The 56,865-nt window shown below is 55.9% G+C and overlaps 4 protein-coding genes across 9 annotated transcripts in view; 3 read left to right on the plus strand and 1 right to left on the minus strand.

The window, feature by feature from the left end:
- Positions 1–435, plus strand: part of LOC135892033 (tetraspanin-16-like) — a 4,901-nt gene extending 4,466 nt beyond the window's left edge. Inside the window, exon 5 of the mRNA XM_065419715.1 lies at positions 28–435. Within this exon, the coding sequence (XP_065275787.1) occupies positions 28–435 (408 nt within the window). The remainder of the gene's footprint in view (positions 1–27) is intronic.
- A 6,268-nt stretch (positions 436–6,703) lies between these two features.
- KHSRP (KH-type splicing regulatory protein) lies at positions 6,704–29,246 on the plus strand. Its single transcript, XM_065419683.1, has 20 exons — positions 6,704–6,895; positions 12,378–12,474; positions 13,072–13,110; positions 13,440–13,479; positions 14,059–14,108; positions 15,395–15,466; positions 16,211–16,268; positions 17,768–17,939; positions 18,942–19,040; positions 20,740–20,838; positions 21,038–21,140; positions 22,138–22,238; positions 24,394–24,535; positions 24,641–24,801; positions 24,922–25,040; positions 25,868–25,956; positions 26,087–26,284; positions 26,861–26,938; positions 27,108–27,265; positions 28,513–29,246. The coding sequence occupies exons 1-20, from the start codon at positions 6,704–6,706 to the stop codon at positions 28,519–28,521; spliced, it is 2,076 nt and encodes a 691-aa protein (XP_065275755.1). The 3' UTR covers positions 28,522–29,246.
- A 1,942-nt stretch (positions 29,247–31,188) lies between these two features.
- Positions 31,189–34,895, minus strand: LOC135892088 (adenylate kinase isoenzyme 1-like). The gene is made up of 5 exons (XM_065419786.1): positions 34,835–34,895; positions 32,933–33,132; positions 32,341–32,454; positions 31,782–31,976; positions 31,189–31,257 (listed from the first exon to the last, which is right to left on the minus strand). The coding sequence occupies exons 1-5, from the start codon at positions 34,893–34,895 to the stop codon at positions 31,189–31,191; spliced, it is 639 nt and encodes a 212-aa protein (XP_065275858.1).
- Positions 34,896–35,701: 806 nt separating this feature from the next.
- On the plus strand, positions 35,702–50,752 carry GTF2F1 (general transcription factor IIF subunit 1). 6 transcript variants are annotated; one of them, XM_065419784.1, is made up of 15 exons: positions 35,702–35,739; positions 37,396–37,457; positions 37,822–37,868; positions 38,603–38,675; positions 39,231–39,424; positions 39,805–39,975; positions 41,026–41,204; positions 41,676–41,820; positions 42,062–42,126; positions 42,654–42,773; positions 43,433–43,506; positions 48,273–48,332; positions 49,028–49,166; positions 49,448–49,574; positions 50,107–50,752. In XM_065419784.1, the coding sequence occupies exons 1-15, from the start codon at positions 35,703–35,705 to the stop codon at positions 50,309–50,311; spliced, it is 1,698 nt and encodes a 565-aa protein (XP_065275856.1). In that variant the 5' UTR covers position 35,702; the 3' UTR covers positions 50,312–50,752. The 6 variants fall into 6 exon arrangements, 5 of the variants coding, with proteins under 5 accessions (XP_065275856.1, XP_065275857.1, XP_065275852.1 ...); XM_065419785.1 differs by lacking the exon at positions 48,273–48,332; XR_010562291.1 differs by lacking the exons at positions 48,273–48,332; positions 49,028–49,166; positions 49,448–49,574; positions 50,107–50,752 and adding exons at positions 43,988–47,535; positions 47,732–47,784.
- The last annotated feature ends 6,113 nt before the right edge of the window (positions 50,753–56,865 follow it).

Here is a 56,865-nt window from a genome sequence, read left to right on the forward strand (position 1 = left end):
ACAAACCCTGTTGTGTGTCGTTCCTAGCTGAACTGCTGCGGGGTTCATAACTACACAGACTTTTCCGGCTCTGCCTTTCAAATACGGACCAACCTGACTTATCCCAAAAGCTGCTGCAAAGATCCAACGAGCGCCGCATGCAACGGACGCAACGTCAGCAGCGTGGTCATCAACCAGGAGGTCGCGGCCCAGTTTGGGGGTCAAAAAGGAAACTGTGGGAATAGTGCTGTTAAAAACCTAGCCTGTGTCTGTTGGAGTCGGAGGGAGCAAGGGAGCACGTGGGGGAGTGATCAGCACCCTGATCTTGCAGCAAACGCTGCCTGGACGTCTACCTGCACCCACAGGGATCTCATGGCAGGATCGGTGCCTATGTGCTCTAAATTCAAAACCAGAAAGCACCTTGTACACCCCTTAAGTGAAGGCTGTGGGGGCTAGTGGGCAGGGCACTGGGTTGGCTCTTCCTGCAGCATGACTTTGGGCAAGCCACTCCCTTGTGCCTCAGTTTCCCTCTCTGTAAAGTGTGGGGGAATAACGATACAGCCCTCTTTTGGAAAGTGCTTTGGGATCTATGGATTTAGGCACAGCCATAGGCCAGTGGCCAGTCAGCCACGCAGGGGCTAATTCCACCCCTACCCCACCCCCGCGTGAAGGGAAGATACAATAGTTTGCCCAGCAAGTGTGCTGAAGCCAATGGGATTCCACCGGGGGATGGGCTACCATTGCTTTTTGTTTCCGATTACTCTGAAAGCAGCCTACACCTCACCCTATTTTTTACCCTTCAGGGCTGCTTCCGCCAGCTGGTTTCCCAGATCAAAGAGAAGAGCCTATTGCTTGGTGGAGCTGCCATTGGTGCCGCAGTGCTGGAAGTGAGTTTAACCCAAGTTAATCTGGTCTTAAAGGGACGTGTTCACTTTTAAGTAGTCCAGTGATGCACAATTAGCCAGCTGTGCGCAGGTCGACCACGCCTAACACAGCAGGGCCCTGACCTCAGTTAGATACTAGGGGGTTACACATAAACATAAGAACATAAGAACAGTCATACTGGGTCAGACCAACAGTCCATCTAGCCCAGTATCCTGTCTTCAGACAGTGGCCGGTGCCAGGTGCCCCAGCGGGAATGAACAGAACAGGGAATCATCAAACAATCCAATCCCTGTTGTCCAGTCCCAGCATCTGGCAGTCAGAGGTTTAGGGACACCCAGAGCACGGGGCTGCGTCCCTGACTACCTTGGCTAATAGCCACTGATGGGCCTGTCCTCCAGGAACTTCTCTCATTCTTTTCTCAACCCAGTTATACTTTTGGCCTTCACAGTATCCCCCGGCAAGGAGTTCCACAGGTTGATTGTACGTTGTGTGAAGAATTGCTTCCTTTTGCTTGTTTATAAACCTGCTGCCTTTTCATTTCATTGGGTGACCCCTGGTTCGTGTGTTATGTGATGAGGTAAATAACACTTCCTTAGTCACTTTCTCCATACCAGTAATTATTTTGTAGACCTCGATCATATCCCTCCTTAGTCGTCTCCTTTCTACGCTGAACTGTCCTAGTCTTTAAAACCTCTCCTCATACAGAAGCTGTTCCATACCCCTCATCATTTTTATTGCCCTACACTTTTTCCAATTCTATATCTCTTTTTTGAGCTGGAGTGACCAGAACTGCACGCAGTATTCAAGATGTGGGCGTACCATGGATTTATATAGAGGCAATATGATATTTTCTGTCTTATTATTCATTCCGTCTCTATTTTTTTCTCTCCCACTGCAGCTATCAGCTATGATGGTCTCCTTAATGCTGTATGCTAAACTGGGATGACAACATTTGAAGAAACCCAGCAGGAGGACTTCCCAAACCCTTGGAATTGTGTTGCATCAGGGCCGGGGGGGCGGGGGGGGACACTGCACTACATTACAGCAAAGCTGAAATAGTCCCAAACACTAACGACCCTGCCCCGGAGCCGTCATTGGGAGCAGGACCATTCATTTGCCCAGTTTTCAAACTCCATAGTTACAGAACAGAAAATCCTGGGAGCCATATCACTATGCAGGATCAAAGTTCCTCCAGAGCTTTGAATATGGAAACCACTCTACACATGCACGGTTATTAGTGACAAATGTACTGAACTATTTCTATATTTATTATTCTCCATCCCCGGGCGGGGGGGGGGGGGGGGGAGATACCATTTAAACAGAGATAATAAACATGGGGAGACTGATTGCTAGGGTCTCTGTGTTTTTAAATGTGTCTCATCTTCCTAAAATACTTAGGATCAACAGCTTGCTTACCTGTCTGAGTAGATATCAGGTTTTAATTCAGATCAGGCAGGTGTCTTTTTGCCAGGGGCCTGGAAAGGACTGAGAAGGGGATAGCCGCTTTCAGACCACTGAAGAGAAAAGGAGAGCGAATGGAGGACCAGGGCTATGTCACGTTAGGAATACCAATATACTATATGGCAAAGCGCTCCTAGGGCGGACCCAGCTATGCTGGCAAAATGGTACAGTTTATTCCAAAGTGCAGTTTTGCTGGTATAACTGCGTCTACACTAGGTGCTTCTGCGAACACAACTGCCAATCAGAGGTCCCACCTCTTCCCACCGCTGACTGACACAGCTCTACCAGCAGAGGTCTCTAGCATAGACCTGGCCTAGGGCTCTGGAGATTCATAGATTTGAAGGCCAGAAGGGACCATTGTGATTATCTAGTCTGACCTCCTGTATAACACAGGCCAGAGACCTGCCCCAAAAGACTCCTGCATCCAGCCCATCACTTCTGGTTCTGACACAGGTACCGTTATAGAAAGTGAATACCCCTCTCATCAGGTCAGTGACCCTCCTTCCCAGTGTCAAAACCAAATGCAAATAAACCATAAGCCCAGCCACCAAAAGCCCAACCCGTGACTACCACACCCCAGGGCCTGTGGCTAGGAGGAACGGCTAGAAACCCCAGACGGAGGAGAGGGTTATTGTGCCTTTCTCGTGGCCCTGGCAAACAGCAACCTTGGGGCAGAGGTTGGGGAGTGCCGACAACCATGAGGTGAGAGGTCATGGCCTCAGGTGGGGGAATGACAACTATGGAGGGCAGAGGTACAGGCCGGGGGGTGGGAGGGGGGGAGGGACAACGACAACCGTGAGGGCAGAGGGCAGAGATCAAATCCCATGGGAAGCAAGTCTAAGGGGGAAAAACAATTGAAGACAGTTGGCAGTTTTTCAAAGAGACATTATTAAGGGCACAAAAGCAAACTATCCCACTGCGTAGGAAAGATAGGAAGTATGGCAAGAGAACACCCTGGTTTAACCAGGAGATCTTCAATGATCTAAAACTCAAAAAAGAGTCCTACAAAAAGTGGAAACCTGGTCAAATTACAAAGGATGAATATAAACAAATAACACAAGTATGCAGGAACAAAATTAGAAAAGCCAAGGCACAAAACGAGATCAAACTACCTAGGGACATAAAAGGAAACAAGAAAACATTCTACAAGTACATTAGAAGCTAGAGGAAGACCAAGGACAGAGTAGGCCCGTTACTCAATGAGGGGGGAAAGACAATAACAGAAAATGTGGAAATGGCAGAGGTGCTTAATGACTCCTTTGTTTCGGTTTTCACCAAGAAGGTTGGTGGCGATTGCACGTCTAACATAGTGAATGCCAGTGAAAATGAGGTAGGATCAGAGTCTAAAATAGGGAAAGAACAAGTCAAAAATTACTTAGACAAGTTAGATGTCTTCAAATCACCAGGGTCTGATGAAATGCATCCTAGAATACTCAAGGAGCTGACTGAGGAGATATCTGAGCCATTAGCAATTATCTTTGAAAAGTCATGGAAGATGGAAGACATTCCAGGCGACTGGAAAAGGGCAAATCTAGTGCCCATCTATAAAAAGGGAAATAAGGACAACCTGGGGAATTACAGACCAGTCAGCTTAACTTCTGTACCTGGAAAGATAATGGAGCAAATAATTAAGCAATCAATTTGCAAACACCTAGAAGATAATAAGGTGATAAATAACAGTCAGCGTGGATTTGTCAAGAACAAATCATGTCAAACCAAACTGATAGCTTTCTTTGACAAGGTAACAAGCCTTGTGGATAAGGGTGAAGCGGTAGATGTAGTATATCTTGACTTTAGTAAGGCTTTTGATACTGTCTCGTGTGACCTTCTCATAAACAAACTAGGGAAATACAACCCAGATGGAGCTACTATAAGGTGGGTGCATAACTGGTTGGAAAATCGTTCCCAGAGAGTAGTCATCAGTGGTTCACAGTCATGCTGGAAGGGCATAACGAGTGGGGTCCTGCAGGGATCAGTTCTGGGTCCAGTTCTGGACAATATCTTCATCGATGATTTAGATAATGGCATAGAGAACACACTTATAAAGTTTGCGGACGATACCAAGCTGGGAGGAGTTGCAAGTGCTTTGGAGGATAGGATTAAAATTCAAATTGGAGAAATGGTCTGAAGTAAATAGGATGAAATTCAATAGGACAAATGCAAAGTATTCCACGTAGGAAGAAACAATCAGTTGCACACATACAAAATGGGAAATGACTGCCTAGGAAGGAGTACGGCGGAAAGGGATCTGGGGGTCATAGTGGATCACAAGCTAAATATGAGTCAACAGTGTAACGCTGTTGCAAAAAAAGCAAACATCATTCTGGGCTGTATTAGCAGGAGTGTTGTAAGCAAGACACGAGAAGTAATTATTCCGCTCTACTCCATGCTGATTAGGCCTCAACTGGAGTATTTTGTCCAGTTCTGGGTGCCACATTTCAGGAAAGATGTGGGCAAATTGGAGAAAGTCCAGAGAAGAGCAACAAAAATGATTAAAGGTCTAGAAAACATGAGCTAGGAGGGAAGATTGAAAAAAATTGGGTTTGTTTAGTCTGGAGAGGAGAAGACTGAGAGGGGACATGAGGACAGTTTTCAAGTACATAAAAGGTTGTTACAAGGAGGAGGGAGAAAAATTGTTCTTCTTAACCTCTGAGGACAGGACAAGAAGCAATGGGCTTAAATTGCAGCAAGGGCGGTTTAGGTTGGACATTAGGAAAAACGTCCTAACTGTCAGGGTGGCTAAGCACTGGGATAAATTGCCTGGGGAGGCTGTGGAATCTCCATCGTTGGGGATTTATAAGAGCAGGTTGGACAAACCCCTGGCAGGGATGGTCTAGACAATACTTAGTCCTGCCAGGAGTGCCGGGGACTGGACTAGATGCCTCTCGAGGTCCCTTCCAGTCCTGTGATTCTGTAACTTGGGAGTGGGGAGCGACCGACCCAACAAGCACGGGGCAGAGGTCAGAACCTCCGGGGGACGACAACCACCAGGACAGTGGTGGGAGCTTGGGGGGGGGAAGGAGCCGAAAATCTCTGCCTTTGGGATGGGGAGCAAAGGTCATGGCCTCACAGCTGGGTCAGAGGTCACAGGCTCAGGTGGGGGCAAAGGTCACACCTTAAGAGCCGGGTCAGAGGTCACAGGCCAGAATGGGCAGCTGCATTGAGGCAAAGGCCATAGGCTGGCTAATGATCCCAGAGAGCACAGGTGAGAACAACGTCACGTGGGTCATGCCCAGGAGAAACCACACACCCAAAGGATTATGGGTAAAAAGCTCGCTAACCTGTCCCCCCCCCCCCATATAAGCTGGTAAAGCCTGCCTCGCTTCCAATGTGATTGGCCGATGAAGCTGTCAATCTGCCCAGAGCTTCAATCACTTTCCACTTCATTCCCTTCATAGTCCCACCTTACTTGCCTCCCCAACGCCATTGGGCGAACATACAATTCCCTTCCTTCTATAGGTCCAGAGTCCTGTCCATCAGCTATCGCCCCACCTTCACGCACATATTAACCAATGGATTTCCAAATAGGCAGAGTGAGGGATGGATGATTGACAGAATATGAACCAATCAAATTCTGGACTCATTGGCTCATCCGCCAATAGGGAGGTAGATGGGATATTTTACTTTTTATTGGCTTATCTACCTATCAATCAAATTTAGACCCACCCCCATCCACGCACCAATAAGGAGCTACCTTGGGCACTCTACGTTTCTGATTGGTTTATGTACGTGTCACTCATTAATAAGAACCGCCCATGCATTGCAGCTTCCAATAAAGAAGTAGCGTGTAGAATCCCTTCCCTGTGAATGGCTCAAATGCCTGTCAATGAAATTCTCTCCTGCCTTTTCATCCTTCAATAGGTGCGCCGGATAGGCCTGTGCTGGGCATTTGCCATCTTTGATTGGTCCATAAAAATGTCAATCAATTATAATATCAGACCATCCTTAATCTTCTCCAATGGGAGTCCAAATATGAGCAACATTTCATCTCTGATTGGCTTAATCTCGTATCAATCAATACGGGCTGTCGCCTACTTGTCCTCCAATAATAAAGCACATTCAGGGACCCTTCCCTGTGCGATTGGATGAGTCCTCTGACACTCAGTTTTAACACCCGCCTCCTATCCCTTTAATAGGCCAGTCAGGTAAGCCGGCTCCTTCCTTATCGGGATTGGCTGCATGTCGTTGTCACTCAGAGCGATCCGCTTGTGTGACTGGCCTTCGAGCCTCGCGGGGGGCGGGGATTTCGGCGGAGTCCCCGCCCCCCGATCCCACCGTGCTTTGCGGGGGTGTGTGGAGAGCTCGGCCTGGTTCCCGCGTTGAGCCCTCGCCGCCGCCGCCGCTTCCTCAGCGTCTCTCGCCGGCCTCAGCCGCCGCCATGTCGGACTATAGCCCGGCCGGGCCCCCGCCCTCCGGAGGGCCCCCCGGTGGGGGAGCCGGCGGAGCCGGAGCTGGGGGGCCGCCCCCGGGAGGAGCGGGCGCGGGGGGGCCCGGCCCGGGCGGAGCGGGGGGGCCGCCCGGGGGGATCCGCAAGGACGCCTTCGCCGACGCCGTGCAGCGGGCCCGACAGGTGAGGGGGCGGCGGGGCCGGGCCGGGAGCCGGGCCGGGAGCCGGGGGGGCCCGGGCCTGAGGCGCGATGGGGCGGAGCGGGGCCGGAGCCTGGGGCCATGAGGGCTAGAGGGGATGGGCGGAGGGAAGTGAAGGGGGGTGAGGATGGGGGCGGAGGAAGGGGTATGGGCCGCGAGGGCTGAGAGCGCGGCGGGGGGGGGGGGTAGAATTAGGGGGAGGAAGAGGTCTGGGGTCTGGGAGCAGAGGGGAGGGGGCTGAGAGGGGTGTGGGTTATGGGGGGAGGGCGGATAAGATGGGAGGGAGGGAAGGGGTATGGGGTCTGGGAGCAGAGGGGAGGGGGCTGAGAAGGGGTGTGGGTTATGGGGGGAGGGTGGATAAGATGGAAGGGGTCTGGGGGAGGGGGTGAGAGGGGTGTGGGTTATGGGGGAGGGTGCATAAGATGGAAGGGGTCTGGGACAGGGGAGGGGGTGAGAGGGGTGTGGGTTATGGGGGAGGGTGCATAAGATGGAAGGGGTCTGGGAGAGGGGGTGAGAGGGGTGTGGGTTATGGGGGGAGGGTGGATAAGATGGAAGGGGTCTGGGGGAGGGGGTGAGAGGGGTGTGGGTTATGGGGGAGGGTGCATAAGATGGAAGGGGTCTGGGAGAGGGGGTGAGAGGGATGTGGGTTATGGGGGGAGGGCGGATAAGATGGGAGGGAGGGAAGGGGTATGGGGTCTGGGAGCAGAGGGGAGGGGGCTGAGAAGGGGTGTGGGTTATGGGGGGAGGGTGGATAAGATGGAAGGGGTCTGGGGGAGGGGGTGAGAGGGGTGTGGGTTATGGGGGAGGGTGCATAAGATGGAAGGGGTCTGGGACAGGGGAGGGGGTGAGAGGGGTGTGGGTTATGGGGGAGGGTGCATAAGATGGAAGGGGTCTGGGAGAGGGGGTGAGAGGGATGTGGGTTATGGGGGGAGGGCGGATAAGATGGGAGGGAGAGAAGGGGTATGGGGTCTGGGAGCAGAGGGGAGGGGGCTGAGAAGGGGTATGGGTTATGGGGGGAGGGTGGATAAGATGGAAGGGGTCTGGGGGAGGGGGTGAGAGGGGTGTGGGTTATGGGGGGAGGGCGGATAAGATGGGAGGGAGGGAAGGGGTAGGGGGTCTGGGAGCAGAGGGGAGGGGGGTGGAATTGGGGCTGCGGAACAGGTATGGGGGCCTGGGAGCAGAGGGAAGGGTGGAGAAACGGGTAAGTGTTATGGGGATGTGGGGATAGGATGGGGTGGGAGCAGAGGAGGGGGTATGGGATAGGGAAGCAGGGGGGTGGAAGGAGGGGGTATGGCTTGTGGGGGGGGGAGGATGGGGTGGGAGCAGGGAGATAGAAGGGGTATGGGTTGTGGGGGCTGGGGCCAGAGGGGAGGGGGCCTGGAGTGTGGGGGATGGATATGGGCTGTGGGAGGAGGGGGCCTTAGGGATGAGAGGGAGGCTGGGAGGGTTGGTACCAGAGCTGGGGGGAATGGGGTGGAGAGAGGGATCTATGGAGAAGAGGAATTAGGGACTGGGGGAGGAGTATGAGGTCGGTGTTGGGAACAGAGGGGCTGGGGTCTTAGGCGTGGAAGAGGAGGTGAAGGGTTAGAGGGAGCTGGTGGAGATGATAGGCTGAGTGAAGAGGGGCAGGAAGGTGAGGGGATCCCCCAAGGTGGCCTACTGTTCCCCCATGGCAGTAGGATACTCACTTCTATCACCAGCTGGGGGAGGGAAAGGTCAGAGTTGTTCATCTGCATTGAGCTTCAGGGTTTCATGGTCCATACTGAGGTTATTCTTAGCCTGGGTCTCACTTCTTGCTTCATGCATGTGGAAGAGGGGGATGGCCAGGCTCCTGGGTCTCTTCCCTCACATGTGGCCAGCAGAGAGCTCTGCTCAGCCCTCCCCTGTTTTTGCCTGCAGCACCCACTGGGGCCTCATCCCTAGTCCCACATTAAATAGGGACATGTTTGGGATGGTCCTCCTTATTTCGGGGGTTCCTTCCGTTCTTGTTGCAACATGACTGTCCCAAAAGGAGAAGGTTAGCAGTGTTAACCTCGTCCTCAGGTGGTTGGTGGTTTATCTAACCTAATGGGCAGTAGGGCTTGTTGTCCCCACACATCCCAACTTCTGCAGGTATCCCTTGTTTTTCTGACTTTGCAAGGCTAACGGAATGCTATAAAACCCCAGAGCCATGGGCCGCTAACCCAACTGCTCAAACAAGCTTGTCTCGCACACACAGTCTACAAAAAATAGACACCCAACATTTGGGAGACGGGGTGACACTTCCCACTGAAATTGTGGAGCCGATTAACATCTTTATCAGCTAGGCAAGCCATTGCAACTCATGGCTTCATTTCCTCAGGCTACAGAGGAAGAAGCGTAAATGCTGACAAGTCAGTCACAATTCAGATGAACGATTGCATTTGCAGAAGGAATTTCTCTACGTTGAAAATGTCTGTATCCTGCTATGACTCGCGGGCACTGGTGGTTGGACATAGCGCTGAAATGTGGGCTCTGCTAACATGCAGGGAAATCCTGCACTAGTCTTGCCACTGCAAGGAAGTACTGAGATGCTGGTGATTTGGCGATATGTTTTATGCTAATTTTCTTCCCAACTTTTAGGTGTATTTTTCTGCAGTGCTAAAATCTTGGAATATTAATGCATCTGTGTGTCAGATGGATGCTACAGTATAAAACTGACAACTTAAGTTTGGGAAATGTATTTCTGTAATTTAATGTCTTGGATGCTTTATAGCTGGCTCTTGAAATTTGACTTTTAAAATGAGAATATTAATTTTGTTTTTAGGGGATCAAGGGGCAAAGCTCACTTCGTTCAAAAGTGAAGGATCCCAAAAATGAAACACATGTGCAACCTTAAATCAGGGATAAGTTTGTTTTTAATCAAATGAAGGGGTGGGTGGGATGGTTCATTAGACTAATAATGGGGTGTACAAAGCTTTTCACTTCTGTGTCCCTGATTGAAGTCCAGTTTGATAGCTACCAAAAGTGCTTACCATCAAATGGTGTGGCTGGGCTGGGGAGTTTAAGAACAGGTGTGCACTTAACTTTTGTCAATAGTAATGTCAGTTTAGGATGTAATTTTTAATGACACTTTTATACTGACAAAAGCCCTAGTGTAGACCCAGTTATGCCAGCAAAGAGAGACTTTTCTAGAATAGCTTCTTTCCTTTGGGGAACTGTGTAAACTGTCCCGGTACAAACACTCTTAATCTGCATCACCACTAGAAGAGTTTGCAAGGAGAGCCCTGCGTGGGACAATTTTTTTTTTTATTTTTTTTATTTTTTTAAAAATCCTGCAATACCCACTCCCACCCACTCCTGCATTATTTCTTGCATTTTTATCCCACTCCCACCTGCAAAAACCTTAGATCCCACAAGAGAAACAGATTCCCTCCACGCTACTAAAAACAAAAAAAACTCAAAACAATCCCATCAGTGTCTTTCTCTCTGAAAAAATGAAATTCAGACCATTTTTACCATTAAAAGAATAAAACAAATCTTTAACCATTTAGAGTTTTCTGGCAAATTACTGCAATCTGGGGTGTGGGGGTTTTTTTTGCCCACCCAATTGCATCTGCAACAAAGTAAATTTTACCAGTTCCTGCTATTATGGCAACAGGTCCTGCGGGACCTGCAGGATTCCAGTCCTGCTGCAGGCTCTGTTTGCCAGGATCGGTATCTTGTAGCTATCCCAGCAAACCTTTTCTGGTAGTGATTAGGCTTCAGTCGGCTTCTCAGTGAACAGGTGTCCACAACACACATCACCAGAGTTCAATTGGCTTCCTCACCAAAGGGGTAAAATATTGAGTGGGCCATGGAAACTGAGCTGTCCTCTGCCCCAAGGAAGAGTCCCTCCAGGTCACTTGAGAATTGCAGTTCTTCCGGGCAGGGATAGCCTTTTGTGAATTGTACAGCAGCAAGCTCACTGTCAGCACTTAACAATAATTACTAGTAGTAGTGGATGACACACATTGCTCGGGGCATTGTAGGGAATCTTGCCTTGCTGTTGGACTACCGTGGCTGTACTCGATTTGGCTAGGTAGAGAACTTTGACCTTCAGTGCTGTTCATAAGATTGACACTATAAAAATGACGTATCTGCCAATACCCAAGCACAGGATTTTCTCTGTCCTGCAACAGCTGAGCACATCACCATGTCCTCTACTGTCTTCAGGTGCCTGTGGTGGTGTCAGCTCCTGTTGAGCAGAATCCTAAACTTGAGTTGCAGCAGGTAAATAAACAAGGGAGCTACTTCTAAAAATCAGTTGAAAACCAATGTTAATGCAGTGTTAAGGTTGTGAATTTAAATGGGAAATACAAAATATCATCTGGTCGTCTTAATTCTATCCTATTGGATCTTAACTGTATACATTAATCTAACCAGTAATCGAAATGATGCAGATTTGTAGGTACCAATTATTAGCGAATATACTCATTACACATTTGTCTTGTGTGCACAAATTCAGATTCTCATAAAAACACTAACTATTGCAATGCTTGACTTCTTAATTAAAATTTGCAACCTTCATGTTGTATTAACAGTTTTTTTGCATTTAATTTCCTAAGTTTAATGAAAGAGGGAAATCTGTCTGAGTTGTGTACACTCATGTTAATGCCAAATTAATGCATGCGCACACCTAAGAGACACGAGTGTATACTGATGCTTCCAGAGAGCTAGCTGGAGTGTGAGGAATTTGAACTGAGCGTGAGCTAACAGTTCTACATACAAGAAACACTGTTGTGACCCCGCGTTCTACCTGAGAGGTAGGAATGGGACACAGTCTGTCTCAACTGGCGTTCAAAAGTGGACTCTTAGCTAGTGAAATTTGCTGCTGCACATTCTACTTCCACACTCTAACTCCAAATAATTTGAATGTGGTATAGTTCTCTTGACCAAGAGTTCTGTGTCTGGTAGGTATAAAGCTTGAAGGTACTGCCACTTTTGAGTTACATCAGTGAACAGAAACATAGGAAGGGACATTATAATGTGTTGTTAAATAAGGTTTTTTTTGCATAAAAATCGCATTTTGGCTGAAATAAAGTACAAATCTTTCAGCCCCAGAAAATGTTTTTCAGGAAGTTAAGCACACAAGTTATTAGTATTTAGTAGCTGCAGTTTTTCAGCTTTAATAGTGTTTGCTACATGCAAATACTATAATAAATGGCATTAACTCTATATCTAGACCTAGGTTAGAGCATTTTTTTTTTAGTGCTGTAATAACATTCTAGCCCTCGCTTAGCTTAAGCGTGGTTGTTTAATGTAGTCCTCTGAACGGTGTAGTCTAGCCTAGGACTTTTTAAATGGCATTGCAGTTATTGTGTGGTATATTTAATGGACTGAGGTCCTAGGGCTGGAGAATTTTGTTTTTGCTAATCCAGTTGCTTTTACTTTCCCATTTGTTGCTAATTTCTGGAAGGATTTTCCCTTTGGTAGTAACTGTACAATGCCAACTGCTTTCTTTTCAGATAGCGGCTAAAATTGGGGGTGATGCAGCTACCACGGTGAACAACAACACTCCAGACTTTGGGTTTGGGGGTCAGAAGAGGCAACTGGAAGATGGAGGTACTGCAGGGTGTTCGTTGTCTATATTTGAACAGCACCATTATGTGATGAGTGCTGGGCCTTGGTGATACTTAGCACTTATATAGTGCTTTTTGTCTGTAGAGCTTGGGGGGGCTTTTCAATATATCCCTATTGTACAGCTAGCACAGATGAGAAGTGACTTGCGCAAGCTCTCACACAGAGCCACTGGCCGAGCTGGGAGTAACCCCAGTGTCTCTGCACTCTTAGTCGAGTACCCTCTCTACCCGAATCCATGGCCATCTCTGATTCCCACACCTGTAGAAGTGCCAGGGCCTTTCAGCATGGGTGAAAGATTCCTGGGTGTTGTCTAAGCACAGGATGGACAGTACTACATAAATGCTAGTTGTTGTCATAGGTGCTTGGATTTAGAATATTAATTTTTATTTTGATAAGTTTCCATTGTGTAAATGTTCTGACGGTTTCCTTAATGCGGATGTGCATAGCTCACATCTAGCCCATCATGCTTCAAGAGTTGGTCTCCTATGTCACACGTCAGCATGTGGAGACGGGAGGCCACCTGTAAGGACTGGAAAGAGGTTGGCTTGCATCTAATCTACTCCCTTCTCTCTTAAACAGACCAGCCAGAGAGCAAGAAACTGGCTGCTCAAGGTGACTGTAAGTACAACTTACATTAAAAGGGATGGGAAAATAACGTTATAGCTGTGTGAGGAGGTGCTGTTAACCACATACAAAACCCTCTGATAGCTGTTGCTCACCTAAAGTGGGTGTTTCATGTTGAGGCTGAGAAAATAAGAGTGGATTGGGTGAAAGGAAGGGGAAGATTTGGGTTAGAAATATGTAGGAACCTGTTTTTAACCTGCTGGGATTTTTATCTTCCATAGACTGCCTGGATAGTGACTGATTTGTTATTGGCTTTGTGGCATTGTTCTGCATTCTGGTATGTGAATTCATAACCCAAAACCTCTCATGGTTTTCCTTTTCAGCAATGTCAGCTCAACTTGGACCGATCCATCCTCCTCCCAGGTAAACTCTACCTTCACCCTTCTCCCCCACCCCAAAGTCACAAGGCTTGTGAATTTGAACGGAACGTTCAGAACCAGATTAGCGACACCTCTTGTACTTCAGACATCTGCAGGAGGGGCAACGGTGTGATGCCCCAAAACTTAACAAGCTGCTTTGCTCAGATGTGAGGCTTGCACTTTGAGTCGTGTGACATGCCATTGGGGAGACTGGTCACTCCTGGCATGAGTGTGCCGTGTTGGTAGTGAGGGACGTGCTTCTTGGCCACCAGCGCGGTATTTCTAGCTCTTGTGCAGCCTTTGCTTTAGGTTTCATAGCTTTGGCTTCTGTAAAACCAGAGCACTGTGTGCAAATGCTGATACAGTCGACTCCAGGACACGTAACTAGTTTGCCATGCGTAACCCTGAGACTCGGCATCCCCTAGACTAGTGCCAATAGCTCAGTCACCTTCCAATCGGTCTGTCCTCCCAGGAGAAGGAAAGTCCTTTTTCTTTTGTTTCTGATCGATGCAGGTGACTATCGGTTCCTTTTTTGTTACCCTCCCACTCCTCACTTTAAGCCACTGACCGTTTCCCTTTGCAGGTCTACAGTGACTGAAGAGTACAGAGTACCTGATGGCATGGTGGGACTCAGTGAGTATTAGACAGGGAGGGAGCAGCCTGCCGTTGCTTTAGAGAAAGGCTTTCACTGTTACTTTTACTCACAAATACCTTCCTGGCTTCTCAGTGCCAGTTGCTGAGCTTTTTGCAGAAAAGCTCAGTTGTTCTTGGCTCTTTGCTCTGATCCCCTTCATTATGTTAGGTGACAGCTATCAGAGATCTGACTAGCATTTGAGTCTTATCCTGACACTCTGGCAACTCTGGTGTGGCACTTGTGCCAGCCAGGAGAGAGGCAGAGTGGAGCATTGTTTTATTGAATGCACAGGCTCAGACTCCCTGCTTTAAATGGTAGGGATTAGATACTGAGGGCAACTTCCTAGCTGGGTGTGTTGTCACCGTGGTTGTTGGCACTTCCATTGTGTACTGAGATTGTAGTCTGTGGGCAGTGGCATGGATTCACAGGAGTGTTGTGAAGGGCTCCGTGTTCCTCTCCCAGGGTAGAGGGGACTTTCAGTCTTGTCTGGCTGATCTGAGAAGCAGTGACTGGCTCTGAAGGGAGTCCACGCTAGACCTTTGCCAGAAGGAATGGTGGCTGTAACACTGGCTTCAGCGTGATGCTAAGCAGGAGAAAACTGGGCTCCATTGCATACAAGATCTGAGCCCAGGAAACAGTTGGTTTACAAGATGCGGTTTCAATTGGCTTGGCTTTCTGAGCTTTTTGAGGCTAGTGGAGGAGTTGGCTGAGTTTGGGTGCACCAAACTCCCCTTCAGAGGCTGATTCCTTTAGGCTGCCCAGGCCCTGTGGTGAACAAGGCCCTTCTGAGAGTCTTGTTTAACTAGATTTAATATTTGAATCGGTTGCTTGTCTTCCCCCTTCTGATGCCCATAGACTCGCATGGGGCACTGGACTTGAGCCCTGCATTCTGTTCGCTGCTGCTTCAGTTTCCCCTTCTCTAGAAAGGAGATAATGAAACTCACTCGCCTTTGTAGAGTGCTTGGAGATTCATGGCTGAAAATTGCCATATGTTAGTAGCTGTGAGAGCGAAGATCATCCTAGAACCTGCAGTGGGGGGGCCTCCACTACATTATATTTGAACATTATTTTTACCATTCCTCCAGTAGAATGTAAGGCTTCTATCTTCTGCATGGAGATAGATGGATATTGGGTTGTTTTCTTTTTAAAGTGGTTGCAGATTAATAGACCATAACTGAATCCCATGAAGCAGTTTGCTTTGAGACCTGTCTGCTAGTGACATTTCCTTTCTCTGTAGCAAGCTGGTGTTCCTTAGCAGTTCTTCTCCTTTCCTTTTTCCCCCCAGTTATAGGCAGAGGAGGTGAACAGATCAACAAAATCCAGCAAGACTCTGGCTGCAAAGTACAGATATCGCCAGGTATGGACTGGTGCAAGAACTCTGCAGAGCGCTCATCAATGCCCAGCTAGACTTGTCTCCCTGGGCCCCTTCATTTGAGGTGTAAATTTATACCGGTGAACATAATTACCCCTGTGAGCAATGGATGTGGTAGAGTCTCCATCTAATGTCTGTAGTATGTTGGCCTCTGTGGCAATTCCTGGGTGAAGTTCTATACAGCCCACATTATGCAGGTCAGACTAAATGATCATAATGGTCCTTTCTGGCCTTAAATCTTTGAATCAAAGAATGCCCCTGGCATCATGCGTTCCCCAGAAATGTTCTAATGTGTTCCCGGGGGTGTATGTGGTTTAATAGTGTGTTAGACCGCTCTGGCCATGTCTTCCCTGGGATGCAGTGAGTTCGCTCATCTATACAATATTGCCTCGCTACTGTAGTGACGTCCTATGAATACCAGGGGTCATTGATATAACATGGCAGAGGCCATCAGCACCAGCAGGTATAAGGGAACTTTGAGCCACATGGCAGTGTGCCTCTGCTTAGAGAACTCCGCCACCACAGAGCATTCCCCCTTTGGATCTCTGCCCAGTTATTCCAGCTCCTTAATTGTGCCATGGGCACGTTGTTTTCTGAAACCTGTTGCCCAGGCAGAGCTGACTTAGTTTGTAGGGAGAGAAAGCATAAGCACATCTGTAGAGGTTCCTGTGGGAACCTCTAGGCAAAATGCCCTAGGAGCATGTCCTTTAACACTTTCTTCTCCTGCAGACAGTGGCGGATTACCAGAGCGGAGCGTCTCTCTGACTGGATCCCCAGAATCTGTCCAGTGAGTACACCCTTTATTCAACTATGGGTCCTGGTGCAGATTGGAATCACCTGTCTGTCAGGCAGGGACTTGTTGCTGAACTTTAAGCTCAAATCTTCAGAACTTCCTTTGTGTTTGCTGCCCCTCCTCCCTCACGGACAAACCACTGCCAACGGCTCTCACTGTCACCTGCCTTCTGCTGTGCTGTCCTGGGGGTTCTGCTGCTGTTTGGTGGTTTTCTTCTTGGGAACTTTCCCTGTCTTCAGGGAGGACAAGGGCCTTATAGAGTTAGTGGGAAGAGAGACCCTGAAGAAAATTCATAACCCTTCCCCTCCCCTTTCCAAATAGTGAAATTTTGAGTGGGAGGTTTGCAAGCATAGGGTCTCCTGCCCCGTCATTAGAAGGGACTGTTAGCCTCTTGCCTTGAGCTGGGCAGTTGACAGGGTTCGGCCATAGGACGTATAACCAAAATGCCCAGCTATAGGTGCAGCAGTAGGAATCTCCTCACCTTACTGCTCAGGGCTCTTGATGACAGAACAGCAGTGTCCACTTTGGTTTATAAAGACAGCACGCGAGCCATTAAAAAGCCTGCCTGGCCCGCTCTTCTCCGCGTCCCTCCCCCCGCAGGGGCAGAGGGCAGAAGCTTGGTCCTGCCGGTTCCCCTGCCTCTTCCCGCAGTGTGATGGGTTCCTGCCCCTCCTCCTCCTCTCCATCCTTCCTTCCCTCCCTCCCTGCTGGCCGGCCAATCAGCTGATGGCCCTTGTGAGGGAGGAGTGGAGTCAGCTTGCTGCTCAGCCCGCTGCCAGTCTGGGGTCCTGGCCGCCGGCCCCGCACAGCCCGCTGCCAGTCTGGGGTTCTGGCTGTCGGCCCCATGCTAGCCGGGGTCCTGGCCGCAGGCCCCGCTCAGCCTGCTGCCGGCCTAGGTGAACAGAACCCCAGACCAGCAGCGGGCTGAGTGGGCCGGCGGCGTAAGATCAACATTTTAATTTAATTTTAAATGAAGCTTCTTAAACATTTTGAAAACCTTGTTTATTTTACAATACAACAATAGTTGTGTTATATATTATATAGACTTATAGAGAGAACATCTAAAAACCATTAAAATGTATTACCGGCACGTGAAACCTTAAATTAAAGTGAATAAATGAAGACTCGGCACACCACTTCTGAAAGGTTGCCGACCCCTGGTTTATAATCATGGAGTTAGGGTGTGGCAATTGGGCCTGCCTTCTTGGCAAGGCATTGCTGTCCTTGACTGAACAAACCCCTTCTGGAATACGCAGGGCTAGACAGAAACCTGCGCAGTGTGTGTTATCTGGGCTGTCCTCAAGTCTTGAGACTTGGCATGGTGGGATGGGAGCTCACGGAGGGAGGCATCCCGGAAGGGAGCTGGGTGGGCCACTGCAGTGCCAGGACCTGTCCTGTGTATTGCATTATTAGTCTGAGGTGTACGAATGGCTGATAGGTGCACACACCCTCTCTGCTCACCACCATTGCTGGTTTTTTCTTTCCCCTCACAGGAAGGCGAAAATGATGCTGGATGATATCGTGTCGCGGGGTCGTGGGGGGCCACCTGGCCAGTTCCACGACAACGCCAACGGGCAGAACGGCACAGTGCAGGAAATCATGATCCCGGCTGGGAAGGCGGGGCTGGTGATCGGCAAAGGGGGAGAGACCATTAAACAGTTACAGGTAAGGGCTGGGAGCCACCCAGGCTGTGGGACAGGTGGACAGAGAACTCCTTGTGGTTAGAGCAGGGGGCAGTGCACCAGAGCTGCCCCTTTCCCCTCACTTAGCAATTTCCTCCTGTCTCGTTAGCTCTACCCGCATTGTGGCTCAGCCCCCTCTAGCAAGGTGCCTTTGGTGGCCTCTTCATCTCGAGCATTGAAAGGCTTGTGCTCTAGGGCCAGTCTGATTCCTTCTGAAATTCTGGTCATTCACTAATGCGGGGGTGTCCAGCTGTGCCCTGTTAGCTCAGGTGGGGTCCCTGGTCATCTTTTCCTCAGGAGGCTCAGCAAAGTCCATATAATGCCCCTAAGGCCCTGTCTATGCAAGAGGGGTTATGTTGGTGTTGCTCCACCAATCTAAGCTGGGCTTGGCACCCATCTAACTAACCAGGGTAAGTCGCTCTTGTAAGCCCCAGTTTGCACTGGAGCAACCCTGTGCAGACTTCCCTAGTCTAGATAAACCCCAAGGCAGTTTTTCTTAGCTGCCTCCCTGGCATCTCTGGAAGAGTGCAGCAGGACCAGAGCGACACTGAGTCACGTGCATCAGCCAGGGCACAGGGAATCCTGCCTAAGTCGGCACGTGTTCAGAAAGCTTCACCACTGGAAGGGCTAGGAGCGTAACTCAATGGAAGCCTAAAACCCTGGAGATCCCAAAATCTACAGGTAGGGGCTTGTGCCCTCGGCAGTGATGGTTCCAGGGCTGGTCTCCACTGCCAAGTGCCGTGTCTGTAATGGAACCAGGGCTCACGACATGAGCTGAGTTGTTGGGTGAGTCTCTTGAGACCAGGGTGAAGCTCCTGGAGTTGGTTAGTGGGGACGTCTGGTCCCCTCCCCTTCCCCTGTCCGAGCTCAGGTCAGCGTAGGCTGTGGCAGGCGCGTAGCATGCTGGAGAGCCGCTGGAGAGCTCTAGCTATCGACTTGCCCAACCCCTGGCTGATTCCTTCCAATCTTCTCCACCCCAATGCAGGAGCGAGCTGGAGTGAAAATGATTTTAATTCAAGACGGTTCCCAAAACACCAATGTAGACAAGCCCCTTCGGATAATCGGAGACCCCTACAAAGTCCAGGTAGGTCCAGCTGGCTCACCCTAGTGGGAGTGTGTGTATGTAACCATCTGTGTGGAGAGCGAGGGCAGGAGGTTGACTGACTGCACTGTTGCCCGATTTCCCCGTGGAGAAGGCTTGTTGTGGATGGTATAAGGTGGTTCTCGTTACGTGTTCCCTTTATTGCCGTGGCTCTCAACCTTTCAGACTATTGTACCCCTTTCAGGGGGCTGATTTGTCTTGCGTACCCCAAGTTTCACCTCACTTAACCGCTTGCTTACAAAATCGGAGATAAAAATACAAAAGTATCACTGCCCACTATTACTGAACAATTGGCTACTGTCTCATTTTACAGTATAATTATGAAATAAATCAATTGGAATATAAATATTGTACTTGCATTTCAGTGTATAGTCTATAGAGCAGGATAAACAAGTCCTTGTCTGTCTGAAATTTTAGTTTGTTCTGACTTGGCTAGTGCTTTTTCTGTAGCCTGTTGTAAAACAGGCAAATCTCTAGATGAGTTGATGTATCCCCTGGAGGACCTCGTGTACCCCTGGTTGAGAACCTCTGCTTTAGTGGTCAGTGGTTGCGTCTGACGAAGTGGGTATTCACCCACGAAAGCTCATGCTCCAATACGTCTGTTAGTCTATAAAGTGCCACAGGACTCTGTTGCTTTTCAGTGGTCAGTGGTTACCTGCCTTAGGGCCATTCTGAAATTAACTGCTTTGGCTCAAACCTTATAAATATCCTAGTGAGTCTTTGATCTCTCCAGAACGCTTTACGCATTCAGAATTGCTTCACACACACATCTCCCCCAGTGAAACCACTCTGGGTCCAACAGCACAACCTTGTTTAGGACAGGAAGTGACTACTGAATAGTGTCTGCTTGAGAGGAAGGTTGGGCTTGTGGTTAAAGCACCAGGGTAGGAGTCTGGACACTTGGCTTCTAGTCCCAGCTCTGCCTCTCCACTTGCTGTGACAGCGATGGACATCTTGCGAGAACACGGACAAGTTGTATTTTTTCCTATTTCCCCAAAATGACACTTAAATGGGATGTGGGAATGAATTTGATGTAAACTTCGGAGCTCCTCAGGTGGTGATCACGGTACAGGTATAAACGTGTACTGAAATTATTAAATTAAGCAGCTAGGGAGTCTGCCAGTCAGGATGCCTGGGTTGTAGCAGACACTGTATATCCTTGGGCAGTTGGACCTCAGTCAAAGGAGGCTGAATATACCTGCCACACAGCTGTTCTGCTATTTATAAATCACTGAGATCCTCTGTGAACAAGTGCAAAGCAGGCACTATGCTACAGTGGCCTAATAGTACCTGCATGGCTAGGTAGAAAGAACGGAGGGCAAATTTGGGAATTGCCCAGCCTTGGCCAGGAGACTGGGAACAGAGCTGTGCGTGCCTGAACTATCCAACATGGCTGGGTGTGTGCGTGTCACTCATGGCTCTTCACTGGAGCAGCATTGTTCCCAGCCACTCGGTAGCAGCTATGGCTTACCGGGACCACTGGGATCCTTTCTGTGTGGGCCCCTGGGATTAAAGTCCCTTAAGCTAGCTAATGGTCCCCATGTATTTAAAGAAGGAATTCTTGGCTGGGTGCCCCCATGGTCCATGCGAGCCTCAGTCAGTACTGCTTACTCTGGGAGCCAGGCCTGCAGCGTGGGGGTCACTGGTTCCCTGGGCTCATGTTGCTGTTTCTTGTTTGCAGCAAGCATGCGAGATGGTGATGGACATCCTGCGAGAACGTGACCAGGGAGGCTTTGGTGACCGAAACGAATACGGTTCCAGGATCGGTGGAGGAATAGATGTAAGACCGATTTAGCGCATTAGTTTGGGGGAAAGGCTGCCTGCTGCTGGTTCTGTCAAGGGAGGATGTTACGTAGTCTGACAGTAGGGGGCAGCAGTCACCAAACAAAACCTTGGGCCTAGTGTTCTAGGAAATTACTTCCTAGGTCTTAGCCGTGTTTCCTGTTCTCCAGTTAATTTTGCTCTTGGCCCTTGCTCAGGTCCCTGTGCCCAGGCATTCTGTCGGGGTGGTGATTGGCCGTAGCGGAGAGATGATTAAGAAAATACAAAATGATGCTGGAGTTCGGATACAGTTCAAGCAAGGTCAGAAGCCTAAATAGCTCTCCTCTTCCCCTTCCCCAGAGAATCCTGCCAAACCCATCACCTGCATGGCTAAGCATCAAGATTCTTATCTGCCAAAAACTCCGCCTGGGTGGTTCTGCACACAAGTTCCCTTGGGTGTCGATATTGTAACTTACATCATTCAGTGATCCCTTCAGAGTACCTCATTCATATCCGCACCATACTAGACTTTTTTGGGGGGCGGGGAGGGTATTTTTCCTGAAAACCAATAAGATAGATTGTTTTCCTTGGAAAAAATCCCTAGAATTGCCTATCCAGTCTCTCGCCTGTGGGTTAAGGGGTCAGGAAGGAATTGTCTTCCACCCCACATGAGTGCAAATAGCCCAGTCATTATGCAAAATGGGATGGGATGGTGGCCGCCTTCTGAAGCAGCAGGTATCAGCCACTTCCAGAGGCGGATAACCTGGCTTAGGGAACCAGTGGTTGACCTTGGGTGGCAAATCCTGTGCTCTGAGCAGTTGTTTAATGGAGAGCTCTTTTATGCATAGAGCAGATTTCACTCAAGAGGTTAATTTCCCACATAGCTTAAACATACCACTTTAGCCATCTGCTTCTTCAGGCTGATTGGACATGTCACCTGCCCTTCCACCCACTGATCCTGCGTTAATGAAACAGGCACAATGCATGCGTAAAAGGCAGACGAAGCCCATTTTAGCATGGTCTGCGCTGTCCAGATAGTCTTAATCCAGGAGGTTGGCGCCTAGTACTCGTACCCTGTCTATACAGCCCTCTTCACCATGGTCCCTGAGTGCCACAGCTGAGGATGGGTGCAAGGGGATGCTATTTTGCAGAGATGCTACTACTTCCTTTTACACTGCTGTGACCACAATGGTAACCTTGTCTGCTGCTAATGCCAAGTGTTCTGGGGCCTGGCACTTGTCCAGAGCCCTTGTCTCGAGGAGTCGGGCATGGCAATGGGTACCTCGCTTTGTTGAGCTGGCTCCTGTGCTTGTTTCAGATGATGGGACAGGTCCTGAGAAGATCGCCCATATTATGGGGCCCCCAGACAGGTGCGAGCATGCTGCCCGGATTATAAACGATCTCCTGCAGAGCCTTCGGGTAGGTAACACTGGGGTGCCCTAGGAGGGGCTGACCCCACCCAGTGTGTTCCTTAGCTGGTGAATAGAGTGATTCAGGGAGACGGTCTCAAAGCAGCTTGGTAGATCAGAACGAGACCTACCATGGGACAGGTTACCCTGCTGCTGTGGGGTTCTTGTACCTTCCTCCAAAACCTTGGGGGTTGCGTCTGCTGGGATAGTGGGCTAGGCTGGCCTCAGGTCTGATCCAGTCTGGCTATCCGGGTGTTCCTTTAACCAACACAGGAGTCCTAAAAAGAGAACCTGTGCTGCCACTTTTCTGCTGTGTGATGTATAAGGGGGGCCTGAAGAGTCAAATTTCTTCCTACTTATTTCTAGATTTAAAAACAAATCAGGACTGTGGTCTTCCCTGGTTTTGGCAGACCCGTGGGAGATAGCAGCTCTGTTTATTGCAAGCTCTTAACACCTTAATTGAAAAGCTGAGTGTTGCAAATTAGGGTTCTTTTTAATCAAAATGTTAATTAGGTGTTAACAGAAACACTTACATGGTGACTCAGGGCATGTCCACACTAGGGGAGCTACAGTGTCACAGCTGTAGTATCTTAGTGTAGACGCTTCCTACAGTGACAGTTTCTGTCGCTGTACGTAATCCACCTCTCCGAGAGGCAGGAGCTAGGTCAACTGAAGAATTCTTCTGGTGACCTAGCTGCTCCTTTGAGGGTTTGGTCAGCATAGCTACAGTACTCAGCAACCTAGCTAGGTCGAGCTAAATTGTAGGTGTAGACGGGGCCAAGGCATGCTTTACAAGCTCTTTATTGATTTTTAACGATTTCAGGTGTCCTTATTTCTTACTGAAATAGTTATCCCAGTGCAACCCATAGCGTGGATGCTGTTAGGATAACCTTTAGTTCTTATCAATAGATCACAAAGGAGATAGGGAAAGTGAGGTACAAGGAGGACTTGCCCAAGGTCACTCAGCAGGGCAAAGCTGGGAAGAGAACCCAGAGCTTCTGAGTCCCTGGCCAGTGCTCGCTCCACTAGACCACACTGCCTCCCCTTATCTGTGCCTCATACCAGTATGGCTTGGTCCCTTTGTCAGGCTTGACAAAGCCCTGGCTGGGATGATTTAGTTGGGGATTGGTCCTGCATTGAGCAGGGGGTTGGACTAGATACTTCCTGAGGTCCCTTCCAACCCTAATATTCTATGATTCTTTCCCATAAGGGAATAGCTGTACCAGGGGAACTGCCCACAGTAGGGGGCAGTGCCACTTTAACTGTACCAGGGCAAACCAATAGAAAAAGCTGTACAAAAACAGTTAGCCCACTCCTAAAAATCTGTCCCTCTTAACAAGTAGCTTTTGTTCTTGTGTTGTCATTAACACTAGCTCTGGTCCCAGCCTTCCAACAGGCAGGACCTGAATTTAGAACCTAAATAACAAGGCAGAAAAATACTTTCTGAAGGGGCATTTCTCAACCCTTTCAGGATGGTGGCACCTACCTAGATGTCAGATTTTCATGACCACCCTCTAAGCCAGGGGTCGGCAACCTTTCAGAAGTGCTGTGCCGAGTCTTCATTTATTCACTCTAATTTAAGGTTTCGCGTGCCAGTCATACATTTTAACGTTTTTAGGTCTTTCTAGAAGTCTATAATATATAACTAAACTATTGTATGTAAAGTAAATAAGGTTTTTAAAATGTTTAAGCTTCATTTAAAATTAAATTAAAATGCAGAGCCCCCCCCGGACCGGTGGCCAGGACCCGGGCAGTGTGAGTGCCACTGCAAATCAGCTCACGTGCCGCCTTTGGCACATGTGCCATAGGTTGCCTACCCCTGTCCAAACTGACTGTAAGAGTGTAAAAAGTATCCGCTCAAACCTTATAGAACGTGTGTTTGGAGAGGCCGACTGAGAACCTGACCTTGAAGGGAGAGGGAGTGAGATTTTCTTGGCTTTCAGTCCATGCTCACAACCTGCCCCCAAGTGACCGCTCTTTGTGCTCTCTGGGGCTCAGGACCTGGCGCATACCCGCTTTTCCTCCCTCAGTGGGTTGCTTTTAAAGCAAAAAGCACCTGAACCACCAGACTGATTTCCCCCGCTGGCACGAGTGCCAAGATGTTCACCGCTGTAGTTGGCTGCCAGTGACCCTTCCCTGAAGCTGTTTCTGCTGTTGTCTTGCAGAGTGGCCCGCCGGGTCCCCCTGGCCCAGGAATGCCCCCCGGAGGCAGAGGCCGTGGCCGAGGGCAGGGTAACTGGGGGCCTCCTGGAGGAGAGATGACCTTCTCTATCCCTACTCACAAGTGTGGGCTGGTCATTGGCAGAGGTGAGTGCCCTTTGCCATCGGCTCTTCTTCATACAGCGGTTCCCGGCGTCTCCCCCGCCACCGCTCCAGCAGAGCCAGAGCTCACAGCTCCACGCTCTCTTCCAGGCGGGGAGAACGTCAAAGCCATAAACCAGCAGACGGGGGCGTTCGTCGAGATCTCCCGGCAGCTGCCTCCCAACGGAGACCCCAACTTCAAACTGTTCATCATCCGCGGCTCCCCGCAGCAGATCGACCACGCCAAGCAACTCATCGAGGAGAAGATCGAGGTGGGTGCGGGGAGTGCCCCCAGCTTCCACCTACCCCCACAGCCAGGGGGCAGCAGAGCACTGGAGGCTGACCCGGGGCATCGTGGCTCTCAGCACTTACGGATTATTTCCTCTCTCCAGGGCCCCCTCTGCCCAGTTGGGCCTGGGCCTGGGCCTGGAGGGCCCCCGGGCCCTGCTGGCCCAATGGGCCCTTTCAACCCAGGACCTTTCAATCCAGGGCCACCAGGAGCTCCCCCTCAGTAAGTATTGGAATCTCCTGCCTCCTTGGGGGGGGCGGGGGAGGGAGTGCACGACATGCTGCAAAAAGGTGCTTGTGGTCTGTCTTTAGGGGGGTGGACTGAGCAATAAATCCAGGGGCATCTGGTGGCCTGACAGGGGCTGCTCCCCTAGTGTCCAGGGAATCCCCTATAGTGTCTAGTGCACGAACTTTGGACCATCCTTCCAGTCTGGGAGCAAGAAAAACAATAACCCTAAGTTGTGCTGAGGAAGCTGCCAGCCAAAGGCCCCTGCTCCTCCCGGCCTGTTCGGCCTGCGAGCGCCCCGGGGGGGGAAGATGGGAGACTGGCTAAGCCTGCAGAGACCTGGTGCTGGAGCTTGATGGACCAGAAGCAGGGCTGCAGGGAGTTAGTCTGCACCAGGGAAGAGTAGTCTTGGGCTTGCCCTTTGGTGGAGGTGTAAAATAGGTGGGGGTAACCCCACCAGCTCTCCAGAGTCAGCTGGCCTCTTCCCATCCTCGAGAGCTGGGCAGCACCAAGGAGCCCTGTCACTACCCTGGAGCCTGCTGTGCCAGGCCCTGGTCAAACACAGACCAAAGGGAGCAGAGCAAAGCCTCTGTCCGTCAAAGGGACCAGCTAAGGCCCATTTGGCTCTTGTGGGCTGCCTGTCCCCCACTGGGGCTGCAGCAGGGATCTGAGGACCATGCTTTGGGGAGATGAGCAGGGGGCTGCCCCAGCTGTACAGGGGCCTTCCCACCCTCCCAGTCAGCGTGTCCCAGCGGGGTTCTGCTCCTCCCTCTGCAGTGCCTTCTGTCACCCCTCCTCATTAGTGTCTCCTGCTTTCCTTTCAGCCCTGGGGCTCCTCCCCCCCACCCATACCCACCCCAAGGCTGGGGGAACACCTACCCGCAGTGGCAGCCTCCAGCCCCTCATGACCCAAGTAAGTACCTAGAGCTGCCCCTCACGAGGGTAGGGTTGGCTCCGGGGAGCAGGTGGGCGGGCAGCCCTGTTCGCCACGTGCTGGCCGGGGCAGGAGGCGGGGTCTGTTCTCATACGTGGCTCCTTTCCAGGCAAAGCAGCAGCGGCAGCAGATCCCAACGCGGCCTGGGCAGCGTACTACTCGCACTACTACCAGCAGCCACCTGGCCCTGTGCCCGGGCAGCCACCAGCTCCCACAGCGCCCCCCGTTCAGGGGGAGCCGCCGCAGCCGCCCCCGGCCGGGCAGTCCGACTACACTAAAGCGTGGGAGGAGTATTACAAAAAACTAGGTAATGCCCTGGGCTGTCCTGGGGGAATCATTCCGCCTATAGCGGGGAGGAGGGGGTGCTATCCAGAGCTAGCGCAGCTAAGCCCCGGGTGAAGAGCGCTGTGCTGGATGGCAGCAGTGAATCGAGGGGCTCAGCCCAGCTCCTTGTGACACCAGGACTGACGCTAACAGGCCCTAGTGCAAAGGCTGAGCATTGAGGGTCCTGAGAACTGAACTCCTGAGGCAGGTACCTCTTGCTCAGGGCTGAAGCAGACAGGCCTGGCCGCATGCGTGGGCGGGGGGTGGTGCTAGTGACAGGCCGTGGGCTGATTTCCCCAGCACAGAGCAGTCAGACCTGTTCTGAGAGGGAAGGTCTCTGAGGTCAGGTGGAGAAAGGACCATGGGGCGGACCCAGCAAGTTAGCAATGTGCCCCGCAGAATCCGTGTGAACGTACCCAGCCAGAGATGCCAGTTCGTGCTGGTCTCAACCCCACTAGGCAAAGGGGGCGGTAATACTGCCTGACTCCTCCTCCCTCTCCAGCTGCTCACTCCCCTCGCCCACCTGTCCGGGGTCCCTAATGCATGTCTCTGCCCACAGGCCAGCAACCCCAGCAGCCCGGGGCACCCCCACAGCAGGACTACACGAAAGCCTGGGAGGAATATTATAAGAAACAAGGTGAGTGAGGCCTGGCCTGGAGCTCCTATGGACGGGGGTGGGTGTGTGAATCAGCGAGGAGAGCCCAGCTCCTGTCCGCTGACCATTGGAGACATGGGGGGAGGGGTAGCCCTGTGCCTCTGGAGTCACTGACTCACCCCCCCTTCTCTCCCCTGCCCCATCGTAGCAGCTCAAGTGGCTACTGGTGGAGGACCAGGGGCACCACCGGGACCTCAGCCAGACTACAGCGCAGCCTGGGCAGAGTACTACAGACAGCAGGCTGCCTACTACGGACAGACACCGGGGGCTGGGGGCCCAGTGCCGCCACCCACACAGCAGGGACAGCAGGTGAGTGATCGGCCATGTGCCCCGCTGCCTGCCTTCAACCCCCAGCTGTAGCTCCTCCTGCCTGGGTGAGACCCTCGGTCCCACAGGAAGTGCTTCCTGAGCGGCATCTTTGTGCTCGTGCACCGGCTCCCACATCGGTCGTCGACGGGGATTCAACCCAGGACACCTCGACCTACAAGCATGAGCGTCTACTGCTTGAGCTAAAGGACCCAGTCCATTAGCTGGAGGCAGTAGTAGACTCGTAAACCTCTTCTATGGATCCGCCACTCGGTGGCAACACAGACCCACGCTGTTCATGTGGATTTACGTTGACCCGTAGACACCTGGGGGGGGTGGTCGGAGGAGATGGGAGCTCAGGGAAATGGACAGAACTGGTAAGATTCTCCAGTTTCCACTGGGCTCTTAGCTCCGGCTCACAGGTCCATTTTCAGGGGCTAGGACTTCTTCGTAGGGTTAGGGGTTGTCTTATCCATTGGGGGATGTGGGAGGGATCACGGGTAGTTCCGGGAGATCAGGCTGCAGAGCTGTCGGAATATAGCAAGCGTCAAACCAGGGGAACTCGTTCAAAGAGAACCTGGGTGTAGAGTCCGACGTTTCTGACCAGCTTCTCCTCTCGAAGGTGAGCGCACGCTCGGCAGCGCTGGACTGAAAGCAGCTGTTCGCTGACCCAGGGAGCTAGATTAGCTCCCGCTCAGCCTCTAGCCTGGCCTGCTGCAGCTCTCAGGGTCTCAGGCCTAGCGCCAGGCTGAGCAGTTACATTCTAGGGCCACAGTCTTCAGAAGCAGAAGCCTAAAAATCCGGTTTCAGCCACATTTAGGCACCTGACTAAGTGACTTTTCCAGCAGCGCCTGGTGAATTCACTTGGTCTTGCTAGGGGCTCCGTGCCACCCACTTAGCTGCCTAAATATGCCGAATTTCAAGCAGCCCCCTTTAGAAATGCTTCCCCAGGCCAAGACTTTCATCTGATCTTCAGGACTGACCAAAGCTGCTGCTTCCGAAACCTAGATTCTCTTCCAGACTTGACCTGCCAATTTCCCCTTTTCAAACACCCTGCTTCCGTGGTGGGATTTCCTAGTGTGCAGGGGAGTTGGGAGCCGAGGGCCAGTTTTCCCTCCACTCCCCAACTTGGCAGCGCAGTGCCAGTGCCGTTGCAGCAGAGGGGACCCTGTGTTGCTTTCGGACTCTTCCGTCCGTAGCGGTGTCTATCAGGGGTAACTGACTCCTGTCTCTCTCCCCGATCCTTGCAGGCTCAGTGAATTGAATGTGAACTTCCCACCTGTGAAACCTTTTTGTTTTTGGAAAGAGAGATGGCCGCTGTTGGGGAAGGGAGCCGGCCCCTGGGTCTGATTGCTGGGTTTCTTAGCGGAACCTCGGCTGCTCCTCCTTCGAGTCTCTTTAAAATAAAAATAAAATAAAAAAATAAAAATAAAAATATCTGAATCCTTCATGTTGAGCCAGCTGTAGAAGATAGCGAACTAAAACTGCTGCAAGAACTCAGCCCTCCTGAAACACACGTCGATTTCAGGGTAACATGTTTTTTCTTTTCGTTTTGTTTTTAAAAAAAAATAAATAAAAAACTTTACAAGGAGAAAAAAAATCACTCTGCTTTTTAGTTAGAGTTGGAACATTCCTCGAATAAGGTGTCGGTGTTTCAGATAAAACAACCCCTTTCCCCCTCCCATTTTCCCACAATTGGGACTGGTCTGTCATGTATTTTGTCTGTTCAAGAGGAAACTGAAACAAACAAAATTGTACGCTCAGTTTTTACTTTTTACCGCTTGTTTTTAACTTCACAAATAAATGATAACAAAACCTGCCTGTGTCTGCTGGGTGGCGTCTGTCTGTCCATAGGGTTTTGAAGCGGATTGTTCTCATGATATAGCTGTTGTAAAACCTGATGAACTAGGAGCTCCTGTGGTTTTTTTATAGTTTGAGCAGGCAATTGTGCTTTGTTAAATAAAATGCTCTTTTTGTTTTGAAACCAACTCTGCTGCACTGTTTCCAAACCGAGCAACTGGCGATACGGCGCGCCCTGGGTACTGCCTGTTATGGGGGGCTCTATACCACTGCCCCTCAACGGGGTATCTGGCCTGTTGAGCTGAGGTTACCCCATGGGGTAAGGAATCGCTTCTGCTGCCTGTTCTGAGGAACCAGTGGCGCTGTGCTCGGTCCATTCAACACCTCTGGTCTCTGAGCAATCCCAAGGGGCTGTAGTTTCACCTCTGATGCAGTGGGAATGGACCTGCCTAGGGCCAGCTAAGGCCTTACCTATCTGTGTAGTACCTGAACACCTCCTGCTCATCCCTGTTAGTCCCTACAGCCCCCGGGGCGGCAGGCCAGAGTTCTGATCCCCAGTGGAGGCACAGACTGACTTGCCAGATTCCTCGGGGGTCAGACCTTGCACCTGGTTTCCCCAGTCCTAGGCTGATGCCCTAAGCACTGGACCCTCCTCTGCCTACGGACAGATGAACCTCCCTCGGCTCGGACTCTCCGGCTGGTGCAGGAGGTTGTCCAAGCAGATGAGTGTGAGGGGGACCTGTTGCTTCCCCGACTCGCTCTGGAGGGTCCGGGTAAGACACTGCTCCCATACAGCGAGGGCTGGAGAGCGCTGGCTATTAAAAGCAGCTTTGGAAAGGTTCTTTCCCATCCACCCACTAGCCAGTCCCCTGCTTGGGGTGACGCAGGGGGAAGCCTTCCCTGGAACCAGTTCCTGTGTCACCTCTGCTAGCCTCCCTGTTCTGCCCAGGCAGCTGAGGGGAGAGCTTGGCATAAAGCCCAATTTCAGACTGATGCAGATGTGGGGCTTTTGCCAAGTCCCTAGTAGCTAAATCCCCCCGGAGTGGGGTGAGAGTCTCTCATGGAAGGGGAGTGAACCCTAGCCCGGGCAGGAGAACTGTTCTCGTGGGGCCTTGCATTCCAGCTCTCCCCAGGCACTCAGCCCACAGGCAGACCAACCTGCTGCTGGTGTATTTTTTTTCCCCCTTAACCTGTGACTTGTGCTGAGTGTCTCTCTCCCCCTCCCCCTTGCTGTTGGCTTTTAAGACTCTGCTTTGTGTGACCTGTGTGCAATGTGTTTGTTGTGTGGACAGCATGTTTCTTTCAAAAGCTGACCTCTGTCCAAAGCTTGGGCTCTCCTCACTCACATGTAGCTGGGTCTGAAGTCACGTATTGGAAAAACAAAAGGACTTTTGGTAATAAACTCAGTGTTTTGATGGATGTGGTCTTGTCTTGGCTGCTCCTTGTCCCCTCAGAAGAACCCTCCCCGCTCTCCAGCCCGGCTGTCTTGTGTCATGCAGTCCTGCTCCTCTGAAGGGGGCTGATGTGGAAAGGCATAGGGCTGATTCAGGGGGTGGGGGGTGCAGCAAAAGGATGTTCCTGTAGCTACTGCCCCGGTGCGGAGGGAGTTAGGGGTTAGGCCAGGAGGCTGGTGAGGTAACTGGCTGCACTAGACGGCAGAGCAGGGAATCGCACCCTGCGGTGCTTGCCTAACTCAAAGCAGCCAGCGGGGTGGAGCTGTGGCCATCTCCCCTCCCCTGGGGTGAGGAGGGTCCCGGAGTCATTCGCTCTTTGCCCTAGGCCAGACCCATCTTGCCTGGCTCCCCTGCCTGTGTCAGATACTTTCCTTGTCTGCAAGGCCCTGGATTCCTGCTGGCCGGTTCTGTGCAGCCGGGCCCCTGCCGCGCTAGGCACCTTGGCTGCTTGTGTAACTACATCCAGCAGCCTGGCTGGGGATGGGGAAGGGACCTGCATGCGGTGTCAGCTCTGGGCCAGCAGAGGGTGCTCACGCCCTAACCTGAGCCCCATGGGGTGGGGCAGGTGCAGAGGGCCGCCTCGCATAAGGCAAGCGCAGGGCCAGGGCCCGAAGCTGAGCCTTTATTTGAACACAGTCCCAGCCGCGGGGCGGCCCGGGCAGGGCACCTGGCCTAGCGGAGGCTGTCGATGACGGAGCAGCACTTTGCGAAGATGGCGTCTTCTGGCTCCTCACCAATAATCTGCAGGACACAACAGAGCAGCTGGGGGGGAGCAGCCCATGCCATGGGGCCTGGCCAGCCCCCAGCTCTATTCCCCTGCCCCTGGCATTAGTACCCGCCCCCCGGGAAACTTGGGTGTGCCTGTGCTGGGGGCATGCGGCACTAGGCCCTGCTCAGAACCGCTGGGTGTTTGCAGCTGTTGGTCAGCCCAGGCCCATCCTCCCACCCCCGGCTGACGCTGAGCTCCTATGCGGGCTCGCTCTGGCCCTCTCCCCGTACAGCCCCGAGGGGCCTGCCCACGCACTCAGCCCCTGGAGGATGGTTTCCATGCGCCTGGTGAGCAGAACCCAAGATCCTGCTAACCCAGGGGTGGGTGAAGCTGTTGGCATAGGCTGTACCAGGGAAGGGGCCATAACCCCTAGTTCAGAGGGGCAGGGCCCTTCCCCCCGCAGGCAGCCAGCGGCAGGGCTGCCTGCAATGGGCTCTGCTGGGAAAGAGGAGGGGTTAATGCCCAGCAGGTCTGTCTCGGGGCGCCCCCCACCTACGTTTCTGAGCAGGTTCTTCTGCTGGTAGTAGCTGATGACGGGCTCGCACAGCGAGTAGTGAGTCTCCAGCCGCTGGCGGATGCAGCTCTCGTGGTCGTCGGCCCGATGGCCAGTCTGGCCCCGCAGCAGCAGCCGCTGGATCATGGTCTCCGTTGAGCAGTCCAAGACTATCACGAAGTTGGGAGGACGCCCCACCTGCGGCATGGTAACCCCCCCGTTCAGGGGGGCAGCACCACCCGGGCAGGCTGCTCCCTGGCCAGACACCGGAGGGGGGAGCTGAGGAATGGGCACCAGGACGTTCCCGTGCAAGGCGAGAGGATGGGGTGGGGGCAGAGGCCCTGGAGAAGGGGGAGCCGGGCCAGTGCCAGCCCATGACGGAGCCCTCCTGGGTCTGAGTTAGGGAAGGGGGGAGAAGTGGCTGCGTCTCCAGCATGTGCTCAGTCCCTCTGAATGCCTCATGCTGCCTCCCACATGCCACATCTACCTCCTGGGTGTCAACACAGCCCACCCCCCGCTCTGGGCAGGGGCTGCTGGGCCTTCCTCCCCCCGGGGCACTTACCACGCGCTCAAAGTCCTTGGCCTGGTTGAGCTCCCGGGGGAAGCCGTTGACCAGGAAGCCCTTCGCCTCCTCTCTCTGCAGCAGGTTCTCGTTCAGCAGGTCGAGGACGAAGCCCTGGGGAGACAGGAGCCCCCTCAGCGCTGGGGGGGAAGGGCTTTGGCCGGAGCCACCCCTGGCTGCGTGAGCGAGCGCCCCACCTCCCCCTGCCCACGAGACTCAGGCTCCAGGACCCCAGACCCCCACTCAGCTCCTGGCCTCTCCCAGGTGCCTGCTAGTGGGGCGGCCGAGCCCCAGCAAACTCCTTCCACCAGGCACCAGCTGGGCTGGAGCCAGAGCGGGAAAGGAGGTGGGAGAGGGATGAGCGGGGCTAGGTATGGCAGGGGGCAGAGCCGGGAGCCTGGCGCTTGCAGAGTGCGGTGAGAGCCAGCGGGCGGCTGATCCCTGCAGCCCGGGGGAAGGCTCTCGCACTCGCAGGGCTCTTTTGCAGCCTTGGAACATTTCTTGGGCCCCTAGGAAGGGCCAGGTGCTGAGCTGATGAGTGGGATCTGGGGGTGCTGCAATCCGTGAGGGGAGGGAGGGAGGGGAGCCTCACTGAAGGCACGAGTGCTCCTTTCAGCATGATGTCCTTGATTTGTCGCCCCTGGCGCGTGGGCTCGCTGGCTTCCGCCCGCAGCAGGTTCCCCATGCCCAGGTGCTGGAACTGGTACTTGGCAGCCAGCCTCTCACACTGTGTCCCTTTGCCGGAGCCCGGGCCTCCTATCACGAAGATGATGACTTGCGACTTCAGCATCTCTGCGGCGAGAGACAGAGGTTGGGCAGGGGGAAGGGGTGAGACAAGCATCTCCCAAGGCGCATTGGACAAGCCTGATGCTGCTCAGTTTGATGAGATCCCAGCCCAGAGTGGGGTGGCTGCGGGCACAAAATAGGCACAATTGCTGCTGCTCGATGGGGAACATAAGCTAAGGGGAAGGGACCTGGCATGCCTGGCAGTGGGCACTGACCTAGACGGACCCTGGTCTGGTCCAGTGTGGTAACATCCCCATCTCAACCATGCAGTAGACATCAGCTCCTGAAAACCCTCGTTAATTTAGTGCGGGGGTGACTGCCCTGGAGCCTCCTCTGTAAGTATCCCACTACTGCCACCAATGTGCCTCAACCCAGCCCTGGAGAGACCCCTCTTGTGGCAAGCTCGCTCTCTGTGGCCCACCACCCACCCCCATAAGGGGCCCATTAGTTGGTGGATTTTGGGCTGTCCCCATTAGGAACTAGAATCGCCCCACGCTGGCTGATGGGAGTCACAGCTCAAGCCCCTCTGGTGTCAATGCCCAAGAATGGCAATGGTAGAACCAGGAGCAGAATTTGGGCCAAGGCCTTTCAGTCACTGCCAGCTGTTACAAAGCAGCCACCTCGCTGGGACCTGCCCCCACGAGCAAGGCCTCTGAGATGGCCAGGGTTAAAATGCCTGCTGAGCTGTTTATAAAAGCCAAGGGGCTTTGGTGTGAACCGGCCACCCCATAAATCGCATTCAATCATTCTCTAGAGACATCTCTACTCCGTACAATGAACAAGCAGCCGGGGCAGTTAGGGGCTACACAATGCCCCTCAGCTACCATGAGGGGCCAGATAAGAACACAGATGGGAGAACCAGCTGAGCTCTGTTCATTTCTAGCCGGGATAAATCGGTGGAGGAGCCGGGCCTGACCTTAAACCTGCGAAGAGAGCCCCTAGAAAACCCAGCCCAGCCCAACTGCTCCAGTGCAGTCATTTGAAGCTACTGAGCGTTGTTCTTTCTCCAAAGGAATTTAGTGCTGTGAACAGGCTTGGGCTGGTAACTCGGGGGCCCGGCATTTACCTATGCAGACACGCTGCGCTGCCGGCACTCGCTGCCACATGCACACCCCCTTCCCTGGCCCAGATGGACACACGCACTGCCACTCCATGTGCACCCATCTCCTCCCTCGGACTTTCTGCGCCAAGCAGGGAATGAGTTTTGATCATCACCCACAGGAGCTGGATTCCAGGTGGCGAGGCCGGGCTGGTGGGTTTCACCCCCCCCCCCCATGCTCCCTCCAAGCCAACATCCAGCGTCCCTATTGCAGTGAGATCAGGGTACACCCCGGACCAGCGTCTTCCCCCTACATCCCAGCCAAGCTAAAGTGCTGCTAGCAAATATGCACGGTTTTCCTCCTGGAGCCAAACGCCTTCTGTTGACCTGCTGGCCGAAGCAAGACTTCCCGGAAGAGTCATACGGTAACAAGACAACAAATTAAATCCTCCATCGGGGCCCAGCATCTCCATTGCTTGGGCGGATTTGTCCCTTCTCAGCTCTGACCACTAGACCCCACTCCCCTCCCAGAGCTGGGAATGGAACCCAGAGCCCTGGCTCCCTGGGCTCTAACCAGCAAGACATACCCACCCCTTCATACATTTTGATGCCCCTGAAAGCACAGAAAGCCCCACCCCGCCATGCCCCCAGAGCCAGCTCGCCATTCACCCTGCAGTTCAGGATTCAGAGGCTTGGCGGTTTTAGGAAGCCGGGCCTGGCAGAGTCCCATCTTCCAGGGCACAGACCGTTCCCCCGCTGCACTCCCTTCCCGGGGAGCCCCCGCACGGTGCTGGCCTGGCCTGCAGCCCTCAAGCGCCCGTGTAAAACTAATCTGGCCATTTTAGCCCGGGCCCTGCTGCTTCGCCAGCCGGGCTTTCTGATGTCACAAGGCAGCCAGGAGCTGGCCTGTCGCCTGGGGCCAGGAGCAGCTGAGCGGGGGCTGGGATGCGCGGGGGCGATTCCAGTGGGTGCTGGGAGTGGGGGTAGGCAAGGAGGAGGCCAGAGCACGTGGCCTAGTGACCAGAACGATAGAACCAGGACCCCTGGGACCCCTCCCAGCTCGGCGACTCGCTGGGCCTCAGTTTCCCCCCGGGGAGGGGGCTAGATCTCCGGACGGGCCGAGTGACCCCGTCTGCCCCCCCCGACTGCGGGCAAGGGGCAGGAGAAGGGCCCAAGGAGACAATGGGGCTGGTTGGCAGGGCCTTGGCGCCGGGGCTGGGGCGGGGCTGGGGGCAGGCGCAGCCTGGCCAGGATCCAACGTAAGAGCAGCTGCATTCCCCCCTCCCCCACCCCGGGGGGCGACGGGCCCCGTGTCCCCCCCTCCCCCACCCCGGGGGGCGACGGGCCCCGTGTCCCCCCCCCATTTACAACCCCCCCCACGCCCCACCCCAGGCGGTGATAGCTGACCCCCTCCCCCGGCCGTCGTGGGGTAACTCCGCCCCTTTTCCCTGGGGGGGCGGGGCACGGCTGTGCAGGTTCCCATGGCAACCAACAAGGGAGGCCTACTTCCGGTGCGAGGAGGCTCCGGCTTCCGGTCATGCGCGGTGAGCGGCGCACGCGCAGGCAGCCGCTCGGTAATTGGCCTGGACGGGGCGCTTGGCGCGGGGCAGCGGCGCCGGCGGAGGTCGCGGCCCGTGCGTGGCAGGTGGAGGTGGGGTAAAGGTCACGGGGGCAGGGGTCACTGGGGGCGGGGGTCGTTGAGGGGCAGGGGGGCTGGGGTAAGAGTCACGGGCTGGGGATGGGGGCTGGTGGGGGAGGCTGGGGTAAGGGTCACTGGGGGAGGGGGAGGGAGGCTGGGGTTGGGGGGCTGGGAGTAAGGGTCATTGGGGTGGGGAAGGGAGGTTGGGGCTGGGGGGGGTGGCTGGGGTAAGGGTCACTGGGGGAGGGGGACTGCTGGGGGAGGTGGCTGGGGATGGGGGCTGGTGGGGGAGGGGTCACTAGGGGTGGGGAAGGGAGGTTGGGGCTGGGGGGAGAGGTGGCTGGGGTAAGGGTCACTGGGGTGGGGGAGGGAGGCTGGGGTTGGGGGGCTGGTGGGGGAGGGGGGCTGGGAGTAAGGGTCATTGGGGTGGGGAAGGGAGGTTGGGGCTGGGGGGGTGGCTGGGGTAAGGGTCACTGGGGGTGGTGGAGGTGGCTGGGAATAGAGGGGCTGGTGGGGGAGGGGGGCTGGGAGTAAGGGTCACTAGGGGTGGGGAAGGGAGGTTGGGGCTGGGGGGAGAGGTGGCTGGGGTAAGGGTCACTGGGGTGGGGGAGGGAGGCTGGGGTTGGGGGGCTGGTGGGGGAGAGAGGCTGGGGTAAGGGTCACTGGGGGTGGGGGAGGGGGTAAGGGTCACTGGGGGTGGGGGAGGTGGCTGGGAATAGGGGGGCTGGTGGGGGAGGGGGGCTGGGAGTAAGGGTCATTGGGGTGGGGCAGGGAGGTTGGGGCTGGGGGGGAGGTGGCTGGAGTAAGGGTCACTGGGGTGGGGGAGGGAGGCTGGGGATGGGGGGCTGGTGGAGGAGGGAGGCTGGGGGTAAGGGTCACTGAGGATGGGGGGTTGGTGAGGATGGTTGGCACTGGGAGGGACTCTGAGTGGAGCATGAGGTCTGGGGCTCGGGATGATGTGACATTGGGGGGGGCTGTGGCTGGAGGGGATGCCTGCTTGTTGCCGGGCTGTGGAGTGGAGAGCGGCGTGTGTGGTGGGACAGAGCGAGGGGGAGAGGCTGAGCCATCGGGTGCTGGGCAAGGAGGGTGCTGGGGGGGGCATCAGAGGTCTGTGGTGATTGTTAGGGGGCTTCTTTAAAAGGCCTGATGTCATTCAAGGCCTCTGCATGCAATTTAACCCTCCTAGGGCCTGGAAGGAAGCACCCTGGGGGAGGGCTGGGCCAACTCGCCCGTGGGCGGGGGCCGTGGAACTGGGCACACGAGACACTGGTTCAGTATTGTGTCTTGGCTTTATACCTTTGTCCAATATCATTCCCAGCACCAACCAGCAGACCCCACTCCGCTCCCAGCACTGGGAACAGAACCCAGGAGTCCTGGCTCCCAACCCCCTGCTCTAGCACGGCTTCTCCAGCTGAGTTTGTGGCCGTCTGTTCTCATCCCCAAACGTCCCCGCGTGCACCAGCTTCTCCTTGCCTCTGCCCCTTTGAGGATTTTGGATTCTCCTGGCTCCCCCTCGCAGCCCCGCGCGGGTTCCTGCCAGTGCTTGCTCTGCTAACCTGCTGGAAGCACTGACTTTTAGTTTCTCTCTTAGATCCTTTCCTGGAAGCCCAGGTGGACACGCGCAGCCCCCTCTCTGCCAAAATGACCTCCCTGGTAAGTTCTCAGTTTCCTCTGAGTCATCGTAGGTTTGGGAAATATGCCCTGTCTCCTTGGCCTAGACTGATACCCATCTAGTTCGGGATCCAGTCTCCGAGTGACTCGTCCTGAGTGTCCCAGAGGAAGCTGCCAACCCCTCATCGCCTGCCAACTCTTCTTATGTGAAAATCCCTCCCTGACCCCAGCTAATGCCCTGAAGCAAGAGGACAGAGAGCCCTTGTTAATTTCTCCCCAGCAGCCTCGCTGCTGTTTTAATCCTCTCCTGTGTCCCCGGCTGTGATCGGGGAGGGGGGGCTCCCTGACTAGCCCTTGGGTAACGCACACCTCTGAAATGAAACCTCACTCTTTGTTCTCTCCCCAGGGCACGAGTAGCCAGTCGGTTACAGAGTATGTGGTGCGAGTACCCAAGTGAGTCCTTTCTCTCTGATTTCCCAGCCCTCTCTGCCCACGCGGTGCCTGGCTGAGAGCTTATCTCCCTGGGGAAAACAGACAGCCACAGTTTAAGATGCCAGAGCTGAGAGGGGAGGTGGGGGAGTGTCCCCTGCATTGCTGGGTCAAATCAAGCTCAGGTCACTGTTCTCTGACAACGGATGAACCGAGTTGTAGGTCTCAGCCCGTCTCCCTGGCTGTCCAGCCTCTGTTTTGTTTGATCTAAACACCATGCTTCCTGCTGAGCCCGAGGCCACGTATATTTGGCGTATTATGGTAACTCCCCAATTGAGATCAGGGCCCTTTGTCCCAGACCTTCATGGCGTTTGCCCTGAAGAGCTTGCAGTTTAAATAGACAAAGGGTGGGAAGGGAAACTGAGGCACGGAGCAGGACTGTGGTTTGCCCAAGATCACCCAGGTGCGCAGGGTAGGGAATTGAGCCACGCCGCCTGTTGTATCGTATCGATCCTACTGGACCCTGTGGTGGGTTCAGTACAGAGACGGGGGCCTGAATGGGACCTGGGGGCCGAACGCCCCAGGGAGGGGGGCCGAGCAGGGCTGAGGCATGCTGGCAGCAGGGATTGGGTAGCCTTACTGCCCGGGTGCGAATGCTCAGCATAGTGCCAGGCTTCCAGCAGGGGGCGTAGGGATGTCACTCACTCCTCGAGCTGGAGCTGCTGGCCGCTCAGGTGTCTGCCCTCCTCTTGCTGCAGAAACACACCCAAGAAGTACAACATCATGGCCTTCAACGCCGCTGACAAGGTCAACTTCACCACCTGGCACCAGGTAGGGTCCCCCCTAACCCGCCATGGCAAGGGCAGCCTGCCCGCTGCTTGGAGGCACTGCCAGGTGCCGGAGCTCCCTCTGCGCTGACGGCCTGGCCACTCGAGCGGGGTGGATCGATAGTTGTGACTGCATCTGGGGCTGGGCCTGCCAGCAAGGCTAGAAATACTGGGCACAGCGCCCCCCATAATGCACTGGACCACAGGGCAGCCTCTTGCTTCCCCACCATGCTGGGGAACACATCTGGGCCCACCCCCTGCATGGATGGATCCCTGATACTGCAGTCAGCGGTGAGCCCTCTCTCAGTGCCCCGGGCTGTTCTCAGCCTGGCAAGGGGTCCCAGGAGGTGGCAGCGCTCGCTCTGGTTCTTAGCGCGCAGCGCTGTGGGCGGCCTGGGCCGGGTCACGGCATGGCCATTGCTAGCTCGGCGCCCCAGGGAGCTGAGCGGGCACTGCCGTGCAGCGCTGGGGGGCCAGACGCAGCGAGGCGACCGAGCAGGGGGGGCTTTTCTTACCCCGGGGACAGGCAGGTGACGTTCTCCGTTGCTCCCTCCCGCAGGCGAAAATGGAGCGAGATCTCAGCAACAAGAAGATCTACCAGGAAGAGGAGATGCCGGAGTCGGGGGCCGGCAGCGAGTTCAACCGCAAGCTGCGGGAAGAGGCGCGCCGCAAGAAGTACGGCATTGTCCTGCGGGAGTTCAAGCCCGAGGACCAGCCCTGGATCCTCAAGGTCAACGGCAAAGCTGGGCGCAAGTGAGTGGGGTCCTGGGGGCCGAACTGTGAGCGCTGGGTCCAAACACATAAGCCCCTCCAGCCTGCGCTCCAAGCCCCAGCTGTGCAAGCCAGCAGCCTCCTTTGGAGAGGGAGGGTTAGAGTGTGGCCCTAACCCCATGACGCGGGGCAGAGGAAGAACCCAGGAATCCTAGGTCGCTGTGTCCCTGCTCTGACCACTAGACATCACTCCCTCCGAGCCAGGAGTGGAGCCTAGGAGTCCTGCCTCTCCAGCCTCCTTGCTTTAACCACTAGTTTCCACTCCCTACCCAGGGTCCTGGCTTCCAGCCCCAACCGCTGGGCCATTGGACCAGATCCCAGGTGCCCCCCTGAATCCAGCTCTCCCTTTCCCTCGTGTCCAGGTTCAAAGGGGTGAAGAAGGGCGGCGTGACCGAGAACGCCTCCTACTACATCTTCACGCAGTGCCCTGATGGCGCCTTCGAGGCCTTCCCGGTCAGCAACTGGTACAACTTCACCCCCGTGGCCAAGCACCGCACCCTGACGGCCGAGGAGGCGGAGGAGGAGTGGGAGCGGTGAGTGAGGGGCACGGGCTACCCCTGCCCTGCTGTCACCAGGAGTTCTGGCACTCAGCGCTCTAACCCGCGAGACCCCACGTCCCTCCCTACAGGGGGAATAGAACCCAGGAGTTCTGGCACTCAGCGCTTTAACCCATAGACCCCCCCCCCCCCCCACGTCCCTCCCTACAGGGGGAATAGAACCCAGGAGTCCTGGCGCTCAGCGCTCTAACCTGCGAGACCCCACGCCCCTCCCTACAGGGGAAATAGAACCCAGGAGTCCTGGTGCTCAGCGCTCTAACCCGTGAGATCCCACGCCCCTCCCTCAGGGGGAATAGAACCCAGGAGTCCTGGCACTCAGCGCTCTAACCCATGAGACCCCATGCCCTTCCCTACAGGGGGAATAGAACCCAGGAGTCCTGGCACTCAGCGCTCTAACCCGCGAGACCCCCCCACGCCCCTTCCTCAGGGGGAATAGAACCCAGGAGTCCTGGCACTCAGCGCTTTAACCCATAGACCCCCCACGCCCCTCCCTACAGGGGGAATAGAACCCAGGAGTCCTGGCTGCCAGGCCCCTGCTCTACCCACTAGACCCAACCCGGGCTTGTCCCTGGGATTGGCTGACACAGGCAGGTCTGTGCTCCTGGCAGCTCGGAGCTGGAGGACGGGCTGGGGGTGCAGTGTCTGGATATGACCCGTGCTGCAGCTGGGCTCCTTGCGGCCTGCACGGCATCGTGGGATGAGGAGTCCCCTCTGTGTCACCAGGCCAACCGACCGGCGCAGGCCCAGCTGCTGCTAGAGGCCTCTTCTGGCCCTCTCCCTGGCTGCTTCCACCAGGGCAGGCGTGGAGCTCAGCACCGGCCTCCCTGGGTCCGGCACCCCCCTTCCAGCCTGGTACCAGGGAGCCCTGCTCCTTTCCCTGTTCTCCCCCCCTTTGCAATCCCAACAGCAGCCCCATAGGGCTGGGTTTCAGCCCGTCACGGCAAAGCCCCTCTCCCCTGCGGGGGGGTCAGGGAGTGAAGGGGGTCCCACCCCCAGTGTTCTCACCCCCTGCCCTCTCCCGCCCAGGCGGAACAAGGTGCTGAACCACTTCACCATCATGCAGCAGCGGCGGCGGAAGGACCAGGACGACGAGGAGGAGGAGAAGGAGAAGAAGACCAAGAAGAAGAGCAGCGAGCTGAAGATCCACGACCTGGAGGACGACCTGGAGATGAGCTCAGACGAGAGCGAGCTGAGTGACGCTGACGGTGAGGGGCCCCTGGGGGCTGAGCCAGCCCTGCTGCCCCGGGACCACCAGCACCCCCAGCCCCTCTTTCTGCTGCCCTGAGGTCACTGAGCCAGCCCTAGCCTGGGCCTTCAGCCCGGTGCTGCCCCCTGCTGGGGGTCACGGGGGTAGACCAGGGACCCCTTTCTCACTCATGGCCTGGGAGAGGTAGCCCTGTGTCCCGGCTAACGGGTGACCTGGCTACTGCCTAGGCCTGTGTCTCTGTAGCTCGGGGCCCAGGCTGACCCCTGTGCCTTCGAAGCATGGCGCTACCCCTCTGAGAGCCTGCAGCCTGTCAGGAGTCCCCATGTAGAACCCTGGCGTCCTGGTTCTCGGCCCCTCCCTCTAACCCCACTCCCCCTCTTGCTGGGCCTGTGGCTGTCACCTCCCCCCCCAGGTCTTGCCACGACCCTGCCACTGAGCCGGCCGCGGGCTGTTTCCCATAATGCTACAGGGGAGAAGGCGGCCAAGCCCCAGAAGAAAACCCCGCTGACCAAGAAGAAGAAGAAGAAGAAGGGCTCGGACGACGAGGCCTTCGAGGACAGCGACGACGGAGACTTCGAGGGGCAGGAAGTGGATTACATGTCGGACGGGTCCAGGTAAGGGTGGGGCCTTAGGGGCGAGGCCTGTTCCGCCGGGACAGGGTGCCTGGGTCAGCTCCACTCAGCTCCTCACCTGGCGCTGCCTGTACCCATTAAGCAGCATGTTCTGTTGCCCACCTGTCCTGGGAACGTAGATCTCTGCTGTACCCTGCACGGTTAGCCTTGGCAGAGGCAGGTTCCCTCCCCCACCCCCTTTGTGCCAGGCTGTCCCCCATCAGCCCCCTCTCGTGTCTTGCAGCAGTTCGCAGGAGGAGGCAGCAGTGGGGAAGCCCAAGGTGACGAAGGAAGAGGACGGTCCCAAAGGTACGTGGCAGACACGGGGCCCTGGTTGGCACCGCTGAGACCTGGTGGCGGCGGCACCCCTCAGACCTCAGCGGGGCTCTTGGTGCCATCACGACTGGTTGGAAATTCTCCATCGAGGTTGCTTTCCGGTGGAGAATCGGGTGTTCGACCATGTTCCGCAGAAAGCGTCCGTTCTCCGTGCAAAAATCCGGTTGCTTAAATAGAAAACCGGCAGGTGAAATAGCTGGCTTGGGTTGCGCTGCCCCAGTGCCTCGTGGGACACGGGGCTTCCGGCCCCCACTTCCCACCCCCTAACCTCGCAAGCACCTTGCTCCTGAACTGGCTTGGGGGGAGAGGGAGGGTTGTTGGCTGTTCAGCGCTTGCGCCCCTGTGGGAGGGGCTGCAGGGTAAGAACGGGGCCATGGGGCCCTGGGTTGGGAACGCCCAGCACGAACGCTCGGGGGAGCTCACTGCTCCGTGGGCATTGAATCTGGGCTACAAACCGGCTCCTTCCTGCCCCCTGAGCCCGCTGTCGGTTGGCTGCCCAGGGATCGACGAGGCTAGCGAGAGCAGCGAGGAGAGCGAGGAGGAGAAACCTGCCGAGGAGAAGGAGGAGGAGGAAGAGGAGAAGAAGGCTCCCACCCCTCAGGAGAAGAAGAAAAAAAAGGGTGAGTGTTTCGGGGAGGGAGGGGGCTGTACCGCGGGGGGCCAGGGGTGGTGGTCTCTGCTGCTGGGTCATCAAATCGGCACTGAGCTATGCAGGGTCTCAGTGGGGAGTGAGGTCTAGGGGATAGAGCTGGGGGGCGGGACTAGGACTTCTGGGTTCTTTCCCTAACTGCCACTCGCTCACTCAAGCCCCTTGTTCACTTCCCCCTCTCCCCCAGGGCTGGTGTGGAGCCCCCATGGGGGGGTCTGGGGGAGGAGCTATGAAATCGCTTTGAGAAACCCCTCCTCGTTAACCCTTCGAGCGCCGGTATCTACCAAGCGGCCTCCTCCAAAGGGGGACAGGATGCCTCCCTGGGCTGCCCCACATCCCGCCCCCAGTTGATGCTGTGCCAGCTGGCCCAAGGGGGGGGGGGGTTCCCCACACTGGGGTGGTGCTGTGGCTGGAAGTCCTCCCCCACTTCACAGCCCAAGGCGTCTGGTTCAGGTCTCTGGCTGGACTGAGTGTGCTGAGCGAAGAGCCCCGGGGTGGCTGGAGCCAGGGGCCGTGGGAGGGCATACAGAGAGAGAGCTCTGACCCCGAGCAGCCCAGAGGGGCTGGAGATTGACAGGTGATTCAGAGGGGAGGGACTTGCTCTGACCCCGCCCACACCATGTGTTGCAGACAGCAGCGATGAGTCGGAGACGTCCGAGGAGAGCGACATCGACAGCGAAGCATCCTCGGCACTCTTCATGGCGGTAACCCCGACCCGCGTCCTTTGGGAGGCCGGGGGGCTGGCTGGGTTGCCCGCTTGGGGGCTCTGGATGCTCGGGGCCTTGGCCGGATCCCAAACTTTTACCTCGTCTTTGAGCAACGTCCCCGTGGGTGCTCCACGTTAGGTGTTTGTGTCCCTGTGCCTAGAATCGCAGGGTTTTGGTAGCAGCGCCCGTTTGGGCCACACCTGTGCTCCCGTCTTGCGCCCTGTGTGTCAGCTGTGTAGCGCTGGGCAGCCCAACCGCCCTTGGCCTGAGCCTCCTAGCGAGTCTTCAAGTGCCTCGGTTCTCATTTTGTAGCGTTGGTTCCCATTTTAGCCAGTTCCCATTTTCCCTCTTTTCTTTTCTTTCCTTTCCTTCTTCCTTTCCTTTCTTCCTTTCTTTCTTCCTTTCTTTCTTTCTTTCTTTCTTTCTTTCTAACAAAACAACCCATTTTTTCCCCTTTCCTTGTCATTACCCCCCGTAGGTTGATTCCAATCAGGGGGTTATGCCCGGATTCAAACGGTGCCTCTCCTGCCAGGAAGCCATCCCCGTCAGCGACGGGCACCCCCGTTGCCTCCGGTGCTTGGGAGAGGCACACGTGCCCCAAAAGTGCACGCACTGCCTTAACCTTAAGGCACGCAGTCGGAAAGCCTGTGACCTGAAGCTAAAACCCCAAATGAAGGAGAGCCTGCTGCGGCCAGCCTCAGACCCTGGTCCTGGGACCCCGCCTGGACAACGGTCACCATCAGCACCAGCTGCTCCACACTCCCTGCGGGCTACAAAGAGGAAATCAACAGATTCCTCACGAAAAGACACTAAAAAACGAGCCCCACGTTCGCCCACCCAGGAGCCGAGGAAAAGAAAGAGGTCCCCAGCGAGATCGGTAGCTTTGGCACCGACAGGTGTAATACTGAGCACCTATGACGCCCCTGGGACCTCCGGTATCGTCGACGCCGGTAAGTCCAAGGACCCCAAGAGGGCAAGACTGGACAAGACTGCACCGTCCGACAACAGAGGCCAGGAAAAGCCCAAAGCCTCAAAGATGGAACCGACCAGCCACAAGGCACCGGGCACTTTGGCGCCGCCTGCTGGGCATTCAGCGGAATGCAGAGCAACCCTGGCGCTGACCAGACCGTCGGCACCAGCACCGACACAACTAACTCCCACGGTACCAAAGACGCCACAGGAGTTTAGATTCCCAAAAGACGGATTTGTCTCTGAGACGCCAGAGTCTCCACCGCTCCGTACCGGGACGGCTGTGGTACATGCCAAACCCACCCGTTCACCATCACCATCCAGGACTGGCCCCCCCTTCTCCAGTGGAGACGAGGAGGAAAATGATGCTTATTCTGTGCCTTCACGCAGCTGCCCTTCGCGTCGGGGCGCTGCACAACTTGACTCTTCTGCCCGCCGTAGGTACCAGGAGCCCAGAGGTGACCCAACATCCTGGTATGGACACCCGTGGGTGCCCCCCTTTATGCCTGTGCCCCCACAGTGGCCTTGCTGGGATCCATGGGCTGCTTACAGGCAACAGTTTTCCAGGCCACCCGATACCCAGAGGGAGAAACCAAGGCACTCCCCATCATCTTCAGTATCCAGACCTCCCGAGCCTGACGGAGAATCTGTCAAGGAGGAGGAGGAAAGGCTCAAGCAGGAAGCTACACCTGCACCCAATATACCGTCGTCCTCGGCGGCCAAAACAGTCGTGCCTCCCCCGCCATTGTCGGCCGATGATGATTTCCGACAGCGTCAGGAGTTGTTCAGACGGATAGCGGATTCTCTCCACATCCCATTAGAGGAACCAAGAGAGTCGCAGTGCTTGTTTCTGGATATACTGCCCACATCCACCAAGTTCGGGCTGCCTATAGTTAAGACCCTCTTAGACGCAGCTAAAGCGGTCTGGCAAACTCCAGCCACAATCCCTCCCACCTGTAAGAGGGCTGAGAAGAAGTATTTTGTCCCCTCAAAGGACATGGAGTTCTTATCTTCGCTGCCCACACCGAATTCAATGGTGGTCTTGGCGGTGAATGAAAGGGAGAGACTACGTCTGAACAACCCGTATGACAAAGATTGGAAGAAACTAGATTTGCTGGGCCGTAAAGCACACTCTTCGGCAGCTCTCCAATTCCGAATTGCCAATTACGAGGCGTTCGTGTCAAGGTATAACCACACAAACTATTCAAAACTGAACGAATTTATTCAATATATCCCAGAGGACAAAAGAAAACAATTCCAGGCAGTCGTGACGGAGGGCCAGCTGCTGGCAAGGACGGCATTGCAAGCGTCCCTAGATGCGGCAGACGCAGCTGCCCGCTCCATAGCAACAGCGGCGGTTATGAGGCGAGTGTCATGGCTACGTCTTTCGGGACTCCCGAAGTACATACAAGCTACAGTGGAGGATTTTCCCTTTGAAGGCTCCAACTTATTCGCCGACAAGACCGATGACTATTTCCGCTCCATCCGGGATGCAAGAGAGACGCTGAGAGCATTGCGTGTCTCCACACCAGTACCAAGGAGACGGCAGAATAGATACCACGCTACCTCGAGATCTCGAACCTCTGCATTTCCCCCACCTCAACGAGACTACGACCCGGAAATGACCGAGACCTCCCAAATGTAACCGCCCCCGACATAGGCATGTGCATCTCACCAACCCACCTCACAACAGAAAATTGGGTTGAGGCTCTGAGATGCCTCACCCGGATCCATGTGCTGTGACCACCAGAAAACATCCATTCCTTTGGCGACCGCCTGACCCCGTTCTACCAGTGTCCCCTTGGACAAGTGGGTGTTAGAAATGGTCAACAACAGATACTCAATGCAATTTCTCTTCCTCCCCCCCCGACACCTTCTGCAGGAAGAAATAATCCACTCGGGGGCTGTAGAACCAGTTCTGCTCCAACACCGCAGGAGAGGCTTTTATTCCAACTATTCCCTCATCCCAAAAAAGAGCAGCGGGTGGAGACCCAGTCTAGACTTCAGAACATTCAACAAGTTCGTTCAACAACAACAATTCAGGATGGTCACGTTAGCAACAATAATCCCAACACTGGACCGGGGGATTGATCTCGGCCCTCGACCTCCAAGACGCACCTTTCCACGTTACCATACACCGTCTCCCAGAGATTCCTCAGATTTGTGCTGGGCTTGGATCCCGGCCAGTACAAAGTACTTCCCTTGGGCCTTTGGCACCCTGGGTGTTCTCCAAGCTCCTTGCAGTGTGGTGCACCTCTGCCAACAGGCAATTATGATATTCCCAATTGCCTTCTCAGAGCCCCCTCTTGAGACAACGCAGTCCTGGCTACACACAGAACTAGGGACCTTTTTCTCACAACTAGGCCTTCAAATCAACACTCAGCAATCAACACTGACGCCTGTACTGCATCCAGAGTTCATTGGGACCTACCCTGCCACAGTGGAGGCCAGAGCCTTCTGACCACCACACAGACTTGCCGCCCTAGCCAATTTGATCTCCACGGTACCAAACCAGTCCGCAGGGATCAACCAGAACATGTAGATGACTACCAGGGCATATGGCAGTGCCCACCTGTGTTGTAAAACGTTCGAGGCCACACAGGTGTGGCTCCGGACAGAATATGTCCCGCACAGACGCAACTTAAACAAATCTCTCTGCAAGCCAATCTTACCCGCGTGAATGGACAAGATTCCAGACTGGGTGCGACACCTATAACCTCTCCCTTGTCACTGGTACTGGACTGCATCTGGGATCTAAAAGGGCCAGGGCTGTCCTCAAGTTCAATCCAAAAGCATCTTGCAGGCATCCCGGCCTTCCACCGCAAGGTCGCCGGCCACTCAGTGTTCACCCACCCTGGAACAAGACGGTTTCTCAGAGGAATTTGAAATCTCTACCTTGAAGTACGAGATCCCACTGCACCTTGGGTCCTTAACCTAGTCATGCGATGCCTGACTGCACACTCCTTGGAGCCCATGATGACCTACCTGCTCGTTCATAGGCTGTCTTCATTGACAGATGTTTCTTGTTACCCCCTCCCAATATAATCTTCTTCAAAGGTAGTTTTGTTGAGACCTTATCCAAAGTTACTTCCTAAAATACCTTCCTCACTGCCCCTGAATCGGCCTGTTTGCCAACCATTGTCCCTGAGCCACGTAGAACTAACCGTTCCACACGCTAGACGGCCGCTTGCCTCTGACCTTGAAAGGACTAACCCTTTCAGAAAGTCACCACGATTACTCCTTTCTATTGCAGAAAGATCAGAGCTCAGCCGTATCTAAACAAAGACTTTCAAAGCAGGTTTCCGACTGCATTCACCTTTGCTATCGTCACTGCGGTTTGCCCCCGAAGGCACGCCACACGATCGATTTCCACGTCTCTAGCTTTCCCGACCTATGCACCAATCACGGACATTGGTAAAGCAGTGACTTGGGCGTCGGCACGCACATTCCCAGAGCACGACACCATAGTGCAAGTCTCGACAGCAGGTGCTCGCTAGGACTGTCCGTGTGATCGTCGCTAACAAATCCAACTCCGCAGCCCTAGCCTTCCAGCGGGGGGCACTGTTCTCCTGTCACCTAAAGTGGAGCACCCCCAGGGACACCACTCGCCCTGGGCGGTCACTGAGGTTCTTCGAGACGGGGTGTCCCTGTGGGTGCTCCACTGCTCGCCCTCCTCCCTCTGCTTCGGAGTTCAGCCCTGGGCTCTGCGGTAGAGAAGGGACCGAGGGCGGTTGAGACGGGGGAGCGCGTGCGTGGCCCAAACGGGCGCTGCTATGGAAAATCTCCGATCCTAGGCGCAGGGACGCGGCACCCGTAGGGACACGCATCTCGGAGAACCCTGGTTACTGCACAGGGTGAGTAACCTTTTCTCCCCAGGCGGCCGGCCGAGAGCTAACTTCCCTTCTGGCTTGTGTGCGCCGAGCTGGGGGTGTTCTCAGCCCGGCTCCTGGGGGGATGGGGCTCCCCATCTTGCTGACCACTCCCCAGCAGAGAGCCCAAGGCCCCAATTCCCCTCTCGCCCCAGAAGGCTCCCGTGCTTTGCTCCGTGGGCACGCGGAGAGGCCGTCCGTGCGGCAGCTGGGCTGGTGGTTTGGCTCCGGCAGGGGGTGACGGACGGGGGTTAGCTCCCGGACTGGGTATCTGGAGGGAGGGGGGATCCCTTCCCAGGATGCGGAGTGGCGCACTGTCCCCTCCAGCACTGCTGTACAGGCTGCCTTTTGGCTAAGACCCACCACTACCGCCTTGATCCCAGCCCTTTCCGGGATCAGGGGGCAGTGACCCCGCTGCCCTGGCCACACCCCTGTGGAGCCGGTTCCACTCTGACTCCCTAGCCCTCCCCTCGGTTTTCACCCGGAGCTGGGCGTCCTCTCCCCTTGACGTGTCATCTCCGTGACGGCACAGAGGCAAGTGTGGAGGATGCTGGGGAAGGAGGGGTGCCCGGGTGGGGGGGTGCCCGGTTGTGCCTCTGCACAGCCCCCATGCCCTGGCTTGGCTCAGTGCATCTCAGGACGATGCCCAATGCCGGCTCCTCTTCTCACCCGACACCTAGAAGAGGAAAACTCCACCCAAGAAGGAGCGGAAGGGGTCGGCCAGCAGCTCCCGGGGGAACAGCCGCCCAGGAACGCCCACTGTGGACGCAGGCAGCACATCCTCCACGCTGCGAGCTGCAGCCAGCAAGCTGGAGCAAGGTAAGGGCTTGGGGGGGGGGAGGGGGCAGCATCAGGCACTGCTAGGGCATCAGCTTGGAACAGTCACAAACGCCAGCAGGGGGCAGCGTTCCTCTGCAGCTCACCCAGCCCTTACACCAGCTGCCCCTGAAGGCAGGGAAGGAGGGGTCCCACGTGCAGGGGCCTGGGGAGACCCCCGTGCGGCCTGGTTCCTGACCTTGCCAGCCGGAGGAGCAGGGCGTCTCGGTGGGACTTGGGGCCGGGGTCTGACCAGGGCACTGAGCTGTTCCGTCTCGGCGCAGGGAAGCGGCAGTCGGGATCCGGCGACCTCCCGGCAGCCAAGAGGCTGAAATTGGACGCGGGACCTCAGACAACCTCGGGCAAGTCCACTCCCCAGCCACAGTCGGGCAAGTCCACCCCCAGCAGCGGGTGAGTGACCGGGGGCGGGGCTTCTCAGCCTGTGGGATTGTGGCCCATTGGCCAATCCCTTAGGGGTGGGTGGGGCTTCTCAGCCTGTGGGATCGGGGCCCATTGGCCAATCCCTTAGGGGTGGGTGGGGCTTCTCAGCCTGTGGGATCGGGGCCCATTGGCCAATCCCTTGGGAGTGGGTGGGGCTTCTCAGCCTGTGGGATCGGGGCCCATTGGCCAATCCCTTGGGGGGGGGGCTTCTCAGCCTGTGGGATTGAGGCCAATCCCATGGGGCTGGGCGGGGCTGCTGCCAAGTGCTGGGGTTGGCTGGTGCCACCAGCCAGGGGCGGTCCCAGGGGCAGGAGTGGCGGATGGAAGAGCCTTTGGGGCAGGAGGGGAGCCAGCTCCTGGCCTCTGACTGGTTCGTATGGGGACAGAGCCGGCCCCAGCTCTGCCTGTGGGCCTCCCCTTCGGCACCCATGAGCCCAGAGCCTCCTGGGCTACGGCCCAGCCCTCGGGCGCCCCCTGCTCAGGCCCCGTTCTGCCCCCGCAGTGACGTGCAGCTGACGGAAGAGGCTGTGCGCCGCTACCTGACCCGCAAGCCCATGACCACCAAGGACCTGCTGAAGAAGTTCCAGACCAAGAAGACGGGGCTGAGCAGCGAGCAGACGGTGAACGTGCTAGCCCAGATCCTCAAGCGCCTCAACCCCGAGCGCAAGATGATCAATGACAAGATGCACTTCTTCCTGAAGGAGTGAGAGGTGGGGCCTGGGTAGGCCACGCCCCCATCCCCTCCCCCACTCAGGCCCAAAGGGCAAAGGTCATCCTCCTTCCTGGGTTCAAAACCTTCCTGCTGTAAGGGCCTGGGCCCCCATGTCCACTGTGGGGAGACCTGGCCCATGGGGTCCTGCTCCCCAAGGGACCTCAACCCATATCCCTCAACAGCCCGGATGTGGCTGCTTCGTGGTATGTCCCTGTTTTCTCCCCCCCCCCCCCCCCCCCCGCCTGCCTTATCTCCTGAGAAATCTCGCTCAGGGGCCGTCCCTGGGGCCCCTGCCTCCCTCAGGTGCTCCCTGAGCCCTGCCCCCCCAGGGAGCCTGCGCGGTGCCCTCGAGAGGGTTGATTCTGTCTCTCCCAAGGTGGGACCAGCGGCCGTCCTGCTCTCTTGTTACAATAAACGGGTGTCTCTTCATGGCTCTGACCTGCGTCAGGGTTGCTTTGTTGCTCGCTGAGGGCACGCGCTGCATGGGGCAGGGTCCTGCTCTGAGAGGGGCTTACACTCCCTGCCTGCCCCACAGCGGGGGCGATTCCCTAGCGCTTGGAGTCCGGCCGGGGCAGGGCCTCTGCTGCTCAGTCAGCCCTGGGGAGGAGCGGCTGGGTGCAGCCCTGTGTCCGTCTCCCCCGCTGCCCCCGGAAGTGGCTGCTCTGCGGGATGCCTGAGATGCCGGGATTAATTCCCCAGCCATGTTGTGCAGTTCGGGCGAGCATTCCAGCGGCTCGCCGTCCCCCAGCTGGGGGGACGCGTGGGCACCGGCCTGGCCCAGCACCGCCACCTTTTATGGTGAAGCCGAGCGTGGAATCCAGGCCCGGGGTGACTTCATCCAACCTGGGCTGAGCCCTCGCCATGGAGGGCCAGGCCCTGTGCATGCATCCCCCATGGGCCGGGGAGCCTCCTCGGCCAGCGCTGACGTCCGGGCTGACCCTAATCCTTGACCTGGGGTGCTGCGTCCCACCCCAGAGGCAGCCATATTTCTGAAACCCGCAGCCCAGCCCCCAGCATGCCCAGCTTCTGAAAGAAGCTGGCGCTCTCAGCCAGCAAGGGGGAACCGCCTGCCGGAGCAGTTCCTGGCCACCCCGGGAAGCCAGCTGAGATCCAGCCAACTTGTTTCACAAGTGAGTACAACTTCTACTCGCTGCTGAGCCACGCAGGACTCGAGTTGGTGACATCTGGGCAAAGCAGCCCGAGCCAGCTGCTCCTCCACCTGGACTGACCTCGGCCTAATGGGGGGGGGGGGGGCATCTTCTTCATGCTCCCCCTAGGTGCAGAGTGCAGGCCGGAGCCTGCCGGAGCTGTTTTTCCAGTGGATTAAGAGCTGAGCCGACGTGGAAAAGTCTCGGAGCCACCAGCCTTGATTTATCATCCTGAGAAAGAACAATCCCCAGCCCTGCCCTGCCTGCTATTTATTATTTTTCCTCTGCTCCTCAGGAAAACCTCCAGGCCTTGCCCCTGGTGGGAGGCTGTGGACACTCTGTTCGGGCCAGCTGAGCCGGCGGAGGCACTGGGTGATTTATCGGCTCCTTCACCCCGTCTCTGCTTGGCGAGCTCTCCCAGCCCGAGTCCCCGGCATGGGGCACCCAAGGGTCACGTCACGGGCCACCGGGGGCCCTAATTGCTGGATTGGGATTTGGCACATAGAGGCACCTGCCCTGGTGGATGAAGGTGGCTTGGTGGGTTCTGGCTGCCAGCGGGGGCCAAAAGCCCCTTGAATCAGGGCCCATTAAGGGATGCAGCCCTAGCCCTAAAGCCAGGAGTTGCTGGTAGAACAGCCCCCGATGGTGTCATGCCTGAGCTGGGAAAGGAGGGTGGTGAAGCACTGGAATGGGTTCCCTGGGGAGCTGGTGGAATCTCCTTCCTTAGAGGTTTTTACAGTCAGGCTTGACAAAGCCCTGGCTGGGATGATTTCGTTGGGGTTGGTCCCTTCTACCTCTAATCTTCTATGATTCTATGAAAAGTCCCATTCCCTGCCCCCTAGAGCCACCACTCTCCCTGCCTAGGGGCAGCTGGAGCCCCTGCCCCATTCCGTCCCCCCCCTGGCTGGATCAGAACTAGCGCTGGTTCCTGGACTCTCCCTCTAGTTTAGTTCGCCCTCCCCCCACTTGCTGTGGGCGAAAGCAGCGTCTGTGCCACCAGGGGCGAGCAGCCGTCAGCTGGGCCGTGCCAGCCTCAACACAGAGCCAGGGAACGGAGCCTGGGCTGTGGGCACAGCCGTCCCACTCCACCCCGGGGGCTGGCAGTTAACACAACCCTGCCTGGTTCCTGGCCTGGCCCTGACCCCGAGCCCGTGGGGCAGGGAGCATGGCTCTGAAAGCTCGGGGGGGTGGGTGTCTAGCCAGGAAGGCAGTGGAGCAAAGGGCAGGAGGGTGCAGCCCTAGAGTTAAGGTGATTGCCCAGCTGGTGCTGCGGGAAGGGAGCGACCAGCCAGCCCCAGTGGGGTTGGGCCTACGGGGAAGCCAGCTGCCTCCTTGATCCCAGCAATGGCAGAACGGGGGTGGGGGGCAGTGAATCCTGCCCCAGTTACCATGGAACGGGGCCCTCCACCACACTGACTGTGACAGGCCCTGGACGGGTGGTTGGGGGGTGGGGACTCCTGGGTTCTAGCACCAGCTCTGGGAGGGGTGTGAAGCTGAGTGGTTAGAGCAGGGAGGGGGGCAGGGGGCTGGAAGTCAGGGTTCCAGTCCTGGCTCTGCCATGATGCTCCTGTGCAGCCAAGTCCCTTTCCCCTGTGGTGCCTCAGTTTCCCCACTCTGTCCAATGATGCTCCGGGCCAGGAGGTTGCCCCAGCCTGGACCCCTGTGCGCCCCTCCAGCTGAGCACCGCGGAGTGACATTAAACACGCTCATGTGGCCACCGCCCTCCCTGCCGCAGCCAGTTTCTGCGCCTCCACGTAAAGGAAAACCCAGCTGTGATTTATCCCGATGAGTCCGGCTGCCCTTGGCACAGCCCCCGGCATTCCTCGCATTGCTCTCGCCTTTCCCCACATGCTGCTCTCGTTAGCCCTGCCGGCTGGGGGGGGGGGGGGGGGGGGGGCACTGCGCCGGCGGGCGTCTGGCCCGTCAGATCTCCCTGCTAAAAATAACCCGCTGGGACGGGACGGGCCAGGACATAACACCTGAGCCGGCCTCCAGCTGAGCTGCCTCGGTTCCCAGAGCCCAGCGGTGGGCAGAGGTAACTGATGTGTCTGGCTGCCGGCTCTGCAGCTAGTTCCCAGCCCCCCCACCCCCCCATATTGGCAGCCCAGCTGGTTCGGGCAGGCCTCAAAGGCTGAGACGTGACTCAAAGATATTTAAGTGCCTAGCTCCCAGAATCAGGTGCCTAAATACCTTTGAGGTTCTGGTCCCACATGGCCACTGAGTGCCCGTGTGTGGGGTGTTACTGAATAGCTGAGGGGCTGGTGCTGGCCCTGCTCTGCGTCCCAGCAGCCCCCTTGCCAACAGGGGATTTACTTCTTGGTGCAAGCATCGATTGCAGCCCCTCCTCCACAGGCGTTACCTGGCCCCATTGCAATGGGCTCGGAGGTCCAGACTAATGGGAGTCAAATACCTTTGGCTCCAAGGTGTCAGAGATGGGGTGGGAAGAGCTGAATTCTGCTTGTGGCTCTGTCCAAGGTGAGGCCCGCGGACGTGCCTGTATCTAGTAGCAGTGAGTTCCACCGGCTTTGGGGCCAGCCACCGGGAAAGTTCAGTCTCCCAGGAGTCAGCCCAGAGGGGAAGTCTAGTCAAAGTACAACCCCCTCATTACGTAACTGAGCCTCACCCACCAGAGCTTCCCTCTTCCCCGCCTGTGTCTAGTTTTTCAGGGGTTCAAAATGCTTTATTGTTACTGGCATCCCTAGATGCTGGGGGCTGGTGGGTGACAGCACCACCATTGAACAGAGGGGCACCTTTTCCTATGCAGCCGTGGGGAAGCTGGGCTCTGAAAACCAGAGCCCTGCGAAAGATTGAGGAGGGAGGTCACAGACTAGGAAACACTAGCCCCCACTTCCCCTTGGTGCTGGGAAGAGAACCCAGGCGTCCTGACTCCCACTCCTCCAAGCACTCCCTCCTAGAGCCAGGAATAGAACTCAGGTGTCCAGACACCTCTGGGGTGTTTCCCCTCGGGCCTGGCAGGGCCTGGCTTTGCCGCCCTGCTCGCCATTGGCACGGCCGGTGGAGGAAGGAGTGGAAGGAATGCGCTCGCCCGGCCCCAGTCCCAGACGGCGCCGAGTGCTCTCCTGTCAGCGCCGGCACTGATTTATTGCCGGGGCCTGTGACGCTGCGTGCAATCCCCCTGCCTTGGCCCGGCGCAGGGAGATGTTCCATACGCGGCAGGACTAAGCCGGGAACCAGACGGCTGCTCGTCCCCTCCGCCCCCAAATTCTTCTTCCTCCTTTGCTGGCCTTTCCCTCGGCATTCCCGGAACGCCGGCACAAGTGGAAGCGGCTGAGCGCCATCCCCGGGGCTCCTACCTGCCCCACAGCCGTGGCATGATGGGAGATTCCCCATGGCCCTGACCTACCCATGAGCCACCAGCTCACACTGGGCTCTGCGGTAGATCTTGAGTTAGGCAGCATCCACCCAGGGCTGGACTTGGAGGGGAGACTGTCCAGCTGCCACCCAAGGCGCGCAGAGATGACAGAGGCCCTGCGGCTGCTAGTTGAGGGGGACTTGTGCTAGAAACCTCTAGTCTCAGTCAGCGCTGGCTGCAAGGAGTGGGATGGGAGCTGAACCCAGAGCACTCTCCTGGGAGTCGGCCCAGACACCGCTGCTCGGGGGTGCAGGAAGAGGCTCGCCTGGCTCAGGACGGTGCTAGGAAGCCCTCGGGGGTTGCTGCTGAGCACGTGGGCTCATTAAAGACTCCAGACCCTTCGTGCAGAGTTGGTGTCTGGCCAAAATCCCCGCTCCTCATTCCACTCCAGCCCCGTAATCGCCGTCTGCAGTTGCCCGCTGGCCAGCAGCATCGCTGTGTGGCTATGAACCAGCTGCCGTGCTCCACCCCAGAGCTGGGCGAGTGACCCAGGCAGAACTTTGGGTTTAATGACACCTCCCTTGTTTGACTACATCGGTCAAACAAGAATCCTAGAAACAGAGGGGCTGGCTGGGACCTCGAGAAGTCCAGCCCCATGGCGCTGAGGCAGGACCGTGTAAACCTAGACCATCCCTGACAGGTGTCCGTCCAACCGGTTCTTGAAATCCTCCAATGATGGGGATCCTGCAGCCTCCAGAGCTTCCCTGCCCTGCGAGTTAGAAAGGTTTCCCTAATATGTCACAAATCTCCCTTGAGAGGAGCAGGAACGTTCTAACTCCGGAGATATTTAAGCTCTGGAATAGGCATCCAAGCAGCTGGTCTAAGGGCTGTGGGAACCCCAAGCGGGACAAGGGGTACTGGGGTGCAGGGCCAAGCCTGGGGCAGAGGGTGGCAAAGGAAATCGGGCTGAGGCCGGAAGCGTTAGATGTTGTGGCATGGGGGAGCCCAGTTGCTGAGTCCCATGCAGGCCACAGTGTAAGCACTGGGGATGGGGCAGGTGACATAAGGGGGATTTTCTCTGTGCTGGGGGGGAGACAGAAGCAGAGGGGAAAGCCCTCGAGCCCCTGCTCCCCAAGGCTGGGCTGGCGCCAGAGTTTATGGAAGCTGCGTCTAAGTGGACCAGGGCACGGGCTCCTCCCAAAGCACACAGCTCTGGGGAGGTGACCTGCTCGCCCCTGGGTCTAGTGGGGGGCCGAGCTGTTGGTTCCGGGGAGCAGCCGGCACAGCGCTAGGCAGGCCCCAAGCCGCCCGGGACAGCCGCCTTCTGGCTTCCCATCCAAAGCCACATTGTGGCCTGGCCTGAAAAATACACCCCTTCCGATCTCCGGCTACTTGTCACCCTGAAGGCTGCCTGGATGTGGAGAGCTCAATCGGGCGCCCCCACCTCCTAGGGCCAAAGGGGTTTGGGTGCCTAGCAGGGGCTTCCGCCCATCTCGTCCTCTCCTCTTTATCTAGCACAGGGAGCCGAGGGCCTGATCCTGCCAGCACCCCACCGGGGGAGCCGCAGTGACTTCTAGGGGAGCGCTGCAGAGGCCTTTCAGGGTCTGCCCCGGAATCAGGGAGAAGGCAAAGTGCTCATGGGAGGAATTCTGGCCGGGGGAGGGTGATGCCCCGCACTGCCTCCTCTGGGCCCACAACTGGAGGGTGGTCCGTGGCGACTGCCCCGAGCTGCATTGTGGGAAAGGGGCTGAGTCTCGCTGCCTCGCAGAGCCGGGAGAGGGGAACCTGCCTGACCCGCAGCGTGGAACCAAGTCAAGCCCAGTAAATCCCGGCTCCATCCCATCCACCAGGGCCAGGAATCCCCCCTTTCCGGCCGTCTCGCCAGCCAGACACAGGCCTGGGCAGCCCGGCCGGCCAGGCGCACTCACGCTTTACTAGCAGTCTGTTACCAGCCGCCTCAACGTCTTACCCTAGCCCACCCCTGCCGCGACCCTATAATTTATGTACAATCCCCCTTCCATCCCCCCCCACACCCCCCAGAGGTATTTGCACAGCAGAGCTGGGTGTAATCAAGTCCAGGAATTTCCA

This window comes from Emys orbicularis, chromosome 19, assembly GCF_028017835.1.
Source record: "Emys orbicularis isolate rEmyOrb1 chromosome 19, rEmyOrb1.hap1, whole genome shotgun sequence".
Taxonomy (NCBI): Eukaryota; Metazoa; Chordata; order Testudines; family Emydidae; genus Emys; species Emys orbicularis.

What these genes read in the sequence shown, in the direction of transcription:
- GTF2F1 (XM_065419780.1), top strand. Translation starts at nt 35,703, where the DNA reads ATGCGCGGTGAGCGGCGCACGCGCAGGCAGCCGCTCG. An exon ending in CACGCGCAGGCAGCCGCTCG is followed by an intron (nt 35,740 to 37,395) that starts GTAATTGGCCTG and finishes TTTCTCTCTTAG; the next exon opens with ATCCTTTCCTGGAAGCCCAG. An exon ending in TATGTGGTGCGAGTACCCAA is followed by an intron (nt 37,869 to 38,602) that starts GTGAGTCCTTTC and finishes CTCTTGCTGCAG; the next exon opens with AAACACACCCAAGAAGTACA.
- LOC135892088 (XM_065419786.1), bottom strand. Translation starts at nt 34,895, where the DNA reads ATGGGACTCTGCCAGGCCCGGCTTCCTAAAACCGCCAAGCCTCTGAAT. An exon ending in CCAAGGACTTTGAGCGCGTG is followed by an intron (nt 31,977 to 32,340) that starts GTAAGTGCCCCG and finishes ACCATGCCGCAG; the next exon opens with GTGGGGCGTCCTCCCAACTT. An exon ending in AGAAGAACCTGCTCAGAAAC is followed by an intron (nt 31,258 to 31,781) that starts GTAGGTGGGGGG and finishes TGTGTCCTGCAG; the next exon opens with ATTATTGGTGAGGAGCCAGA.
- KHSRP (XM_065419683.1), top strand. Translation starts at nt 6,704, where the DNA reads ATGTCGGACTATAGCCCGGCCGGGCCCCCGCCCTCCGGAGGGCCCCCC. An exon ending in TGATGGCATGGTGGGACTCA is followed by an intron (nt 14,109 to 15,394) that starts GTGAGTATTAGA and finishes TTTTCCCCCCAG; the next exon opens with TTATAGGCAGAGGAGGTGAA. An exon ending in TCGGATACAGTTCAAGCAAG is followed by an intron (nt 21,141 to 22,137) that starts GTCAGAAGCCTA and finishes TGCTTGTTTCAG; the next exon opens with ATGATGGGACAGGTCCTGAG.